This window comes from Tasmannia lanceolata, unplaced genomic scaffold (genome assembly GCF_043159265.1).
Source record: "Tasmannia lanceolata isolate RefF3 unplaced genomic scaffold, GAP_Taslan_0.1 ptg000002l, whole genome shotgun sequence".
NCBI lineage: Eukaryota > Viridiplantae > Streptophyta > Magnoliopsida > Canellales > Winteraceae > Tasmannia > Tasmannia lanceolata.
In genome coordinates this window covers 27927399-27992163 of record NW_027518679.1, presented here as the reverse complement: position 1 = coordinate 27992163, position 64765 = coordinate 27927399, and the positions used below count along the sequence as shown (strand labels likewise).

General features: G+C 38.3%; 2 protein-coding genes across 4 annotated transcripts; both read right to left on the bottom strand.

Moving 5' to 3' along the window:
* Positions 1-4915: 4915 nt before the first annotated feature.
* Positions 4916-36576, bottom strand: LOC143852590 (phytochrome B-like). 2 transcript variants are annotated; one of them, XM_077362080.1, is made up of 4 exons: positions 33761-36572; positions 32141-32948; positions 18260-18550; positions 4916-5599 (listed from the first exon to the last, which is right to left on the bottom strand). In XM_077362080.1, exons 1-4 carry the CDS (start codon positions 35820-35822, stop codon positions 5380-5382), a joined length of 3381 nt encoding a protein of 1126 aa, XP_077218195.1. In that variant the 5' UTR covers positions 35823-36572; the 3' UTR covers positions 4916-5379. The 2 variants fall into 2 exon arrangements, with proteins under 2 accessions (XP_077218195.1, XP_077218273.1); XM_077362158.1 differs by lacking the exon at positions 18260-18550 and having other exon boundaries at positions 33761-36576.
* A 6264-nt stretch (positions 36577-42840) lies between these two features.
* On the bottom strand, positions 42841-58245 carry LOC143852484 (ATP-citrate synthase beta chain protein 1). 2 transcript variants are annotated; one of them, XM_077361962.1, is made up of 17 exons: positions 58135-58245; positions 55476-55600; positions 55220-55322; positions 54091-54156; positions 53893-54016; positions 53509-53643; positions 48629-48689; positions 48460-48536; positions 47845-48000; positions 47640-47768; positions 47409-47541; positions 47179-47306; positions 46852-46957; positions 46535-46611; positions 46335-46405; positions 45840-46124; positions 42841-43227 (listed from the first exon to the last, which is right to left on the bottom strand). In XM_077361962.1, exons 2-17 carry the CDS (start codon positions 55573-55575, stop codon positions 43152-43154), a joined length of 1827 nt encoding a protein of 608 aa, XP_077218077.1. In that variant the 5' UTR covers positions 55576-55600; positions 58135-58245; the 3' UTR covers positions 42841-43151. The 2 variants fall into 2 exon arrangements, with proteins under 2 accessions (XP_077218077.1, XP_077218001.1); XM_077361886.1 differs by lacking the exon at positions 58135-58245 and adding an exon at positions 57996-58125.
* Between the last annotated feature and the right edge of the window lie 6520 nt (positions 58246-64765).

Sequence of the window (64765 nt, the reverse complement as noted above, 5' to 3'; positions counted from 1 at the left end):
TTCACCCGGGTCGGGTTGCCCAAGGCCTCAACCCGAACCCGACCTGATGCGAGTTGCACCATATCCTACTTATTGTGCCTTGCTCATGATTCTTTTTAAATCTGATCATCCATTAGAGTATCTGTCACGGGGCAACTCACCAAAACGAAAAAAAACTAGGAAATAAGCAACAATATTATCTCTTCCAAAATTAACTTTCCCTTTGACATTCTCCCTTCTTCTTCTCCTAAGATTAGAAGCCAAATCCTAGTTCTTATTCCCAAAATAAAAGTTCGGAAAGGAAAATCTAAAATTTCTTATTTCTTACACATAAAAAAAAAAGATAAGGTGAACCAACCCTATTCAATTCTTTAGTTAGGGACCTTCGGTTTATGATGTTATCCCTCTAAATTAATCAGATATAATTCCCCAATGAAAAAAAATTCCATAGAATTTTCCGTCAGAAATATTTTCTTGCGATCCAACCAAGATAGGAATTTCTTAGAAAAGTTAAAAACGAAAAATATTCCAAAAAATTCTTACTTTATTTATCTATGAAGAAAAGATAACTCAAACCGACCATATTTAATTTATTATAGAGGGATTTTCAATTTATTTAATTTCTAAAATGATTTTTTTGTTGAAGGTTTTTTGACGAGAATATTGGAAGAGATAATATTGTTGCTTATTTCTTAGTTTTTTTTCAAAAATATAGGAAGGGAAATCAAAAAACTCTAAAACTGATTAAATGGGTTGTGGGGTAAATTTGCCATTTAAAAATTTTTAACGGAGAAAATTGAAGTTTGTGAGTTTTAGGGACTTTTTAGCAAATATTTTCTAAAAGTAAGACTGTTAAGCTAATATGCTTTTCTCAGGGACTAATAAGCAATTATTTTACTAATGTGTCTAAATCGTGTCCATTTAAGTTTGGATTCAGATGCAACCATATACATGCAACTTCTATTCCTGAAATACCCATCATCCATTAGATTGTCTTTGTAACCCAGACTTTGTAATGGTTTTGTAACTTTTGGGATTCTCATTCTCCACCTCATATGATCAAACAAATATCATTTTTGCAGTCTTGTTCAGATTTCAAAACCCACGACAAAAATGGGGAAAACAATGGAATATCAAACTTCAAATTGATCACGCAAGTGGTTAGATGGATTTACACTTTACTTGAGAGGGAATCCCATTTTCCAGCTTTTGGCTTTTTGTTTCAGTCACTTTCTCTTCTTTTTCTTTTCCTTTTCCTTTTCCTTTTCCGCCTCTGATCCCGAAAAAAAATAATCCAAAAAATCTCCCCAAATGTTCAAAGTCTCATGTCTTTTTCTTCTCTTGTGAGGAAAGTGGGCTTGGTGCCATCCGTCATAGACAATTAAACATTATTGTATCTTCTTTTGGGTTGCTATTGCCTCTATAAATAGAGATTTTATCCTTTTACTTTTCTTATTTATAAGACAAATTTATATGGCTGGGAGTGCCTAACTTTTAGGATGGCAATACCATTCCCCCTTTCTTCACTATGTTCTGCTAGAGTAGTGGGTAAATAGTCAATTGGTAGAGTAGTGGGGTAGTAGTCTTCTAGTAGAGTAATAGTAAACCCCATGGTGGGTTATTTTGTCGGCGGGCACATTAGTAGTCTCCTTGACGAGTAGAGTAGAGTAGAGAGAGAGAGAGAGAGAGAGAGTTTATAACTCTACTACCAAAAAACTACATTTTTACGGGGTTTTTAAGTAGGAAAGGCTACCATCTCGGCATACTGGGGCCAACGGGTAGAATAGTGGGCAAGTAGGCTTCTGGGTTTTGGCTCCGTTTTCCAACCAAAAATAGCACTTGACCCAACTTTACTAGTAAAGTCCTCCAAAATGTACAACCAAACAGGCCTTTATGTTTTCCCTTGGGTTCCGTTTGGTCGGGTAATCAGTTTTAGACTCAAATCGATTCTCAAAATCCAAAACAAACAGGCCCTAAGGAAATATATTCCTTAAAAAAGTTGGTTGTTTTTTTCCTTGTGGGGGAGAACAATTTGGAGCCCTCTTATTCGTGTGTTTGTATGTTTTGGGAAAATCAAGTACTAAGATTCACATACCATTTCCCCTTTTCTCTTTTAGGATGGCAATACCATTTCCCCTTTTCTCTTTTCTTTTCTAGAAAAAGGGGAAAAATGCCTACCAATCAAGAACGATAATAGTGAGGAATGTTGGTTTTGCATGTAGAAAGCATCATCCAAAGTCCCCAACTAAACTGTAGGAAGCATGTTTGGCCCCCAATGACAACATGGTTTTCATGTGCAAAACAATAGTCAGAAAGTTATCAGCATTCCCCCTCATTGTTATCCACTCAAGACTAGGTATGGATATAAGGTGAACATTTTCTTGGGAAAGCTTTTCCTAAGAAATGAGTCTTCCAGTGGCTAACTGATTTCCCATAGAATTTTTTTTACCAAACTTGGAGATTTTCAAAATTTTGAAGAAACTTTTCAATCCAGTTGGACCCTGGAATTTTTTTTTCCTATAGATTTTTTTCTTCTATAAAAGTTTACGCTAGATCCAACCGTCCCTTCAAAATTAAATTTGATTAAAATTTGCTTTTAAATCGAATTGAAGTTTCTAATTGAATATAGCAACAACAAAAAATTCCTAAAATAAGTTGTACATTATTTGGGAGATTGTTATATTTTACAAGGATACAATTCTACTCTATTTTGAATAAAATCTTGTAATTTTCAAAAATTTTATTTGTATTATTTGGCTAAGAAACATTCTTTGTCTAGTTATTGAGCGGGGCGAGGCAGAGATACTGTGAGAGTAGAGAGGAAGAGACAATATCATCAAGCCAGTTATAGAACCAAAAAGGACAACAAGAACATGGTTAATGGCTAAGACTAATTTAAGGGATGGAAATATCATTTCTCATTAGAAATATATTAATAAAGTGAAGGTATTTTATTTGGGGAAATGATATCAAACATGGTTGCACGCATGGTTGTAAATTTCGGACTTATCCGAAACCGAAATTTCAGCCGAAATCCCAAAATTTGGTACTAGCGCACGAAACGCCGTGATTTTGTGACGAAATTTTGACCGAAATTACCGAGATTTAGCCCGAAATTTCGGTAATTTCGTTTGAAAATCTTTAACGGAATAAAAAACTATAATTTTTTTACCAATTTCGACGAATTTCGAACGAAATTTCCGAGATTTGGAACGAAATTTGGTAAATTTCGGGAATTTTGCTTTCGATACGTTTCGGTTTCGGTCCTCACCGAAATATGAAATTTCGGATTTCGGTCGAAATTTAAAACCATGGTTGCACGGTCCCAGATTTTTTTTTTCTTTTTAATTAGCATGTGAGAAGCTTTTTGGGAACTGTAATAACCTTTTGACTGCTCTTTAAATACTAAAAGACAACATGCTTTGTGGAAATATCAAAACATGGTGGTACTGATACCATTTCCCTATTATTTATTATTATTTAATTTCTCTCTCCCCAAAACTAGAGAGAGGGAGAGAGGAATAAGTTTTAGTCAGACGAATGGGATCATAGGGGAGGGAGTGGATGACATTTTTAATTGAATTTCATGTTAACTTCACCACTCTTAAATATGAATTTTATGAAAAATGTGGTAGCTAAACTGTGTAAAATAAGTACTCCCTGGTATTCTTAAAAAATCCATACTCAAAATATTTTAGATGGTTAAATAATTATTATAAGGGGACTGATTTCTTCACGACCATGTTTTGATAATGGGACGACTCATCTTGTTTTACACTTCTCTAACTAGCTTCATTCTGCCAATATGTTTTCATAAGCTGAGAATTGCAACAATTTTATTATAGGCTAATTTTGTATTCTAACAATTTGAAGATGAATGATGATAGAAAAAGGTGACTTGTTTTATACTTTAGTAACTGATATTTTGAGAAGTAAAAACTAAAACAAAGCTTATACAGATGAGATTTGTTTAACTCTGAGGTCACTGGCTTTCACAGTCTCACATGGTGGGGCCAAACCATTTTCAAGTGATGACCCTACAACACATGAGAAAAGCATCTCACCATTTCAGTGGGTCCCACCACTCAGCCAATGACAGCCCTCTGACCATCTTTGTATGATGCCACCCTTCATGCAACCAATCAACTACTTGATGTATTTTTAATGCAAGATATATTATAATAGATGATATAATATGGGCCCTATAATAAAATATACTATTCACCTCTCTTGGGTGGGTTAGGTGTGGATTGTGCCTGGGGCCCACCCTTCCAGGCCTGGCTTTCATAGAAAGTGATCTCCCCAACATGAGGTGATTATAAAATGAATACTTTAGAGTTGCTAGAGTTTGTAAAGCTAGTCACAATCAAAACCTCAATAAAGAGTAAAAGATCATAAAAAATAGTTAACAGATTCAGCTAAACTATAGGTGAGATCACAGAAGACTTGCAGCTAGAAAATGTTACATATATACATAGGCAGCTAGAAAATGTTACATATATCATATATGCATAAGGGGAATGATATCCGCGCGACAATGTTTTGATAATGGGAAGAATTCGCCTTGTTTTACATGCTTTAACCAGCTGTCAAAGGCTATTACAATTCCCAAAAAACTCTCAGCAGATGGTTAAAACATGTAAAACAAGGTGAGTTCATCCCGTTAACACAAAATGGCCGTGCGGATATATATAGGATTTGGTAGGCAATTTCACAGAAAGCCATTTCGCGGCTGGCTTTTTGCATGAGAGAACAGCCAACTCATATGAATTAAATGAATAAGGCAAAATCTGTTGAAAAGTGAGCATGTGTGGCTGTTCTAACATGCAAAAGTCAGCCGCGAAATGGATTTCTATGAAATTGCCTAGCAAATCCCTATATAGCAAACCCCTATATATGAAGGGAGGAAAAAAAAAAACAATAACACTGTTGTGCATAAGCTAAAAGGACTGCCAGAAAGGATCCCCAAAGACGCAACACTTCCAGTGACATTTCACGATCTCAGAAGACACAAATCATACAAATTAAGTATTAGATACAAATGTGATTACAGTGGAGGTTGAAGCCAGCATCATCCCTACCAGCACCCCACCAATGCCTTTAGCCCAGAAGCCGAATGGGCTCCACAAAAGTATACTTGCATCGCGTGGAGTAGAGAACCTCGGAACAAAATTTATTATACTAAGTAGGCTTTTGGTTCAAGTGGGTGCCAAGAACCCGAGTAGGAATTATCAGGGCATGGAATTTTGGATTCATAAGTATTGGATGAAAATCAGCTGGCTAGGCAAGATATCAAGTACTCGAACACCTGCGTGTAAAGCGCTAACTAAAGAAAGGTGGTGAAAGGAATATAGGTGGGTATGAGATAGAGTTAGGTCATCCAGGGTGAGTGAAGATTACCTAGTTCACACTATTTGAGCCCCGTCGAGCAGTGGGAAGTTCGATGCTGATAAGAAAATAACACCTCTCAGACTCCCTGACGTATTGAACTTCTCCATTCATCAGCTTTAGAATCTTCCTAGAAAGGCTAAGGCCTAGGCCTTCTTGAGTCATCCATTTGGTAGTGTGGAACATATCCTGGATAAGTTCTGGGGGAAGCCCCTCGCCTGGGAATGCCATCCTACAGCCAACAGAAATTCATCAATTAGTGGGGCTTCAAAGAATTTTACTGGCAATTATATGTCTGAAAAAAGCAAATAAAAAATATCATAAACAATCATTCAAGTCCAAATAAAATTTTCAGATAAACCATGCCTTGGACAGTGGGTTATTATTTTTTGGAACAAAAGAAGTGATCGGCATCCATGTTTCTCATACAAAAGAGAGATGCCCCTAACTAGTGATGTCTTTCACATAAAGGTTGTAATTTTACAGTAAGCAAGACTAAGTAGATGCTTTTTTTAATGAGATTTATCTCATCTCCGGCCACTACAAATTGAGCTTAATATATTATTCTATAAGAATGGCCACTCAAAGCATGATCTAATTGACCTCCCATTGTCGGAGCTAGTTTTACTTCGAGCAGAGGAGAAAGTCATAGTAGGATTGATCGGTTCCTTATTTGTCCCGGTTGGATGAATTTGGTTTATGAGGTTTTCCAAAAGGTTCTCGTTCATTCGGCATCTGATCATTGCCCTCTTCTCTTGGATCCAAGTTTGGAGTCCTGAGGTCCTCCTCCTTTTAGGTTTGAGATTTCGTGGCTTCAAATCCCTCACTTTGAGGAAAGATTGGGGGGATGGTGGGAAGAGCATAGGTTTGAGGGACCAGCGGATGTGGTTATAGGACGGAAGCTTAGGCATGTAAAGAAAAAGCTAGAGGAATGGGTAGCTGAAACGAGGCTAGCTGATTTGAGTAAAAAAGTATGGATGGAAAATAGAATTGGAGATCTATCATTGTTGGAAGAATCAGGATGAGGGAACGTAATCTCAAGGGAGGAATTAGGTAGAGTTAAAGAAGAACATAAAGGATTGCTGCTACATGAGGAGATTATGTTGAGACAGAAGTCGAGAGTGAGATGGTTAAAGGAGGGGAAATACGGCATATTTTCATGCAATGGCCAGTGCCCGAAGATGGAGAAATTGGATTGAGCCTTTGGTAGAAAATGGAATTCGAGTGTCAGGGAAGGATGAGGTTACTAGAGTAATCTTGGATTTTTATACTTCCTTGTATTCATCTGATGGTATCACTAGACCATATCCGAAGGATTTGGTTTTTAGTGAGCTGAGTGTGGCCCAGAGGATTGCATTGGAAAAACCCTTCGAGGAGGAGAAGATTGAAAAATGAGTTTTATCAATTACTAAGGATAAGGCCCCTGGACCTGATGGTTTTTGTCTAGCTTTCTTTCAATCCTTTTGGTCGTATGTAAAGAGGGATACTCTGAAATTTTTCGATGAGTTCTATAATGGATTGGTATTGGACAAAGGCACTGGGGCTACTTTCATTACCCTGATCTCAAAGATTACTAGTGCCTCTAAAATATCTGATTATCGACCAATAAGCCTGGTGGGATGTTTATACAAAGTGTTGGCAAAGGTGTTAGCGGATCGACTAAAGATGGTACTTCCATCTATTATTTCGGATTGCCAGAGTGCTTTTGTTGCTAAAAGGCAGATTTTAGACTGCTCACTAGTTACAAATGAGGCCATTGATTCATACCTTAGAAATGGCGTGGGAGGCATAATGTGCAAATTGGATATGGAGAAGGCTTATCATAGGGTGGAATGGGATTGTTTCGATTATTGGCTTGGAAGAATGGGGTTTGGAAGTAGGTGAAGAGAATGGATGAGGGGATGTGTCTCGTCGGCTTGGTTCTCTATTCTGATAAATGGGTCCTCTAAAGGATTCTTTAAGTCTTCTCAAGGTCTTAGGCAAGGAGATCCCTTATCCACATTTCTTTTTGTCATCGTGGCTGAGACTCTTAGTAGATTGATGACTAAAGGGAGTGGGATGGGTTTATTCAATGGTTTTAAGATTGGAAGAGAGCAGGTAGAGGTGTCTCATCTTCAATTAGCAGATGATACTCTTTTTTTTTTTGCGAACCAGAGATGAACCAAGTGTTGAATTTGAAATCTCCCCTTAGATGTTATGAGCTGATTACTGGGCAGAGATTCAATTTTCACAAATCCAGATTATATGCCGCAAGACGAGGCGCTTGATCTGGCTAAAACTCTGGGTTGTCAGCTAGATAAATTGCCTTCCACATATCTGGGTCTTCCTTTGGGGGTTGGGAGACCAAGTAAATCTTTGTGGGAACCTGTGGTAGAGAGAATTGAAAGGAGGTTGGAGTCGTGGAAAAGGAATCTTGTTTCTAGAGGTGGTAGACTTGTGTTGGTTAAGGCAGTGTTGGCCAATATTCCCATATATTTTTTGCCGTTGTTCAAATGCCCGGTCAATGTAGTATTGCGTATTGAACAAATTCAGGCAATGATAAGAAGAAGGGCATTCCTTTGGTGAGCTGGCAGAAAGTGTGCCTTCCTACAAAGAAAGGTTGTTTGGGTATTAGGAGAGTGAAAGAATTTAATCATGCCTTGTTGGGAAAATGGTTATGGAGATTTGGGGAGGAACAATCTCAGATGTGGGTTAGGGTGATTGGAGGTAAATATGGGTGCAAACCGGGGAAGTGGGAATCTGATAACCAATTCAAGTTTAAAGGTTTGACCATTTGGCGTGACATATTGAAAATGTCACATGCGTTTAACATGAGTGCAAGGTTTAGAGTTTATTTGGGGGATCAGATTAAATTTTGGAGTGATGTGTGGTGCGGAGATGAGCCTCTTATGCATTTATTCCCGGACTTATATAATGTAGCTGTTGAGAAAGAGAGTTTCGTTTAGGATTGTTTCAACCGAATTGGGGATAGTTTAGTTTGGTCCCCTAAGTTTAGAAGGAATTTCTTTGATCGGGAGTTAGAGTGGGTTTTCAATTTCTTAAGCTTTTAGACGACTGCTATATTAAGAGGATTGGTTTGGATAAAAGAGTATGGACTGCGGAATCTTCTGGTATTTTCTCTGTCAAATCTTTCTATTTCAGCTTGTTGCCTTGTGGTGTATCCTCTATCTCAGCCAAGGTATGAAAATTTCATTGCCCGCCTAGAGTTGGTATCTTCGGGTGGGCAGTTTGTCGCGATCGGATTCAAACGATTAACTTCCTTCGGAAGCGTGGTATGATGCTTATTGACCATTGCCCCCTATGCTTGGATGATGGTGAATCTGTGAGTCATCTTTTCATGCATTGCTCCTCTCGTCAGATATGGAGTTTTATATTTCTGAGATTTGGCATTAGTTGGATTTTTCCATTTTCTATTCTGGAGCTGATGCTTCATTGGGACTTTGTACCGTGGAAGAAGAAAAGCAAAGTCTTATGTAATATTTGTCTACTTGCAACATGGTGGGTGATTTGGAAAGAGAGAAACTCTCGAGTCTTTGAGGGGGTTGCAAAATCTCTGTATCGGCTATATATGAAAATTATTGCTCTATCTATTTCATAGGCAAGAAGTCTTCCGGCTTTCCGCTTCGTCTCGGCCTTTGACTTATGGGAGGGTTGGAAGGAAATTTGCTTTAGTAGGGACGTTCAGCGTCGGATCGTTCAGAGATGGGAGGCCCCGCCTAATGGGATGTTTAAAATTAACTTTGATGGGTCAAGTTTTGGGAACCCGGGCCCGGCCGGGTTTGGTGGATTGTGTCAAGACGCTTGTAGCGATGTTGTATGGGCTTTATTCCGGCCCTCTCAGAGTATGTGATGCCTCGGAGGCCGAGGTGAAGGCGGTATATCACGAAATTAAAAAGCTTGATAGAGATAGCATGGATAGCACTATTGTGGAGGGGGATTCGATGGTTGAGGGGGTTGGTGTTGCCTCCTTGGAGATTATCTTCTATTTTTGATGAAATAGATGATTTAATAGCGGGCTCTTCTATAGTTTTCAACCATGTGAGGAGATCTGCAAAAGGGGAGGCAGACTCTTTGGCTAGGGGTGGGGTTAGTCGGTTGGAGTTGGAGTGGCTGGACATTCTTCCTCCTTGAGAGTTATCTTGTAATTGGTTGTTTTGTTTCTTGTAATTTTGGTAGCGGTCCATCTTGGCCCGCTCCTTTCTTAAGGAAATTATCCTGCCATTTCAAAAAAAGAAGAGAATGTGTCAACTAATTTATGCATGACAGACCTTTTTTCGTGAGTGGTAACAACGAGAGATTTCTTTCAATTGCTAGAAATGCAATACAATAGAGAAGCCAGGGACAAGCAGTCCCAGCAATATTCCAAGAGCATAAAGATCAGAAACATTAGTCACATCCAACCACAATAGAGGTTTTTCCCAATGGTGCACTTATCCAAGCATGACCCTCTTACTTAAGATACTGAACAATCTAAGGCAGGACTTCATCCCCAACGATTAAGGTTTGTCCTACCATACAAATCTAGAATCTCCATGATTATACTGGCTTAATCTCCAAGATCCAAAAGAAATCCTTTGTACCCATGAAATGACATTGGAGGGATCACCCTTCAATCAAAAGATTTCCCAGCATTGTTGATGCAAAAAAGCCAAAGTACACAAAGAAGAGCGCGTGCCTCAGCTTCATTTGAATCAGAAAATATCTCCAATGCTGCCGCGGTGGTCTCAGAAAACACCACCACTTTGGCTCATCTCGGTTTTCCTTCTGAGCCAAAAATATAGTTTTATCCACTCCGCGTGCTAAACTTTTGCTAGAAGTAATATTTAACACCTGCACCCAAAATACTTTGAACAAAAGAATGGACGGAAAAGACACCTTTAGTGTCCGGGGACCAAATCCTCTTATCACGTTTGAGATGACATGTACATCTTGTCAAGAATACTTGAGGCGCACCAAACTATCGCTCTCACTTTGCTTTAGATTCCTCGTAAGACCTATTTCTCAAACAATTATCCCATCTCTCCTCTAAAAATAATCACAAAATCTCACCCCTCTATGGTTTGCTAATAGTTATAAATCCGGAAGTGTATGGCATAAAGTTGAATCTCCAACCATAAATCCTCCCAAAACAAGCTCCCTCCCCGCTTCCCACCACAAACCTAACTCTACACTCATACCAAGGGCATAATATATAAATGGACTGCCATGAACCTTAACCTTTTCCTAATGGGTGGTTTCTTATACTCCCATCTTTCTTTCTTTTTTTGAATGCTACCTATACTCCCAATCCCTCCTTCCCTTCCCAATTTTTTCCAATTACTTTGTGCCATAACGCAGCTTTTTCTTCACCATACCTCCATAGCCATGTCACCCCATGAGTGTGTTTTTTTTCCCTGTTAATGGTGTTTAGCATCCATGGAAGAAGAAGAAAGGAGAAGAAAAGAGAGCCAAGAGAGAAAAGAGAGATTGTATTCTCTCCCTCTCATAGTATGCAAATATAATCAAGAGTTTAGGGTTACATGTGAGAAGACAAGAATACTCCTAATCGGGTACTCTAATTGCACCACTCATTCAACACTCCCCCTCAAGCTGGAGTTTATATATCATACAACCCCATCTTGTTACAAATGTCAGACAGCTTTGCCTTTCCAAAATATTTAGTGAACACATCAGCTAACTGATCTCCTGATCTAGTAAAGACCGTACATATTTCTCCACTCCGTATCTTTTGATGAATAAAATGACAATCCACCTCAATATGCTTAGGGTTGACCCGATACCATGTCAAACAATCTTCTATACTTTATTTAATTGGTTGTTTGACATGCTCTGATACCATTTCAAGGAACCAATTACTCCAAAAAGCTTAAGCTGTTGGAGATGGTGTTATTTAATCTTTTATAGTTTATCACTCCCCATCCCGTGTGGCCCCTCTTTTTTTAGGGTTGGCCTACACATGGCACATGTGGCCCCTTGATGTAGGATCGGGAAGGAAAATAGAAGAAGGGGGAGAAAAGAGAAGAAGAAGAGAAGAATAGAAGTAGCAGAGAAGAATTGAGGGAAAGTGATATGGAATGGGAGCGTAGTAATACAGAAGAAATCATCCATGCAGAATCATAAAGACGCGAACCTCTTTTGACAATCATACGTAGACTGAGAAGTAGAAGAAGGATAGGGGAAGAGGAGAAGAGAGGGACGAATAGAAGAAGAGAAGTAGAAGAAGAGAGGGAAGAATAGAAGAGAAGTACAAGAAGAGAGGAAGAAAGAAATCTGGGGGAGAAGCTCTCAATCAATTCAATTAATCATCAAAGTTAAAATTCTTAATACAATTAGGCCTATATATAGGCAATGGGGTGGAAATAAAATTCCATGGAAAATAATTAACTTTCCTAATTCTAAATAACATAGAAAATAAAATCCTAGAAACTAATAACATGAAAAAAATACTAGAAATTAAATAATACAGAAATAAATCCTAATATCTGCATCACCCCTCTTTTTGGGTTGTCCATTACAAGTGGATTTTTAATATCAAGGAGTTTTGAAACAAGGACCTCTACTTTGATACCATGTTAATGGTGTTGAGCATCCATGGAAGAAGATGAAAGGAGATGAAAAGAGAGGCAAGCGAGAAAAGAGAGACTGTATTCTTTCCCTCTCATAATACGTATATATACTGAAGAGTTTAGGGTTACATGTGAGAAGACAAGGATACCCCTAATCTCGTACTCTCGTTACACCACTCATTCAACATTCTCAATTTGAGGTTTCCAATTTCAAGACCGTCTTTGCGTGGTCTGTCTGTATTTGGCATGGATGCTCATCTGGTGTCTTCTCTGTTCAATCGTTTTACCGTCAGCTGGTGCGCAGTGAAGTAGAGGCTCCTTTTGCATCGATCTGGCGGTTTCCTTCCCCCCCAAGGATATCCTTCTTTGCGTGGTCTGTCTGTCGCGGACGTATCCAGACAATCGATTTCCTGAGGTCAAGAGGAATGATCTTGGTCAACCACTGCCCTTTATGCTACTCGGCGGGTGAATCCATAAATCATCTATTGATTCACTGCCAGTTTGCTCGAGATATCTGGGGTTCTGTTTTCTCTCGTTTTGGAGTATCTTGGGCTCTTCCCTTCTCTATTTCTGACTTCATTACTAGTTGGGAATGGTGCCCCTGGAAAAGAAAGGGTAAGCTGCTGTGGAAACTGTGCTTGGTGGCTGCTTGGTGGTTCATCTGGAAGGAACGCAACTCACGAGTGTTTGAGGGCGTCGCGAAATCCTCTTCTTCGGTATTTATATCTATCATCTCTGCGGTTATCTCCTGGGCCCGAAGCCTTCCTTTGTTCCATTTCGTCTCTTCGTATGCTCTATGGGAAGGATGGCTGTCTATTAGCAATGAGGGGAAGTCTCTCCTCCTTGGCGGTTTCTATCTCTTTTCGATGAACTCAATGATTTAAATCTTCTTTCGGCTTTATCCTTTAGGCACGTGAGACGGTCAGCTAATTCAGAGGCTGACTCTCTCGCTAGGAGTGGTGTCTTTCGCCCAAGCTTGGAACAGTTTGATTATTTACCTCCTTGATATTGTATTTTGTTTTTCTTTATGTAGCTTGTTCGAACCAGCTCGGTTCTTAATATATTCTCTTACTGCCTCAAAAAAAAAAATTATATAGAATTTTTTTTCCAAGAGGCTAACTTTCTCTCCAATTTCTCAATGACTATGTCCCAAAGAGATGGTGCTGGTATCCCACGCCAATGGGAGTCCAAGATATGTCACGGGTAACCTTTCTTTCCCACATCCCATGAGGGTGGCATCTTATCCATTTATTCTTTTTCCACAATAATTCCCACTAACATACTATTTCCAAAGTTGATTTTTAAACCTGATACTAAATCAAACCACCTAAATACTTTTCTTAGGTTTTGGAGTTCTTCTACCTTGTCGTTTTAGAAGATGAGAATATAATCTACAAATTGTAGACTCGAAATTATAGGTGACATCCTACTTGCTTCAAAACCACCCACTATCTTACTTTCTTCCACTCTTTTCACTAGAAGATTAAAAGCCTCCGCCACCATGACAAACAAGTATCGAGATAGTGGGTTTCGGTCGTATTGAGAAATATGTCAACGATATGCATGCCCTTATCTATTTACAACTAAACCCATTAGGTCCATCTTAGATGAGCCTTAGCCTAATAACATGAAATAAGCCCACTTTAAGATTAAAGAAGTACACCCAAACTTTAATATAATAACATATACTATCTAACTCTTATAACTCTTAACATATATCTAACTCTTAACAGTAAACATTCTGTTAGTTTAATTGCACAATGGTCAGTTATAAATTGTGTCACCTTCTACCACTACTTGGAGGTGTCCTTAAGAATGATATTGGGGAGGTGATTTGGGCCTTTGCTGGGCCTGCTGGAGAAGCGGATGCCATAGAACCAGAAGTCCATACAGTTCATCAAGGATTAAAGTTATTGGATCGAAACTTAATGGACAAAGTAGTGATAGAAGGTGATTCTTTAAATGTCATCTGATGGCTAAATGGTTCGCAAAAGCACCCGTGGAGGTTTGATAGTTTCTTTGACGAGATGCTTGATAGGATTGGCTCTTCTCACAGTGTTGCATCATGTTCGTCGACCCGCAAACTCAATGCCGGATAAGTTAGCAAGAGGAGTCTCTAAAGAAGTCTTGGCCTTTTTTGTAAATTTGTATTCTTGTGAACCTTGTGCTTGTTGTGGCTTTTGTAAATTCTTTTGTACTTCGACCATCTCAGTCCTTATTTTAATATAATATTTGGCTACCATTCAAAAATAAATAATGTCACAAATATCACCACTGCATGAGAGGTGAAGCTACCAGTTGGAATGAACATGGATATGGTGGGTGATACAGGAGCATCCCTTATCCCATCGGCATCTGACATTGCTCCATTAGTGTAGGACCATTTTCATCATTTGTTCATTTGTGTTAGTTGGGTAGCATGGTCATTTTAGTTCTTTCTTGTGCCCTTTTATGTCATTTCCCTTTAGTAGTGGCATTTTGGTTATTTTGCTAGTGTTAGTAGCATTTTAGTAATTTGCTTTAACTAGGGGTATTAGTGTCTTTTTACAATGTAATTGACTATAAATAACCACTTTCCCACCATTTTGTAATTAGACCTTGATTTTGAATAAAAAGTTTGAATTTCATTTTTTTAAAAGGTAACAATTTCATTCCATGATCCAAAAAGCATACAAAAGTTCGAATTTTATTTTGTAGATAGATCCAAGGTTGCCAAAGTGGGAAGGGGAAACGGGAAGCGAAGCGGGAAGCGGGAAGCGGGAAGCGGGAAGCGAAGGCTCTCAGGAAGGTGGGAAGCAGGAAGCGGTCGGAGAATTTTTTTTAATAGTTAATTATTTAACAAAATTACTTAAAAAATATAATAAATAATTATATGAACCAAATATTTTAAAAAATACTTTTTATTAAAAGATCCAACATTTACTTAAAAGAAAATCTCCATCAGTTGAAATGCTGTGTTGACCATTGCGTTGACAAGAAGAAAAAAATTTAGAAACCAAATTATGAGATTTTTTTACTGGACTTTTGAGATTTAATAATGTTTGGACATGATAGAATTTATGAAATAATAAAATTGGAAAAATACCCATTGCTTGGAAGTTAAAATTTTGACCCGACCTATTTTTCGAATTTTGTACTAGAATTGGAAAGTTGACTTTTTATCCTTTTAAATTTGGGCCTTGAAACTATTTTTAATAGATTCAAATGGGGGTTATTCCCTTATTTACATGTAAATCTTAAGTACTTAAATGATTTTACATGTAAATACTAAGAAGGGGAAGATAAGAGGACTAGAAAGAAACAAGGAGGGTAGATAGGAAACGCGCTTCCCATAGAGCGGGATACGTGTTTCCCATAGAGTGGGAATCACATTTCCCACGTTTCCGAAACGAGATTCCAAAAAATCGGGAAATCGAGAAGATTCCCGTTTCCGAATCGATTTTCGGAGAATCGAGATTCCCCATTCTGAGTATAGATTCTTGCTTCCTTGGCTAGATATATATCTAGAGCTTGGAATTTGGAATGAAAATCTCCCCTTTGCAAAATTCATTCAATGAGAAAGGAGAAAAGAGCTTGGACAGCAAAATGAATCTTTCTTTTTCATCACCAATTCCTTGAATTCATGCAAGGATCTACATCACATCAGCATTGAGCATCTTCTTGCTCAATCGAGTTTAGCATTTTGCAAGAAAATCAATTGAAGGAGCCAAATCCTTGCCTTTTCTGTATTTGTAATCGGTTTCTGGAGTGATCAAATCAGTTGGCAGCTTCTATCATTGCCAGGATTGCTATTACAGAAATCTATAGGCAATTTCAGTCCTACATGAATACCTATTAGATACAAAGTGTTCAGTACCTACTTTCCTACTCTGAGCAAATTTAATAACAATAGAATTGGGTATTTTGGCTTGGATTATGCGCGGTTGTATAGCTCTGAATCTGAAAACAAGTTAATTTCTTATTATTGGTTGTTGCGCCAAAGGATTTTTTTCGAGATGAAGTTTGCAAGTGATTTTGTTGAAATCCTGAAACTAGGTCCATGCCTCAGGATCGATTAAGGATATCCATAATCAGGACCTTAACTCCATTATCTTCCATACTAGATCTAAGAATAAGTGCTCTTTTGTGGATTTTTTAGTCTTTACACACACGTATGCTTCGTTTGATTGCACAAAAGCTCGGCAGCCGCCGGAATTTGGATTGGATTTGGCATTCCATTCCATGTTTGGTTGCCAAAATAGCATTGGACTCCCTTGGATGTCTCCCATGTAATGATTACTTTTCCCTCCTTTAAGAAAATCCTTCTAAAAGGAAAGAATTTTCATTTAATTGTCTAGGGAATGATGCTCTCTCTTTCTCTCTCTTCCCTCTCTCCCTATATTGGTAATGACACCCCTACTTATTCTCCTACTCTCCAAGGATTTGTCATGCAACCAAACACTACTTCAATATTCTCCGAGGTAATTCTAGACAAATCAAAATTCTTGTCTGCTCACTTTGACTCCTTTTTACTCCTTATTCCACTAATGTCTGAGCCACTCCCAAGCAACCAAACGGAGCATTAATGGAGTTGTGTATCTTGTTCTTATTGCTGAATATTAAAAGACCTTAAAGGGATTTGATCTACTATCACTTGTTTTTACAGGAGGTAAATCTTCATCCTTTAATGCTAAATCTTGTGCATTGGTATTTCCTCCAACCAGAAATAATTTCTATTGTTTTTGTATATCAAGAGGGAAGCAAGTCCTTAAAGGGATTAGGTCATGTTTACATGGCATTTCTTAGGCCCGGTTAACACAATTTGAGAGCATGCTAATGACTCTTGAAATTCTCCACTTGATGTTTTGTTGGTAAAAAGTATGGTGAAGTGGATCTAATACTTATGCCATATGTCTCTTGCATCTACTTGAGAGCAGAATTTTGACAAGAATTTAAATGTGTTGTCATGGTTCAATTGGACCTCTTCTAATCTCAATTTTGGAGGTTCTAAGAATCAGATCAAATGCATAGTTGCAAGCTAGTGATGAGTATGACAGAATCGTGGTGAAATAGTGTTGATATCTTCAAAGGCCGAACAACACATTAAGGGTTTTGGGTTGATATCCATCATAAAGCAAAACTAGGAGGAAGGCCTTCGTGAGTGCTTTTCACGGTGTTACATTATTACACCACCCACAGCTGTTGTTATCATTAGCATTGCCTGATGTCTATCAACCGCTGCATGGAAGTCCATGCTGCATGACAGGACATCACCCCCATCGGCAATCTGGAGAATTCTAAGTCCTCCTTCCATCCATGGATCTCCAAGGCTCCATAAGTCAGTTTGTTCTCGCCATGGACCTTTAAGGCTCGCAATATCTGTTTATTAAAGATCTCCAATGCTTTTATTACTGATCTGCTTCTGACATAACACCTAATGGCTTTCATCTAACATCTTCTTCAGAATCCTATGCAACTCTGAATCCATTGACTTCCCTAATCGTGAAAGAGTTGGTCCAATGCTATGCAACTATAGTGAATTCTAACCAAGTTCATCCGGCCCAGGAGATTCAGTAACAATTAAGAGGGATTGTGGCAAATTTTCAATCTATGCAAATATTACATCCGGAATCACCAAATGTGTACGCATATACTTGGTACATCATGTCAATTTCCAAGCTTTAGTAGCGATTAGTTGCCAATATTAGTCAAAGAAATGAAATGTCCAGGCCTAGTCACAAATCAATTCAAACAAGTCATTAGCCTACTCAACTAGTAAAGAAGATATGTTATTTTTCTTCATTTTTTAATAAGAAATTTTTCTTGGTTTCCAATAAATTTAACTTGAGCAACTCCCAGCTTTAGTCGGAAAAATTTTAAACCTACAAACAGTGCAATACACTAGCCCTAACTTCTCTGAGCTTCTTTCAGAGAGAAAAGTTATAACGAAATGGCCATTTAATACAACATTTATCTATTTTACTTCATCCCATCTTGATTGCCAATCACACTAAAACATAATAAAATCATACATAATACTCTTTACCAAAATTATCAACCATAGAGTGGATCACATTCAACCATGTCAGGGATAGGATGCTTACAACTTTCGCAATAAGTATAGGTAGATGTGTAAATAAATGGACAAGAGAATCAAACAGATCAGCAGGGATAATCACACGCAAAGATGTAAGAGTAGAGCAAATCCATTAGACTTAGGGTTTTATTATTTGAAAAACTTCAAAAGCAATGCTCTCATTCAATTCTATGTGCAAGCAAAAGTAGCATGCTCAAAAATTGGGGTGGGGATACCCTAGGTTATCAAAAATAAATAAATGCAATCAGACCTGAATTCAAGATGCGCAACCTCTATTCCATCAAAGATTTGCTTCAAATATGGTCTAACTTGAATCTCAACCCAACCATTAGATGGTGCGTACCGCACCATATTCAATAAGAAGTCAGCCAATACTTGTTGAATTCTAACTTGATCACCACAAACAGCAATTTTTTTTATTTCCTCTGGAATATCACGTATCAACTGTAAACCTCTCTCCCTCAGCAGAATCATAACTTGGCTAACAACAGCATTCATAACACTTTCAAGTAGAAATTCAGACATGTCAAGCTCCAAGGAACTGGTAGCACAAAAAGAAATCAGTGGGTCTGTTGCTAGTATAAATGGTATAATATAAAAATAGAGTGGAAGAAACACAAACAAGCTTATTGAAAGTTATTTTATGGAAATAAGACAAGGCAAACATGATGATTTTACATGCAGCGTAGTGATGTGGACTAATATGAACCTGAGATAGTTATATGACTAGAATGAAATCAGAAATGTTAAGCACATCCAATACAAATGTTTTTATATTTTTATTTTTTTGAGAGGTATCCAACAAATGTTGAAAGAGAAAACATAAAATCTGCAGCAAAATAGGAGACTAAAAATCAATAACATCAAGATGACCACCGGGGGAAAAATCATGAGGTTACAAAATTGCATAGTTGCCAAGGTGGGAAACAGATTCAGGAAGCGAAACGGGAAACAGAGACAGGAAATACAAGAAACTAAATAGAGGGGAGACAAGAAACGGGAAAGCAATAAAAAATCGTACGAGAAACAGAGACGGGAAACACAAGAAACAAAATAGAGGGGAGACAAGAAACGGGAAAACAATAAAAAATCGTACAAGAAACATCTTAGGAAGCATATTAGAAACGTTTCAGAAATGATAGAGAAACATTAATGAAAACGCATGTGAAACACAAGGAAAACATGAAATATATGGTTTTCTAGATTTAAATTTTGTTAAGTTCAAATTTCTATTTGGATATTTCTTTTAGTTTTCATTACAGTATATGCTGTTGTTTTCTTTTTTAATATCTATTCCACAATTTTTTTATATGTTTTTTTAAATGATTTTCGTAAGTTTCACACATATTTCCCACACGTTTCACAAACATTTTCTGCAAGCTTTCCATATGTTTCTCACGTCTTTCATATATGTTTCTCATGCATTTTGGAAACGAGATTCCCACCTTTTATGGGAAACGAGTTTCCCACCTGCCCAAGGAGTTTCCGGCTACTATGCTAAATTGAAACAAGTGCAAGGAAGAAGAATGCCGGGAAATCATGATATTTGGAACCTAGAAGAAAAGTATGTGCTAAGGCTAAGAGTCATACTTTTTGCCCCGTGAGATGCGAATTGGTGACTCTTTCAATAGGCAAAGTATTAGAAGGATTAGATCAATGAGAAGAAAGCTTGGTTTTGGTTAAATGTGAGGTGTGGGGAGATCCCTTTCCCCTATAACCTTTAAGAACTTTTCCAACTGGAAATTCAAGCTATGTGGCACAATGAGACCTAGAGTGATTTAAACTTTAAAGTACACACCTAAAACAAATCATCATAGAAGGAAAGAAAAAAGCGTGAAAGTCCAGCAGCAAAGGGACAAGAAATCAGCCTGATGTCGATGCCATGATGACATCATCCAGTGGACACACTTGCCGGTAGGCCCGGTAAAGCATGTGACTTGGGGAACGCTATTTTTTTTCTTCTTTTGAATGATGACTTGGGGAAAGCTATTGTTTTATTCTTCTATAAATTATGAGCATTCTTCAGAAATATAGAGGTTAATCTTAGTGACTTTCTATGAGGCCCCTTTTAGCCAAGACCTTACTGCAAAAAACAAAGCAGAACCTTAGAATATTTTGTATTTTATGACTGCGTCCTTTGTTTCTATTAACAAAATCAGTTGCCATTCAAATTATCAAAAAAAAAAAAAAAATCAGTTGCAAACTTGCAATTCAAAAAAATATACATATTTTGTATTTTAGGAGCCCCTAGGACTTTGTTTAGGTTGAAAATTAGTGGAGATAAATGCTTTGATTTATGGAGAATGTTGGTGATTTTTTATTTTTTTTGAATGGCTGAGAAAGTTGGTGATTTTTAACTGATCTTTAGAATGTGTTAAGTTGGTGATGTAGATATTAGGATTTATTTCCGCATTATTTAGTTTCTAGTATTTTTATTTCCAAGTTATTAGTTTCTAGGCTTTTATTTTCCATGTTATTTTTAAGAATTCTTATTTTATTAGGTTGCTATCTTTTAGGTTGTTTATTTGCCTATATATAGGCCTCTTTACAGCTTATTTTGTAACTTTGATGATTAATACAATTGATTGAGAGCTTCTCCTCCAGATTTCTATTCTTTCCTCTCTGCTTATACTTCTCTTCTCCTATTCTCTTCTATTTTTCCCTAATATCGTCTCTTCTCTAGGTTATTTTCGTCTCTTCTTCCCATATTCTTCTAATTCTATCTCCTTTCGACTATTTCTCTCCCCTTTCCTCAATTTTTCTTCACGGTGTTGCATCAATTTAGTATTAGAGCATGTTAATTTGGAGTTGATCCATCTCTGCACCACTAACATCAACATAAGTATGGAATTTGATGCTTACAGTAGCCCCCTAGCTACAGTAAACGGTTCGACGGAGAATGGTCCATCCGTATATATTGTTTCTTTTCTGTCAAATACGATATTTGGCTGAGCCCGAACATCTCTTTTTTACAAAATATCTGTAATGATTTTTCTTTTGAGACGAGGGTACTGAGCAGGAAGAATATTAACAATGTATTGGTAAATCGGCATGGACAATTTAACAGCAATATGATTTGCTTTAACAAAGCAAATTTGCCCCAATGTTCTATATCCTGGCCTCAGTGCCAATGAAATGGTAAGGATTTGCTCCAGCCCTGACATAGCGAAGACGCGCGAGAGAGAGAAGGCAGAGAGAGAGAGAAGGGGGAGAGAAAAGGCAGAGAGAGAGAGAGAGAGAGAGAGAGAAAGATCGCTTTGTAGAGGTTTTAGAAACAACAGATCCTATATGTGCCCTTTATATATTCTGCATACCTCCATGGGTAAATATATGGATTTGCCAGAGTTGCCAACGTTAAGACATGGCAAGAACTTATGCTTGAGATAACAATTATATTTGTCCTTGAAGTATTGAAAAACCGTTATATTATTGCCCTTCTCATCAATGAAACTTAAATTTGTAGCTGCTTTAGGTGTGACCCGTACAACTTTGTACTTTAATTTTCCATTATACCTATGGGTGACTACAACTTTTATTCATAACAAATATTTCTCAATCTTAAGACACTCAAATTCGGACGAGGTCCTTATAGCTGTGATACCAAATTGATGCAGCACCGTGAAGAAAAATTGAGGAAAGATGAGAGAAATAGATGAAAGGAGATAGAATTAGAAGAATAGGGGAAGAAGAGACGAAAATAACATGGAGAAGAGACGATACTAGGGGAAAATAGAAGAGAATAGAAGAGAATAGGAGAAGAGAAGTAGAAGAGAGGAAAGAATAGAAATCTGGGGGAGAAGCTCTCAATCAATTGTAGTAATCATCAAAGTTACAAAAGAAGCTGTAAAGAGACCTATATATAGGCAAATAAACAACCTAAAAGATAGAAACCTAATAAAATAAGAATTCTTAAAAATAACATGGAAAATAAAATCCTAGAAACTAATAACATGGAAATAAAAATACTAGAAACTAAATAATGCGAAAAAAAATCCTAATATCTGAATCATTTTGGGATATATAGACGCGAACCTTTCGTCTCTTCTTCCCCTATTCTTCTAATTCTATCTCATTTCGTCTATTTCTCTCCCCTTTCCTCAATTTTTCTTCACGGTGCTGCATCAATATGGGTGATTCATTATTAAAAACTTCCCTTCAACGAAGATATACTAAGGACGGAGAACATTTTTTCTCTCCCGAGCTAGGCGTTAAAAAACCTAAAGTCGCCACATTTTGGGAGTGCTGGATGGGATTCTATTAGAGTCTTCACCCTCTTCAGAGGGGGCTGTCCTTATACATTGACGGCCGCTATCGTCCTTTCTATGATGTGATACCTTTACTTGATTTTGTAAGGAACCTTCTCGGTATCAAAACTTTAAGGACCTTGTCTGAGTTTGAGTGTCTCGAGATTGAGAAATAATTGTTAGGAATAAAAGTTGTAGTCACCCATAGGTATAATGAAAAATTAAAGTACAAAGTTATAAGGGTCACACCTAAAGCAGCGACAAATTTAAGTTTCATTGATGAGAAAGGCAATAATATAACGGTTTTTCAATACTTCAAGGACAAATATAATTGTCATCTCAAGCATAAGTTCTTGCCATGTCTTAACGTTGGCAATTCTGGCAAATCCATATATTTACCCATGGAGGTATGCAGAATATATAAATGGCATATATAGGATCTGTTGTTTCTAAAACCTCTACAAAGCGACATTTCTCTCTCTCTCTCTGCCTTCTCTCTCGCGAGACATTTCTCTCTCTCTGCCTTCTTTCTCTCTCGCGACTTCGCCATGTCAGGGCTGGAGCAAATCCCTACCATTTCATTGGCACTGAGGGCGGGATATGGAACATTGGGGCAAATTTGCTTTGTTAAAGCAAATCATGTTGCTGTTAAATTGTCCAGGCCGATTTACCAATACATTGTTGATATTCTTCCTGCTCAGTACCCTCGTCTCAAAAGAAAAATTATTACAGATATTTTGTAAAAAATAGATGTTCGGGCTCAGCCAAATATCGTATTTGACGGAAAAGAAACAATATATACGGATGGACCATTCTCCGTCGAACCGTTTACTGTAGCTAGGGGGCTACTGTAAGCATCAAATTCCATACTTATGTTGATGTTAGTGGTGCAGAGATGGATCAACTCCAAATTAACATGCTCTGATACCAAACTGATGCAGCACTGTGAAGAAAAATTGAGGAAAGGGGAGAGAAATAGACGAAAGGAGATAGAATTAGAAGAATATGGGAAGAAGAGATGAAAATAACCTGGAGAAGAGACGGTATTAGGGAAAAATAAAAGAAAATAGGAGAAGAGAGGGAAGAATAGAAATCTGGGGGAGAAGCTTTCAATCACTTGTATTAATCGTCAAAGTTACAAAATAAGCTGTAAAGAAGCCTATATATAGGCAAATAAACAACCTAAAAGATAGAAACCTACCAAAATAAGAATTCTTAAAAATAACATGGAAAATAAAATCCTAGAAACTAATAACTTGGAAATAAAAATACTAGAAACTAAATAATGTGGAAATAAATCCTAATATCTGCATCAGTTGGTTTTGTTGGGTTCTGTCCAAGAAAAGACGAATAGTATCTTTGTTTTCTACATTAGTCTAGTAATAATTTGAAAGGCTTGAACTTTCATTTTCATATAGTTGAGGCTTCATTGATGTCAGAAGAATGGAAGGGCCCAGTATGGATAAAGTAAGGTTTTATAAGGCATTTAGGTTTCTTTGGCTGAATGATGAACATTTTTTGAAGTCTATGCAAAGAAAACCTCTTTCATTATTTTTTGATAGCTTGCTTTTTTCCCTGCATCCCAGGGAAGAATCCTACTCAAGGTTGCCAAAGCGGGAATCGAAAACGGGAATCGAAGGCTCCCAGGGAAGAATCCTGCTTCCTTGACCAAGACAGGTAATGACGGAGCAAACCTTCATCCTATAACAAGTGTTTGAGTCTATCCAACTCATGGTTTAAAGTATCGCACAATACGAGACATATCATTCCAATACATATTGAGTTTTGTATAAGGGAATCTGCAGAAACAATCCATTTTAGACTTGCAGCATGCAGCTACTCGAGTGATACACAACGAGACACACTAGATGCTTCATCATATGAAAAACGGGGTATATATGGGGTTTCTAAACCCCTTATTTACATTAGAGGAAATGGTTTGTGAGCAGCTGCTCAGATAAGCTTATCTGAGCAGAGCTCACAAACCATAGGGAGGGCCTACATTCTGGGGGTGATCCTAAGCATTCATTTGGAAGGCCCCATCATGGATGGGGTGTGTACCAAAAATCAGCTCCATTGGATCATCTTAGGGTGTCCATTTGTGGAGGGAAAAATGGACAGACACTGTTTGTCCACAAATCTGCCCATTTTTTCCCTCCACAAATGGAAGGGTTAGGATGATCCAATGGAGCTGATTTTTGGTACACACCCCATCCATGATGGGGCCTTCCAAATGAATGCTTAGGATCACCCCTAAAATGTGGGGCCCCCTATGGTTTGTGAGCTCTGCTCAGATAAGCTTATCTGAGCAGCTGCTCACAAAGCATTTCCTCTTTACATTAATCTTGTTCCAATTCTACCCTTCCAAACCTTCCTCACTACTGCATGAGTCCCAAGGATCATGACAAACAACAAAGTCAGATAAGAGATATTAAATAAGGAAATGATACAGGAGAGTAGTGTGAACAGATGTGCAATGTTTGCACTTTTGATGCCTGAGAGGAGTGGAAGCTAGCGCATGTGCATTAATAGCCAAGTGATCAATAAGATCATGATTAAGCATGAATTTTTTATGCTCTGATTTGATGACATGCTAAATATGTTGGCGACATCGCAAGTGTTCTTGAAGATTGACTTAAGAAGCCGATATAACCCGATACGAATTGGATTTGTCACATGTTGGGACAAGTGCAGCATTGAGCCCAGGGGAAGAATGGTGGTGTGCTTCAATGAGAAGCTAAACGATACACAACTATAGTACTCTACATATGGTTTGGAGTTCTACGTGATCGTGCCGGCATTACACTAACGAATTATTTGATTCGGCGATAGTCTGTCATATTTTCATATCTTGATGCTTGCAATACTCTATATATAGATTATGGGATCAGGGCAGGCATTACATTACTAACGAATTATTTGATCGGGAGAGATCTTTGTCTTGTTTTCGATCTTGATGTTTTGCAACATATTAATTCAAAAGGTAATATTCGTTGCGCACATGAAAAATGGGTATTATATTTGCAGTTCACGCTATTGTTGAAAAACAGGGCGACATTATAGATCAAGTAGCAAATGCACTGAGTAGAGGCAGTTATCTACTTCCTCCTATCAGTGTACAAGTTGGGGGTTCAAGCAAATAAAGTATTTATATAAGATTCTTGCCAAGTGTTGGTGGACCGTCTTTGGTCGGTATTTTTTTTTGAATATTGGCGAAGATATATTAATAGAAGACTGAGGGGGTCCCCCAAAAACATACATGAGGAAAATAAAACTCCCTAGGGACAGAACCTGACCCGGGAAATACAAATAGGATTAAGGAGGAAGAAAGTCGAAAAGATCTAAATCCTGCTTCGATACGCCCTCCTTTGCCAACTTATCAGCTACAGCATTGGCACTTCTCCTCACATGCTGAAAAGATACCTGCATGCCTTGTAATACGTCTTTCATCTCGTCAAATAAGTGAAGAAATCGCCACGGAGGGCCCCTTGGGCCCCTCAGCCATCTTATAACGTTCAAAGAGTCGCCCTCCACAATACACCTTACTGAGTGGCCCCTGGCCTCACTCAGGATCAGGATGCCTCGATGCACTGCTTTTACCTCCGCTTCATTCGAGTCTGCTATGCCAATTGGACCCGAAAAAGCCTTGAGTACCGCACCATGACAATCTCTCAAGACTCCTCCGATTCCTGCCAACCCAGGGTTGCCTAAACTTGAACCATCAAAGTTTAATTTGAGGTTACCTGCAGGAGGAGAGCACCATATCTGTTGCGGGACCGGCACATTTTCATGACTGTTGCAAACAACTCTCCATCCTTCCCACAGATCAAACGCCGAAATGAAGCGAAATAAAGGGAGGGCTCGCGCCCAAGAAATAGAGAGGGCAATGACCTTAATAAATAAGAAGTGGGCAGATTTAGCCTTTCCCTCAAACAGGCGAGAGTTCCGTTCGACCCAGATGACCCATAGAAAAGCCAACAGAGAGAGCCTCCACAGGCGCTTGCCTTTTTTACCCCAAGGTGAACAATACCAGCCTTCAAATAAGTCTTGCAGAGAGGATGGAAAGACCCAATGTATTCCAAATCTGTCCAAAATTTTCCCCCATACTTCCCGAGCTACTCGACAGTGAATGAAAATGTGGTCTACCGATTCCCCAGACGCAATACACAGAGCGCAATGGTCAATTATTAACATATGACGCTTCCGCAGAAAATCCACCGTTTGGATCCGATTTTTTAACGCAGACCAGGCAAATAGACATACTCGTGGTGGAGCCTTGATGTGCCACACCTTTGCTTCCAGAGCATTAACCTCAGACGGCACCAAACTGTGATAGAAAGAGTTGACCGAGAACCCTCCTGAAAATCCACCGTCTTTGGTCGGTATTATGACGAATTATTTCGAAATCATAGTGCGCTTTCATTCAAGGTAGACAAATCTTAGACGGAGCATTGTTAGCAAATGAATGCATTGAATTCTACCATCGAAGAGGTAGAAAGGAAGTCTTCTGCGAGGTTGACATGGAAAAATCCTATGATAGAGTGGAAGGGAAGTGCCTTGATTGCATTATGAGAAGAATGAGATTCGGAGACATGTGGAGAGATTGGATCTTAAAGTGCTTAGAGTTGAGTAGCTGCTCGATCCTCGTTAATGGATCTCCTAAAGGTTTCTTTAAAACTTCTAGGGGACTCAGAGATCCATTATCCCTATACTTATTCACCATTATGGCGGAAGCCTTAGGTAGAATGATAGATAAGGCTAGATCCAAATGTTTAATCAAGGTTTCCATATCGGTCAATCGGAGATAGATGTATCACACCTCCAATACACAGATGACACGTTATTATTCAGTAGCCCAGATCCATGCAAGCTTGAAAAATCTTAAGATGGTGACCAATTGTGATGCGTATTGCAGGCTCAATAAGTGGCATATTTGCCCATTAGAGCTTTTAGGATTTTTATTTTCATGTCATTGAGTTAAAATAAAAATCCTAAAAGCTCTAATTGGCAAATATGCCACTTATTGGGCCTGCAATACGCATCAAATTGCTACGAAGCAATATTGTGTCAAAAGTAAACTTCACCAACACGGTGGTCTTGGAAGTCGGGTGGAGACTTCCGGGATGGAGGATAGGGCCAACATATTAGACTTTTAAGGCAGATTCTCTCCCTAATGCATATTTAAGCCTTCTTCTTTGTATTGGTAGACCTTCAAAAAATAGAAGTAGCTATCCTCCCACTTTACTCCATGTCTACTTTCCTGAATCTAGTTCCTGCAATTAATAGAATTGAACAACTTCCAAGGATTTGTTATGGAATGACAAGAAGAAAAAAGAAAGTATCATCTCGTTGATTGGGAGATGGTGTGTAGGCCTAGCAGAGAGGTTGGCCTTGGGATAAGAAATTTAAAATCAATGAATAAGGCATTACTCGGGAAATAGCTTTGGAAATATTGAAAGGATAGAGATCTCCGAAGGGTAATAGATGCAAAATATGGTTATGTTCCTGAAGAGTGGACTTCTCTAGATGATTACAAACCTTACAGAACTACAGTTTGGTGAGACATACTAAAATTCTTGAATACTTTTCATAAAGGGATACGATTCAAAGTAGGTGATGGGTAGAGGATTAGAATTTGAATGGACAATTGGTGCAGGAAAAGATTATTAAACGAAGATTTTTCAGCATTATTTAATGTGGTTTCTAGCAAAGATATTATTATGGCTAAATCCTTTAGTAGAGTGAAAGATCTAGTGGATTGGACTATCATATTCTGGAGTAATCGTTTTGAGACAGAATTGGAGGACAACATTACCTTTCTATCTAGAATTAACTCCATCTACATAAAAAGAAGGGGAAAGGATAAAAGAGTTTGGAAATCGACCCCAACGAGCATCTTCACAGCCAAATCTTTCCGCAAATGGTTGGTGAAAAGGAAAATTCACTTGCCATCCTAATTAGTTTGGAAATCAAAGGTCCTAATTAGTTTGGAAATCTAAAGTCTCTTTGAGGGTTAACGCTTTCTGCTAGTATGTTTGCTTAGATAAGATCCTAATGGTGGATCACCTTTGCAATAGACGAAAGATTATCGTAAATCATTGTGCTGTTTGCCTTTCTAACACCGAGTCCGTTGACCATCTCTTCCTTCATTGCCGGTTTGCTCATATAATTTGGTAATAGGTTGTCCACGAGCCCATCGTCGAGGAGGCTTTCTACAAGCTTGAAAGAGCAACGAAACTCGGAAGTAAAGTCTTCTCAGACCGCCTTTAGTAATTCGTTAATATCTACCTGTGGAAAACTCAGATTGATAATCCGTTTTTTGAGCAGGAAAGTAGATGCGAAGATCTTTCCGTTGATATATGGCTTGCCCAGATTGGATAACAATAACCCTTCAAATATGGCACGAAAGAGACCCTAATTTTCTGGTTTATGTCGATGAACAAAGTGCGCCACATATTCGCCAACTTTAGGTACTTCCCACTCTGATATCAATTTGATGCAGGCCATAGCCCACAAATAAAAACACAAAGAATTGAGAATAAGTGTTCAACAGACGAGGATAATAGGATAGATATAAGCGGAATCGTCCATTTCAAAAAAAAAAAAAATTAACCATTTCAAAAAAGGATATAAGAGGAATCGCCAAACACCGGGTAGGAATCACTCAACTAGCAAGACAAAATCGCTCAATGCCAAAGGAGAACCACTTGGCCCTTGGGAAGAATCCCTCAACTCCAGAGTACAGCAATTAGCTATAGACAATTTCAATCAAAAGTACGATGCTTTTACCTCATTATCATTGATATATATATGAGGAAAGTGTTCCTAAGCTATAGCTTAGATAAACTTATCTAAGCTATAGCTCAAAAACACATGTGGCCCCACATTTTTTGGGGATCCAAAGCATTCATTTGGAAGCCCCTTCCATGGATAGGGTGTGTACAAAAAATCAGCCCTATATGATCATCCTAACCCTGCCATTTGTTGAGGGAAAAAATGGGCAGAAACATGGACACACAGTGTCTGTCCATTTTCCACTCCACCTTTGATTGGGTGAGGATGATCCTATAGGGCTGATTTTTGGTACACACACTATCCATGGAAGGGCCTTCCAAATGAATGCTTTGGATCCCCCAAAAAATGTGGGGCCACATGTGTTTTTGAGCTATAGCTTAGATAAGCTTAGATAAGCTATACCTTAGGAACACTTTCCTCTCTCTCTCTCTCTCTCTCTCTCTCTCTCTCTCTATATATATATATATATATATATATATATATATATATATATATATATATAGGAATACAAAGGTAGTTAATGACATGCATTGGAAATGACTCGACAATAACTTCTATGCCTACTACCAAGACCCTATAATAACTTCTAAGACAACTTCCAAAATACTACCATTTCTTAGGTAATCAAAATACAAAAACCAACAAATCTTAAAATAGTCCCAAGAAGAATAGAAGACTCAACTAAGTAACTTTACTAACTAGGCATAGTTATTACTTAGCCAAACCCATGCAACAACCCAAGACCAAATCAAACCACATAGATGTACTATAAGGATGACAAATGGAACCGTCAGATGGCTGCCACCTGGCTACCCAATTGGACTATAATTATATCACAGTTTTATACGGAATAAGAAAGTCGGGGTAGCTACAATGAACATGGGGTTAGGGTAACTGAACGGTGCAAAATATTGAAGTAGATGATAGAGAATGCATATCAGGTTAGAGGCCCCAATGACTTGGATAGCTCACCATCATTGAATTTCTCTTAGTTCTAGTCGCAATTCTAGGATAACTTTGGCCCATCGACACAAAGTATAAGAAGATTTACTACAAGAGGTTGAAGGCTTTCTAAAAGGATGCAAGATTGAAAAAAGATGAAGAAACAGGCTGCCAAAACAGGTTCCTCTATTGGTGTTATCAATATGCCATCCTGATATCATGATGACATCAGCAGGGGACACCATAGATTCCAAAATTTATTTTTTTTTAAAGAAAAGAAAAAGGGGGACCACCTATCGTTTTAATCAAGCTTTTCAGTGATTTTTGGGGGTGTTTCAATAGGGTTTCTAATAAAGGCCTATTTTCACGGGTTTCTAATAAAGGCCTATTTTCACGGGTTTCGAGCTCAGTTGGTGCAAGCTCGTAAGGGTTCCCGACGACAACCAAGACCTAAATGGAGCTCGTGGGGAATAATATTTCAAGTTCCATAGCCATGTTATGCCCAAATAATAAAGTAAACATAAGCAACAATTTCAGCTTAAAAAACCCATGTAGCGTTAGCCGTTGAGATAGAAATCAATGCAAAAAGATGCTAAATCAAATATTAATCGAATATAAAAGTTTCATAGCATTAACAAGGCATGTAAGGGTTCACAAAACTGAAAAATCAGATTTATTGTGCTTGCTGTCCAGAAACATAAATCATTAAAACTAGGGCCCAAGGGTCTTATTTAGCATGGAAAATAACCTAGATCACTACTAAGGGATACAGACATAAACCTACCATGAAATAAGGGTCTAACTAGTCAAGAAAGAGGGTTTTAAGGATGCTAAAACGATCTTACCCGACAAACACAGCAATACCTCAACCCGAAAGCTTGAAAGAGGCCAAAAGAGAGCGGTGGAGAAGCCCGTCGGCGTATTCTTCAAGTAGGGTAGCAGTTACCACCAATTAATAGTCCAAGAAAGGGCAAGAAGAGAAGTGAAAAGGTTAGAGGATAGAAGAAGAGAGAAGAAGATGGGGCAGACGAAACAGAGATAGTTGGTTAATAAGATAGATTGTAAAAAAAATGGAGAGAGAGAGAGAAGCCAAGAGAGAGAGAGAGAGAAGCCAAGAGAAAGAGAGAGAGAGAGAGAGAAATAAGATTGATTGTGAGAAGGTGGGATGGTGGGGAGAGAGAACAAAAGAGGGTGAGAGGAGAAGAAGGGAGATAAGAGGGGAGAACTCACCTTGCTGTGAGTTGAAGAGGGGGGGGAATGGAGACGCCCAAAGGCGTGGGGGAAAGAGAAGAGGGCTGACGGCTCCTTTTGCTTGGGTTTTCACAAATCCTCAAAAATTAAGGTTGTTCTCCTCCACCACTCTCTTATATATCATGTTATGAGGGCCCAATATCAACCAATAAGAATAAATCATAACTTAAGTGACTGAAGTCATGAAAAAATACTAATTTACCCCTCCCACAACACATAAGAAAAAATGCACTAAGGGTAAAAGGGTCAATCCTAATGAAACTAATAAAATAAAGGGTGGGCCCAAGGTGGTGTGAACATCCCTTCACATCTAGGAAATACAAATAGCGAAAATAAGTGCAATAACCACCCAAAAAAAAATAGTGGTCCAAATGATCCAACGGTAAGGATCACATCATCAGTGCTCATTTTCAAGTTTATTTCCAGCATAAAATTGTCTAGACTACCGTTCAAAAACTTGTCTTGACGTGGAGTTCAACTTAAGTTAGGAATTGGAGTGCTAATTTGGGGATGAGTTTGTGTCTCTAAATTAAGAGAAATATGTGTGTTTTCAGGGAAAGATTTTGAGCAGTGAAATGAATAAGATTTCTGAGTTTTTTTCTCAGTCTATTTTCTGTTACTTCGAGATTATACTGCTGTACAACAGGTGTCCTATATTTTTCTGTTTGATTTCTTCTCCCTTACACTATTTTGCTGAATTTATCTCTTTTTCTGTGGGGCTCGAAAAGTCGTAACTCATAAGATGAAAGTAATGTGTATATGAACCTAAGTGCTGAAATACAAATTTAAAGCAGGAGCACCTATCTTCTATAATATCCAAATCAAAATTCAGATAAAAGCATAATGTGCATGATATGAACTTACAAACTGAAAATATAAACTTGAAAGAGAGAACCCACCCATCTTCTATACTCTCCAAATCAGCATTCTTTATAATATTCATCATCTGCCTCTCGCAAGCCGCACTAGTCTCAAGAAATTGCTTTTGATCGTCGGAAAGGTTTGTATCCTCCAACAGTGAGTTAGTAAATCGTATTCCGCTAAGAGGATTTTTAATCTCTTGGCAAATGTAAGCCAACTCTTTCATTCTTGAAAAGCACTTCCTTTCTTGTTGCCTCTGGACTTCTAGGGTTTGCTGCAATTCAGGACTTGGAATCTGCAAAAAACAAAAGGCTCCAATAATCTTGCCATCCATGTTAACTCTTTTATTTGCTGTCAAAAGAGCTTGCACATATTTGTCATTCCTGTCAAAAAATGCAAACGGGAACTTGTCAGATTCCTGCCCTCCAATCGCATTGTGTAGGACAATCATAAATTTTGTAAGTCCATCGGAGCCCCTAAGACGACAAAAACCTCCAAAAACTTCTCCAATCAACATCTTTCCGAGGATTTCCTCTCTTGGCCAACCAGTCAGCTTTTCCATAGCAGTGTTCCACTCTAAGCAACAGGTGTTTTCATCTGAGGCAAATATAGGTGGAATCAGAGGATTGGGGCTCTGTACAATGGCCTTGTAATCACCCTGTATGCTAATGAACTTATCCATAATCACTTTCTGCCCCGTAATGTCTTGACCCACAAAGCACACCCCAACAATATTGCCTGTGTAATCCTTACTTGAGCATGCATTTACGACCACAAAGATAGCATCTTTCATCTGCTGTGACCCAAAAGTCCTTAGCTTTACCTCTACATTCTTATCTTCTTCACCTGCATAAATATTTGGTCAATGACTGAAAGGCCATCTGTTCTAAGAAACGAGGTGTAAAAAGAACACAACACATTGAGTAAGATCAATAATTGGTTAATGAGTCATGGTTTGAAATTTCGGATACGAATCCAAAATTTCGGCAAATTTTCCAAAATTTCCACTGAAATCTAAGATTTCCACCAAAATTGCCGATATTACCAAAATTTCGGCCGAAATTTCCACCATAATCTTGTAAAATACTTGTTAACTTAACAACTTCTCCAAAAGCTTAAGCTATTGGAGAAAGGCGTTATTTATCTTTTATACTTCAACACTCCCCCGCACGTGTGGCCCACTTGGCAAACACGTGGCACATGTGGACCCACTTTGGGCCGACCATCGCATGTGGATTTTTGCTATCCGGGAGGTTTGAACACGAGATCTTTGGCTCTAATACCATGTTAACTTACCAACTTCTCCAAAAGCTTAAGCTATTGGAGAAAGGAGTTATTTATCTTTTATACTTTAACAATACTGAAATTGTTTTCCGAGACTTTACATTATTTCAACCGAAATTTTGGTTGTGGCCGAAACCAACATTTAAAACCTTGTAATGAGAGTGAAAAATCAAATACATACAAGAAATCCACAGCTATGCAAGAATCACTTTAAATGATGATAAAATAGGGTCCATTTTAAATATCAAATGAATTACTTATCAGAAAATTATAAATAAAATTGCAAAAGGGTTTTAATCCAACTCATGTTATTTGATTGCTGATCTTCTTGAATACTAGCAAGAAAACCTAATCATATGTTCATAAAAACTTACCTTTTAAAGCATGATAAAGAAGCTTGCTAACAACATCTACGGATTCCTTATAAACAAGGTCATGAACTAGCGACTTTCCCATAGCTTCTTCAACCGAGAGTCCCGTCAATTCAGCAACTTTAGCATTCCATCCATTTATACTCCCATCAGAGTCAACAGCGAAAATGGGTGCAGTCGCTGTTTCTATCAGCCTAACCATCTCTCTTGCAACAGAGCTGAGCTCATCCATTCCCCGCAACTCCAAATCGCCAAACTGGTTACTAATTATGGCCTTGGAGTTGCGACCCTCAGCATCCCTAAACGAGTCTCGCAGAATAAGCTGTAAAGAATGGATGGCATCCATCTCCGCATTCTCCCATGGAAAACTTCTACTCTTGACCACTTCCAAAAATGCCTTAAATGACGAACGTGGGTGCATCCTCTGCCCATCGTCTTTATCTCCAGGATGGTGCTTTGCTCCTCCCCATTTGATCTCTTTTGCCGTGTGTGATCTAAACCAAAACAAGAAATCCTTTGAAGTGATATATGCCACGGCCATCCCGCAAACCGCATCACCGAGCAAAGCCGCACCAGGATAACCGGCCTCGGCCAAACTGTCAGTGCTCAAGCCGGTCGAATCACCATGAAAAGCCAATAACCAATCTGCAATATCCTTTATCTGAGCTTCAGTTGGAGTGACGCCAAGCGGATAATACTTACCCTGGTAATATAGGGCGGCCCCGTCACACTTCACAAGGTCCATGATACTAGGACTTTGGGTGACAATTCCAGTTGGAGATTCACGGAGAAGCATGTCACACAATAGAGTCTGAGTCCTCAAAACATGTTTCTCCAACATTTGGGATGCCAATTGCAATTCCATATTCAGTTGAAGGCCAAATGCTTGCATAAGGAACTCACAAGCGTAACGAAGGGGGAAAGGGATGAAACGTGCAGACGTGTGATGGCAAACAACAAGCCCCCAAAGCTTCATTGAATTCCTCACACTAGCACCCTCGTCATCAGTTCCATTAATGATAACAGCCATTCCTAAAGATGCAATCGACCCCATGTTGGCCATGTATTGAGCATGGCAACCATGTGGAGCTCGCAAGGTTGACCCAACCAAGCAAAGGGGCTGCATTAGTTCCTCATCTTGGATGACCCTAACAGGACTCGCATGGCAATCAACTATCATCCTAACCCTATTCTGCTTAAACAAGAACCTCGAAGCCTGCGGTATATCAGTTGCAGGGTAATGTAGTCCAATGTAAGGTTCTAAATCAGCCCTCTTGCTCTCGGCCACGACCTCACCGTGCTCATCCTCATGAAACTTATAGACCATAGCTCGATCATAACCCGTGAGCTCTCGGACTTGTTCCACAACAGTGTCACAAAGTAGCTTAATGTCACCACCAGGTAGTGCTTGTAGTCGCGAAATCGCCCGAACAGCGAGTTTTTGTGACTGAACGGCACCTGCTATCGACAGAGCAGGGTCCTCTGTCCTAGCTGGCTCTAAATCAATTACAATTCCCACATCAATCCTATGCAAAATTGCATAAAAGGGTTTCCCCGAATTCTTCGAATGAACCCATACCGGATTCAGCAGCGTAATTTCTCTAGCCCTAGCAGCTTTTTCTAACAAATGAGAACTAGAGGGACTAAATAGGGTGCGAACATCGGTACCCACGATTAGGGTTTCTGGTTTCTCAAGAATGGGGACTGAATGAGGGGTCAGGTCAAGCATTTCAGTAGCGTTTTCGCTGTATGCAATAACCCTAAAGCTCAATTCCTCGATGGCGATCATACAGCCAAAGGGCTGGATGTGGCCGCCGCGCTGAATTCTAGAGAGATATCCAGTGATTTGTTGTTCAGGAATGGATTGATTTGTGGTTTTAAGAGATTGGGAATAATCAAAGGATTTACCAGACTCGCCTGACTGTTCGAAGACTGCGTGGAGGCGGGCGTCGACTGTGTACTGAGCAATGGCTTTGCTGATTGATTCTGTGTGGTGGGTTTTGATGTTGCTTGCTCCTGATGAATGTGTGTGATGGGTTTGTGTTGCTTTGCTCCCAGAAGCCATTGATAAGGATCTTTTCTTCTTCTTCTTCTCCCCAATTGGGCTCTTTTGTTTTTTCTTTTTGCAAGGAGGGTTTGGTCTTTCACCCTTTTTCCTTTGTGGGTTTTGTTGTTTTTTGCTCCTTCTAGCAAGGAGAGGTTGGGGAGGTGGTTTACTGGTGAATTGTGTAGAAATGGTGGGAAATTGCGGAAATTAGGGATTGGTCTTTCACCCTTTTTCCTTGGTGGGTTTTGTTGATTTTGCTTCTACTAGGTTGGGGAGGTGGTTTAATGGTGGATTGTGTAGGAATAGTAGAGGATTGAGGAAATTAGGGTTTGCAGAGACTCAGAACAGAACAAATTAATTTAGTATTGAGTTTGGCTGATTCTAGCAAGGGGAAGATTTTGGTATAGTGTTGTGTGGTAAAGCAAAAGGTTTTTGGTTTGATGAGAATCTTTCCTTCTTCTTCTAACTCCCTTTTAACTATCTGCGTTCTGTTGTTTTTTCTTCTACATCCATTTTCTCTTGAGATGGGTTCTGCTGATTTTGCTTCTTGAGGTTGTAGAAATTAAGGTTTGTAAAGAGAGAACAGAGCTTTTGGTTTGATGGGTTGAGTCTGATTGGGAAGGTAAGAGTTATGTTTTATCTTTTTTTCTAAGGGGAGTATGAAGAGGGTTTCTGCTCTGATGAGTAGAAATGAGAGGGAAAATAAAGATAGAAGCCTTTTTTTCTTTTACTCTGAGAATCTTGTTGTGGTACTTACAAATGGAGTCATGGAGAGTTTGGAGTTGTAAATTAGTAATGAGAATCAATGACACGTGCAAGAGAAAATAAGAAATAGAGCTAAAATCCTCATGAACCAATGTGGAAATGACCATATCTTTGGTCATTATCACTTTACCCTCTATATTTTCTAATGATGTGTTCTCTTGTTTCCTTTCCCGTTGGGTTTCCAAGGGAAATCCCTGTATTTTTCCGCGGAAACTGATATTTGTGGTGTTCTTTTAGTTTCCTCGGAAACTATTTTATCAAACGTGGAAAATAAAATAAATTACGTGGAAAAGACTTTTCCGCGACTTTTCTCCCATCCCATTTCCGTTACAAACTATCGGAAAACCTTACTTTCTCTCAAGTTTCCTCGATCGTAGCTGTGTGGAGAAAAAAAAAAGACAAACAATTTTGTCGTCTCCAACCTCCCACTGTGGCGAAAAAGCCTCATCTCCGACCTCGCTCACGGTACATTCTCTCACTCTCTCTTTTCTGTTTCTTGTCTCTCTTTCCCATTCTTTCATTTTATTTTTTTTGAAACCCTTGTGCTCATCTTCTCCAATCTGAAATAGGGTTTCTATAAACCTTATTTAGTAAATCTGAAATAGGGTTTCTATAAATAGCTCTGTAAAATTGATTTGAGAAATCCTATTTCATGTTTTTGAGAAACCCTATTTGAGAATATTTACATAAACCCTATTTCAGGTTTCATAAAATTGAAATAAAGTTTCATTCTCCCTCTTTTCCGAGTCTAAGAATCGATAATCTAAGCTCTAGGTTTGTTGGGTTTTTTTTTAGATTTAGGGATTTTTTTATTGCGGGTTTTGGTTGCTTTTTTTCACTTTTTATGCTAAAAATAGGCCTAAAAGGGGTTTGTTGGGATGTCTTTGCTTGGGGGTTTCTGTACAATGCATTTTGCTGATGTTTATTTTTGTGATTTTGTTGTAATGAGCTTTGTGAGTTTAACCCTATTTCATTTCCTTGAAATAAGGTTTTTCGAAATCGAAAGGTACTGAGATTTTTTTTTTTCATCTTGGTGGTGGGTATGTTTGATTCCTTTATTTTGGTGGTGTTTTTGTGTTATATAGATTTTTATGATTGAAACCTCTGTTTTTCTCTGTTATTTTATTCTGTTTTTCCCTAGTTATTCAAAATAAATTTCTTCACATGCAACAAAAGTGAACAAATTTCTTTCACCCCTTGCGGTAGCTTGATTTACTTGCCCGTCTTTGAGGTCTTTGTTATATTTAGGATTTGAATGTCTATTGGGAAGCTCGGCCTTGTTTTGCTCTTTTTGTTTACACTTTTTTGTTTACTTGGATTTGTCATTCTATTGTTGCATTATCATCTTTCTTAGTCATTTTTTTGGGGCTTCTTCCTCTTGTTGTTGAGCACTATCCGCTTGTTACATATGTAGTTTTTATGTCAAGTCTATGTTGGTTGCCTGATTTATATCTTGGCAATTCTATCTTAGCAACTCTATATTTGTGACAATTTGATTGGTATTGTTATTGTTCAACTCTATCTTGGCAACTCTATATTTGTGACAATTTTATGTCAAGTCTATGTTGGTTGCCTGATTTATATCTTGGCAACTCTATATTTATGGCAATTTGATTGGCATCGTTATTGTTCAACTTCTGTTTGTCATGGTTTTCTTATTTTGATTGACTTCAAAGGGTTGGACCCACTTATTTTAGACTAGATTCTATGTTGGCATCATTCTGCATATCAGTTTGTCACAGTTTCTATTTAACAGGTTTCTATTGAGTTTCCCTGCAACGAAACGCATATTTCTGTAGTTTTTGTGAGGTTTCTATGCAACGAAACGCTCATCTGACAGGTTTCTGTCATGTTTCTTTTCCTTCACTTTCCTTTCTGCCACATCAGTTTACTTCCATTCAGTTCCCTTTCCTTTCCTTTCCCGACGAGAGAACAGAGCATAATGGATTCCTGTTTTGGAAGTGTTTTGGGGGACTATTGTTTCACTTGTGTTTTTTTTTTAATGGGGAATTTTGTTTCACTTGTGTTGGATTGGCAGAGTTTTATAGATTTGATGGAATTGAAATTTGGTGTCCACTGCTGTGACAGAGAAGAGAGAACGAATTTCATTTTTTTGTTCTTCTTTATCTTCTGTTGGGCAATGAGCTCACTACTATGTGTGTTTTATCGAAGAGGAAGAGCACCCCCAATGAATTAGCAGATGATAAATGCCCCCATGCCCCCCCTATTTTAACTAGGGTCACCCTTATTTAAATGATTTTGGGACATCTTTCCATGTTCCCAACCACAAGGAGGGGGTGGTCCTTAGGGGTGCAACCTGAACCAGGTTCAACTCGATTTTGGCTCGGGTTGGGTTTGCATTTCCTCGGATAGGGTTGGGTTGGGGTTTGTAAGTGCCAACCCAATTTAATTTGGGGTTGGATTAGGGTTGAGGCATTGGGCAATCCCACCCATCCTCCTAATTTTATTGGGATTTCATAAGATCGTAGTTATGGTAGGGTTTTTTCGTTTTTTCTTTTTTGTATTTTTTCTATCTTTGCCTGGGCCAACCCGAACCCACTTTGTTCCAACTCGACCCAAACCCAGTCTGATTTGAAAAATCGTGTTCGGTTAGGGTTGAGAGATTTACAGGCAACTTGGGTTCAGGTTGACCCTTCTTGACTCGAGGCTTGGTTCAGGTCAGGATAGCGTTGAGATTATGAGTTCTCGGGTTGGGCTAGGGTTAGCCTCAACCCAACGAAACCTGGCCGACTTGCACCCCTATATGCCGAATAAAAGGGCGAATTTATCATTTTCTCATTTCAAATTGTTCATACACTGGGCCCCAACATGGCATACTATATCATAATCTCTAAAATAGAACCGCATTTGCTACTCCATTGATGGGTACATTTGGATTCTTAACAAAATTTTGCATTCAAGTCCTCTAATCATATGGTTAGGATTCTTTGATGCATGTTAATTGTAGTAGTCTATGACATCTCCATAGTGGGACCCATTGGATGAAATGGTTCCAATCATGCCACAAGTGGGCCCAAACTTAGTGTATGTCACAAGTATGCTTGATCAAGTGTATTTCACAATATCTTTTTTTTTTTGGACATTTCTCTGTGTCCACAAAAGATAAGCTTGGCTTGCTACTTAGAAAGTGATTCGAGTGTGATGGTGTGAAAAGTTTTAAAAAAGCATTTTACTAAGAAAGCAATATGTGTGCTTAGAACATGTTTGGCAACCATGAAAAAAAAATCATGGAATATTTGTTTACCTTAGGAGAGGTGCAATTTGCAAAGAGGTGGGAGAAAAAGAGAGATTGGAGGGGTGGTAGTGGTGAGAGAGGATAGCATGTGATGGGGTTGGTAAGAGACAAGAACTCTCAGATCTCTCTGCGACTAGCCCTCTCTACCCTTCTCTCACCTTGGGTAAATAAATAATCCATGATTTTTTTTTTTCGTGATTGCTAAACATGCAGTATATTATGTTCCGATATACTAGGGACCACCGCATAAGGCATTACGCGGAACGTCTGTTACATGAGAGAGCAGCCACCTCATGAATAATGACAAAATCTGTTGAAAAGTGAGCCTATGTGGCCGCTCTCTCATGCAACAGACGTTCCGCGAAATGCCTTACGTAGTGGACCCTAGCAAATCCCTATTAAGTTTAATATTTTAATAATGAAAATGAAAGAAAGAAAATTCTCAGGAAAACATTTCCATAAAGAAGTTTTTACATGCAATTCAAACATGGCATAGTTATTGGAAATTGCTGGATTGCAGGAATTTTCTAGAAAAGTTTGGAAAGGAAAAATATTTCTAAAAGTTCCCACTTTGATTACACGTGAAAAAAGATGACTTGAACCGGTGTGTGTGTGAGAGAGAGAGAGAGAGAGATATTAGCACTTGAAATTTTTTTTGGGAAGGGGGCTCCTAATCAATAGATCATATTCATTGTGGGTTAGGATCACTTTAGTCTAATCAAGACAAGAGGTGTAAAGCTTACACGGTTACACCCCTAACTTGATTAGATACCAAGTCACCCACTCTTTGCATGCTTGCATACAAGCTCATTCCCTCTAAGGCCATGTGTTGGCAGCCTTGAAAAAAATTCCATGGAATATTTGTGGTCCAGTTGTGAAAGAAGGGTAGGAAAGGGAGAAACTTGAGAGGGTGGGAGTGAGGGGAGCATGAAAGGCTCCTTAAAATCAGGAAAACAAAAAAAATAAAAATAAAAATTTAAGTAGGTATTTTTGTTTCATTATCTTTTGAGGATTTCTCATGCTCTCTACAGTCTCTCCCACTCAAATCTATCCCCCCATGAGTTTCTAAAAATAGCAGCTTTTTCAAAATTCATGTAATCGCTCAAGATCTCTCGGACACAGCTCGGGCTCTCCCTCCTCTGTTTCTATCATACATTTGGGCCCACAAAATATTCCATGGAATAATTTTTCATGGTTGCCTAACTTTTTTTTTTAATTTTTTATAAGTGAGCTGGGGTTAGGCAGGACCCCTACCAGATTCATTATAAAAAAAAAGAGATTAGGGCTCAAAAGCCAACAGCTTGAAAATAATAACCCAGCAGCCACAAAGAAGAAGCAAAATACAAAAGGTTCTCATGGGAAACCCAATAAGCCGAAACAATCTATAATCTGGTGTATAAAAGCCATTCTTATCTTGCTCAAGCACTCTAAGAAGATCTTCTTCATTTATGGTTTCCTAACTTGACCAAAATAAACCTAGACACTACTCCTCCACATGCATGTCTTGGGGATCAACACTCATACAATGGATACACATGCATGTAAACTTTACCTGAAAAGATTCGCATCATTTTTCTAAAGATTCACATTAAAATATCAGTAGAACAGATAAGGATGTAGACGTGCATGTCGCCATTTTTGCCTTAAAAACGGGTGCACCTAACAAAAAGTTGGGTCTTCTCTTTCACCATTATTGGACCACTAGTTTTTGTATGGTAAAACGAGTGATCTTAGATTGAGGCCCCAAAAAGTTACCGTTAGAAAACAGACTAAAATCCACTCTACTTTTTTGCATTTTTCATGTAAGAGGTCGGTCGTTTTGGCTGCCTTTTCCAATGGGACCCGTGAACAGAGAATCGGGGTCCACCAACTAAATGACAAAGGTCCCACCAATCCAACCAATGGTAGTATTTGAACTCAGAATTTATGATGTGAAAAGGAAGGTCAGGGAGGTGCCAATAACAGCTCCCATTTTCTTATGGCCCGTTTGGATACACTGATTTTAGAATCTTGGATTTCGACGAGAGAAGGAGACCAACGGTCGTTTTCTGATTTCTGGCCTTCTTTCCGTCAGCAAGAGAGTAGGAAATCATCTCATGTTTCCAGGTTTTAGAAATCTCAGGATTGGAGAGAGGAGGGATTTCAAAGACCTAGATTTCTTACTTAAAATCCAAGATTCTAAAGCGAACTGAACAGACGGTCTCCTTCTTCTCTCGTCTCCCATCTAGGATTTTGAAAAAAAATCTAAGATTCTAAAATCTGCGTCTCGAAACGGCCATCTGCATTTATGAAGATCAACCTTTATTGTGATGGTGAGCAGGTGGAGATGGCTTAGGAGATATTTGCTACCAACCAATGTAGCATTTATGAAGATCAACCTTTATTGTGATGGTGAGCAGGTGGAGAAGGCTTAGGAGATATTTGCTACCAACCAATGTATCTTCCTGCCAAGGTTTGGTTCCATTACGAGGGCCATATCTGTTTGGTAGCACAGAATCCTGGGTTTTGTAGGGGGGTTTTATGTGATTTTTGGCTGCCACATCAGCAAAATACTATGTTTGGCTGCATGTAGAGTTTCAAAGTGCCAAAAGAGACTACTTGGCTTGTCTCCTCCTAGTCTAATGACGTAGCATATTAGCAAACTACTAGCAAAATCCAAGCAAAAAACCACCAAAATACAGGTTTTTTTTTCTTGTAGAATATTGGAACAGATGCTCTCTCTCGTGTGGAATGACACTCCCACCACTACTCTACGAGGTTGACAACCAAACACTACTGTACGAAGTAACTACGAGGAGATTACTTGGTTTGTTTACGAAATTGTCCTAATATCAAGAATCCTCTTAGGGGAAGGGTCCCAATATCAATTAATATATAGTTTTTCAAATTTGAAGGAGAAATCTCTACCTATCTGAGTGAACAGACAGCTAGTGCAACATAGTAGCAATCAAAAGAGAGACCTACAGGAAGGGTGCCGATATCAAAATTTTTTATTTTTTTTTCAAATTTGAAACATCCGAGCAAAAAGAGAAAAGTGATATTATTGATATTAGCAACATATTAGCCATCAAAAGTGAGATTTCAAGAACTAATCAGATCCGATATCATAAGGAGTTTGCCTTATGATATCTAATTTTTATGTAGGATCCATGAAATAAGATACAATACTCTCGTTCACTCATTTGCGAGCAACCTATGACTAGCAGTACAAACACGAGTTTAAAGCTACACTAATCCCTGGAAAAAATGCAAAGGAAAAAAATTTGAAGAAAGCAAATGTAGAACCTGTTATCTGAATTCAATCACTTGGTATAAAGAACGTCCGATCACTTGGTGTAAAGAACGTCCTCCCATGGGTGACGGTAGAGTGGCTGCTTCAGTCTCTTCTGGTCGAACGTGTGCCTACAAATTCCAAAAAATCATAGAATAAATAAAATTCCGCATACACAATTTATAAATTGTAAATCCCTGTTTTCTCATTTCGGCAGTGAACAACTACGTTTTTTTTATTGGTAAAGAAATTTATTGAGGCTCTGTTTCTTTCAATGTAAAACTGGACGTAAAATTTGTTTTATGTTGTAAAAATGGACGTTATCAATCGGGGACGTGTTTAGGATTGGATATGAAAAAGATTTGGGGCCACGAAGGAGATGTTCCTGGCTATGGCTGCAAGGGATTTGGAAGAAATGAAAGAGAAAGAGGCTGCAAAGAAGATTGGGGAGGGGGACCTTGGTAAGTAATGGGCTCTCTTCTCTGATCTGTCTAGGTGTTTTAGTCTCTTCAAGTTAGTTTTCGATTTTTTGTCCCTGTTTAGCATAACTCTTTCTGAGTTTCTAGGTGTTCGAACTTCTGGTGTACTAGGAGAAATTTTGGTGTCGGGGAGACTATCTTGGGTGCCGGAGTACAGGTAGATTGCAATCCCTTGGGTACGGTTGTGATTTGAGTCTGATTGCTTGGTTATGGAATTGCAGGGAAGGTAGGCGAGGTTTTGGATGGAGAAGAAGTTTCTCTTGGAATTATTAGTCACCGGTCTTTAAATTCATAATCAGTAAGGAAATTTTAGTCTGAACATGGTTGTAATAGCAGTAGTTAATAATCTATTTGCATCCAGTTGAGCTACACTTTAACCAATTAAGGCTTGAGAGGCCATGGTCTTTCGCCTAGATTGGCTCTTCGTTTGGATCTTTCTGCTCTGCTACCTAAAGGATTGGGAGGAGTGATCCATTAGTTGTGATGAAATTTTGGTATTTAGTGTCGATGGTAATAGGATTAGTGGGGAGACTATTGTGCAAAAGAAGGTGTGGCGTAAGAGTATGGTACTAAGAAGCTCCTCTCGGTCAGTTTTGGTTTTTTTCTCTCTACTGGTATAATGGAGAAAGACATGTCTCGGTTATTTTATCTAGTTTCTGCTTTAAAGTTTTCCTGGTACAGGGTATGCCCTGACCAGTCTCTCTGATACTTTGTAATACTGGATGGGCCTCCTGGTCCCAATGTAACCATAGTATCAATGAAAATATATCATCTTTCAAAGAAAAAAAAAATCGAACAACTCCAAGCAGGATCTCTCGACCAAGGAAGCACGAGTACCCCTAAAAAGCCCTCGTACCCGTGTCGGGTGCGTATCTGATACGGGTACATCCCGGGTACGTACCAGGTACGCACCCAAAGATGGGTTTTAAAAAAAAACAAAATTTGAGTCTCGGGTGCGTATCAGGTACGTTCGGGGTGTGCACCTGACACTCACCAGATGTTTTTTTTTTTTAAAAAAAAATTAGTTGGGGGTGGGGGGGTGGGGGGGGGGGGTTGTTTAAAAATGAGATAAAAAGCAAACGAAGAAAGAAAACCCTAACGCTGCTCTCTCCCCTTCTCTCTGTGCGACTCCCTCTCCGGACGGATTCTCCGGCCGCGGCTCTCTCCTTACACCATATAATTTCTCTTGAAATGATACTGCACTCTCTCTCTCTCTCTCTCTCTCTCCCATTTTTTTTCTTGAGATTATGCCAACTGATTGTGTTCCCCAAATCTAATTTGAGTCTGATAATAGGTTTGAGGCTCATAATCAGTTGCCACAATCTCAAAATTACAGGTTTTGTGCTATTCATTTAATTTATCTAAGGTGCCATTGTGCCAGCCATCTAGGGTTTAAGCCTTTAAGGCTCTGTTCGTTTCAGATTTTGAAATCCGATTGGGATTTGCTAGGCAATTTTGCAAAAAACCATTTTGGGGCTCATTTTCTCTGGAGAGAACATGCACCTCAGATAAATTAAATGAATAGGAAAAAATCAGTAGATGTTTGTTTAGGCTTTGTTTGTTTGAGATTGTGGGTAATTTTTACTTTAATTGTTTAGGCCTTGCTGTTTGGCAGACAAAATCTGGAGTAGAATTGAAACTTTGAAAATAAAATAATAAAAAATATTATTATATTCAGCGTACCCAAATGTACCCGCACCCGGGTTTTTTTGAAAATCACGTACCCGCGTACCCGTGTCGTGTCGTGTCGTACCCGCACCCCGTACCCATGCTCTCGACCAAGGCTTTAAATTTTGATTTCAGTTTCGGCCAAAATGGTAATCAAAATATTTCCGTTTCAGTGGAAATTTCAAAAATTTTGGTGGAAATCTTCTAAAAAGAGAATTTCAGCGATATTTCGGAATTTAAGCAAAATCCTGTACAAGAATGATTCCATGCGAATCTCGTTTCGTTCTTGGTGGAAATCCGAAATTTCGGCCGAAATATTTTGGTTTCGGCCAAAATTTAAAATCATGACTTGACTCCCAAACAAGTAAGCCTATCGGCTTCACTGTTGGCCAATCTCCTATCATGTTGGAACTGAAACTAAGCATATAAGTCACATCTCTACCATCCAGTTGGTGCTCATACCAGTTGAGCTAGACCACCAATCCCGTCGGTGGTAGGGATGGTTTACATGCTGAGTTTCAGTGCACGGCTTATGCACTGGATCATTATCCGAATTAAGGTTAAACAAATTACACTAAACATGTTAATTAACTCACCCGATGAGACCGATGGAGCGAGCCAGCACAAAGAGCCCGTTCAGATATCCAATCTCAATAATCTCGTCAATCTCTGGCTTGGTGAACATTCCACTGCCAGCAAGGAGATCCAAGAAAAGTGATCCAATGGCACCATCGACATTGAGGACTAGGTTATTTGCTTTTGATAGAGTGTATGTCTCAACTTGAACAGCATATTCCATGTACTTTACAGATGGAAAATGTGTGTGAGCGTATTTTTGCAGTAACTCTACTCTCTTGTCTCTGCTGTCACCCCTCTTGATCCTTCAGAAACAACCAATGAACATTTCCAGATATGTGAAACTTAGAGCAATGTTTATAAACTCGGGAGAAGAAAAAAAAATGGTATAATGTACATTTGTAAACTGGTTAAACAGTATCATTTTTCTAGTAATGGTCTACAATTTGTCCTGTAATATATAATTTCAGATAGGAGCAGATTTGGATCTGTATTCTATTACAAAAGCTAATTACCTGTGCCCTATTCCTGGTACACGGATGCCCTTCTTTTTCATGCTTTCCACGAACTCGTAAGGCGTAAGACCCTGAAAAGAAACAGTATGGTACACGTGTTTTACTGTGGCTCATTTTCAAAAATAACCAAACCAGTATGTGTAATCTTGTTTATCCAAGTAACAACCAAGAAAAAGTACTCATTCCTCAACTCTACTTACCTTCTCATATGCATCCTTAAAATATCTGGCGGCATCATCAATGGCTCCACCAAATCGGGGACCAATAGTAAGCAACCCTGTTTCAGAAAACCAATTAATTCCTCGGTTCCATTACGAGATCTGCTCATTGTTTCTTAAATGCAAAGGGAAATATAAAAATATTACTGCTTCTAATTTATGGTAATTAACCAAGAACTATTTCAAATTATTAAAAAAAAAAAAAACACTAACCAAGAAAACAATTTCACATGGTAAATGTAGAACAAATGACACTTGGTATTGTGTCATTAATAGAGTCCATGTACACGTTATAGTACCTGAGACAAGGCTGGAAACTAAATCCTTTCCTGCCCTTGCTGTAACTATAGTGTTGTGAGCACCAGAGACACAGGGACCATGGTCGGCACATAACATGATGCAAATCTGACCAAGGCATATTTTCTGTTAGATATGATCTAGAAAGACATTTAGTTTTAACAAAAGTAACAAAAGAAAATGCACTATGTATTGTTGAATTCTTCTGAAAATGTTGGACGAAAAAACAAGGTTCAACAAGAGGAAGAACAAATATTCTGCTCTTCAAGAACAAACTCCTGTGGAATAATATATAGAAATAATACAAAGTACAAACCCAAATGGTGCACCTCAATAAACTGGGTACAGTAACGTGGAAGACTACGCTTGAACCACAAAAGAGAGATAACATCACCCACACCAAAACCTCGTTCAACAATGGTTGACATAGGGACACCAGCATAACAAGGTTCTTCACCTGTAAATAGCATAGGAGAAGAATTGGATGCATACCTTTTTTAATCATGCCATCAACGGCCTAAATAGTAAAGTGAAATATAGATGGCACATTGAATCAAACCTCGGTCATCAGAGATGGTGGATATAATATGAGTTGGAGCCCGGACCTTCCCACTTTTAATTGCAAAGCTAAGATCCTCAGGGATGGGAGGAGGTTGAACTTCAGTCACGGGAGTAATCTTCCCGTCTTCAACCTAAAATAAACAAGTTTAAGATAATGTGTTTATATGATTTTCCAAGCACAAAGGTGTCCCATATAGCAGAAATGGGTTATAGCACGGAATAAACATACGAGTTTCTCAAATGTCTCTTTGATTGCGCTCTCCAGAGCTTCGTACGAAGTGGGAACAACTGCTCCTGCATCCCTCAATGCTGCATTTTTTGCTTGTGCGGATTCCAACTCACCACCACTTTTGGCACCCTGTTTTGGAAATGCTGAGCACAGCTAAATGATAACCCAAAATAAAATATTGCCAGATATTTGGATGATAACTCACAGCATGGCCAAATTGTACTTCCGACTTAAAGAGTCGTGCACAGGTTCCGCTAACCCAAGCAACCACTGGTTTCTGGACCTTTCCCTGTTTGAGGGCTTCAACTAGGGAGTATTCATCTCGACCACCAAGCTCTCCAAGCACAACCATCATTTTGACCTGAGTGGATCCGCCAATAAGGTCAAGAAAAGACTTAATGTCCAGAGAGGGAAAGTTCCTCAATATAGGAGGAAATTAACATGGCTTCATGAACTTGCATTACTTCGTTCACTCTTGACAAAGCATATAAGAACACCATTCAATATTTGTGCTTCGCCTCACAAGTTATTTTTTGTTGTTTCTGCTTCTAGAGTTCCAATAATTTGAGGGTGAAATTTTGGGATAGAATCTTTAATTCAGAACTTGCTAATAGTATAGTAATACTTGCTGAGTCTGACCGGTCTGACAGAGTTCAGAGTTCAAACACCTGAGTCGTATTTCTGAAATATATATTTCCACTGCAAGACTTAAGAATTGGGTCTTGCCTTCATGAAATATTAAAGACTTAGTAGGGACCGTTTGTTAGGATTTTATTAATGTAATCTTTATTGCTAAAAGAAGGAAAACACCAAGAGTTACCTGTGGGATGTTGTTAAACCGCAACACATGATCAGAGAGAGTAGATCCTGGAAACACATCTCCTCCGATTGCTATGCCTGCCAAAGTTTCAATGCGCATCCAAAATTATAGAAATTCCCAAAAAATACAGTGCCTACACAAAAATTGAAAAAAACAAATACGTGGATACCTTCATATATTCCGTCCGTGACGCGTGCAATTGTGTTATAAAGTTCATTTGACATGCCCCCCTGGATTGTAAAACCAAAATTTCTGATGTGATTAGTTTTGGTAACAAGAAATAACAATGTAAATGGAATTTTTAAATAATACGTCATTCCAAAAGGTAAAATGCTTCAACTTTCAATAATCAAAGCAAATGAACATGGGAGCTAGAAACTTCTGGTTTAACCAAATGACAACCAGCTAGTGATGTGTTCTGCCGAGCAGGTTTCCCTGTTTATATTTTGTGGATGTCCCCAATACAATCTGTATGTCTCGGAAGTACAGGCAGACCACAAGCACTAAAACTCATTGATGTCCTGCACTTTATTTCAATGACCGTCTCACCTCAATGTCAGACTTCTTAGCATTGTGTATTGACGAATTGACGTAGATATGAGTGTCGACGAGTTAACACAGCTAGATATGCGTTCCATACAAAATGAGTCATGTTTCAGTGATCAAGTGTGTGTAAATGCTTCTTATACAATAATTTTATTGCAATTTTCATTGTTCATAAGAAAATTAACCTCTCATTTCTCAAAACTGGTTTGATTCAGACAGTTATATAATACCCAATAGTTAACACCATCAATATCAAAAGCAATATAAAATGTAGTTAGAGTTTCTATCACTGTATCATAATAGCATATGGTTATTATCTGTGTAACTGGGTGTTCAAGGCAACAAAGAAATATAGGTTGGAGGAGCAGTTGAATTCATTGACTACTATCCAAAGTTGCATTTACAAGAGTGTTTCATACAGGGAAGATGGACAGCTGAACTCCATTGCAGAGTTTAAACTGGAAACTGCAGCCTTATAGATTGAATTTCTATGCTGGAAGTCTGGAGCCCATTCAGCTCCTTGCTGACTACCTAAACTCTAAGCAACTTGCTGCCAACGACAGGGCCTTTCAGGCCACTTAATTATCCAACCCAAGCCTCTCCTTTCCTCTGAGAAATTTTTTCAGTCTCTTCTTACAATTACCAACCCTTAAAAATTGACTTATAAGGAGGCAGTAATCTTGCAAAAGCTTACAAACATGATGAAGTGTCTGTTTATCATCAGCTAGCAGCTATGTTTAGGATATCAGGGAGCAATAGGACATGTCGGGGAAGGTGGGATTATCTTTTTAGGAAGGTAAGCTGCCAATATGTGAATTAAAGGTTGATGTAGAGCCCCCTAATGCAAAATGCAGTTTGTGTGTCCTGTCGATTCAGTCACTGAGGTCACAAACATGGAAATGTTTGCTCATTATGTTTGAATTTTGCATTACCTATGTATGTGATGATCATGGATTTAAATTTCGGCCCAAATCCCTAAATTTCGGCTGAAATCCAGTAAAAAATGAGTATTATTATAATATTTCAGAATTTTTGGAAAAATAATGAATTAAAAAAAAAAATCAACCAAAATCCAGAATTTCGGATTTCGGATGAAATTTAAAAACATGGTGATGATAGAGCCATGTAATGTTAATTTACACTACATATCGCTTACCCTTTACACCACATGCTAAATTCAGTAACACTACATCATGCTGAATCACACAAAGTTTTAATGTTTGTGCTGAGCATTGGAAAATGGTAATACAGTAATTTTAGCATCATATTCTTCGTGGTAGTCATAGTAAAATGGGTCGGATATGATCTTTCCTAATTATTTTTACAAGAAAATTTTCAGTGTCTTCTATATTTTTTATTTGAATTTGTTTTTTTACAATAATTGAGGCAATGTGTCCATGGCAAGTTTGTCCATATTAATTTCTAATAAATCGAACTTTCTACTAATTCTTGGATGATTTTCATTAACACAAATGTGTGCTTAAATAAGCACTTACAGATAAGCTTGGAAAGAGATAAACCTAATCCTAATCTAATTGACCTAATCCTAATCCAATCGGGTTGCCTAATCTGCCACAATCCAATCATATCTGGTTCTCTAACATGCCCCCTCAAACGTATGTGGATTGAAAAACCACGTACGTTTGATTATATAAAATGCCCCCATTTAAGATATCCCAAATTTAGAAATGTAGTTTGAATCCGCCCCAATTAATAAATGTAGCTTGAATCCTCCAAGTGATGCACACGATTGAAAGCTGATGATGAATGTCCGCCAATGATGATGATAGATGTCTGCTGCCAAATGTAAATATGATGATTGATGCAGTAGATGTGTCGCTTGATTGATGAGTCACAATGGAATGGACTGGACGGACCTCAAGATGGGCAAGACAACATGAGTATCGATCCTCATAGTATTGGAAACTCTCTTTCAGGCACGCACTTCAAAAGAAATGAAGCACCTCAACTGAAAGGAGAATATTTCAGGCACGCACCTCAAATGAAATAAGAAATGAGAAAGAAAAACAAAAGAAGATGTTGAGTCCGGTAGAGGTGATGTGGCGCTCGGTGCAATCCCCGCAATCCCCCCTGCTTCAGAGGCTTCTTCTCCATCTCCATCTTATCGCAATGCAGCCGCCACCCCTGGGCCTTCATCCATCACTAGGCCTTCACTCACAGGCGAGTGCGAGATCACTGAAGTTATTGATTGAGTTGGGTTTTTCAGCTTCCTGTTACTATAAAGTTTTTGTTGTTTGACTTCTCTTTAGAATTGTAACAAGGGGTTGAAAATTTTGGTATTTTCCAAGGTTGCCAGAGCGGGAATCGAAAACAGGAATCGAAGGCTCCCAGGGAAGAATCCTACTCAAGGTTGCCAGAGCGGGAATCGAAAGCGGGAATCGAAGCAGGAATCGAAGGCTCCCAGGGAAGAATCCTGCTTCCTTACTATTTTCCCATTTTGAAGATGGATTCTTAACAAGAGTCTTTTTTTGCAAAAGACTCTTGTTAAGAATTATATAAGCATAAAGCACAAAAACTAAAACTGGTGCAAGGAGAATATCACAAATGAGGTAAATGGGTTGCAACATTCTTATTCTCGTTCCTGCGAGCACCGTTTCTTTGTGCACCGTTCCCGTTCCCGTCAGTGCCGGTTGTGTGAGCACTATTTCCGTTCTCATTAGACATAAGGATAGTGCAATGATCCTTATACAACCAGTAAACAGTGAGTCGCACAAGAAAAACGAGTAGAAACGATGCAGATCCGAAAACCATATAAAAATGCTGATTAGCATTGTAAACTAAGGAACCAATGATACAAACAATGGGGCACAACAAAGTGAGTAGGAGGAGATCAATAATACAGCACCAGATATTAGCGAACCTAGCGACACCGACTACAGGCTCTAACCGAACCCTAAGTTTTGGGTCAATAACTCGAGCCGTACGAAGGATTTCGGTGTCGGAATTGCGCGCCGAATGAAGGTAAACAAATGACTAGTATAAACAAGATATATAGAATATGAGCACCATGATAGCTAGAAGCAACATTACATAGCCTAAGGAATGAGGTGCTTTGACGGGATGGATGAGGCTGTCGAGAGTGCTCATTATAGAAATAAAAGACCCCACCACAATTAATTTTTCAAACTAACTCTTCCTATAAGGCAGGCATGCCTTATTTCAGGGTGGGGAGGCGGTTGATAATATGGGTTTGAAGAAACTTAGAGATGCAAGCACCCATTGTAAAACAAAAACACACATTGTAAACCACAAACAGTACCCCATTATATAAAACATTACCTAGATGTTTTTAGCAAAAACAGAAAAAATAAGAGGTGTCTTGGAGCCGAAGGCATAGAGCCCAAAATGGAAGGTGTGATTCCATTGGTACGTACGGAGAAGCTTTTCCGAATGAAGCCCAAATCTATCTCCACCCGGGTCCTTTTTTATCTCCTCGTCTTTTAATTCTAATCCTCTTGTTTTGATTTTTTTTTTTTAGAAATTCACAACCCACATAGTCTATATCCTCTTTGACTCCCTATCTCGACAAATAAACTATTTTTCCAGTGTGTCGGTGGCCACGTCTCTCCGTTGCTATCATTAGTCTCTGAGTCAGATTTAGCTTCCGGGTTGCTTCAAGCAGCAATATAAATCTGCAACTTGCCATTTTCCATTGCCTAGAGTGTCTCCCCACCATCTTTCCATCCCAAATATGTTGCAAAATTGCAGGCCACTGCAGAGCGGAAAAAAACACAACTACACGGTTGGTGCTTGCAGGAATTTAAGACTTTGTTGTCCTTGAGGGTTCCACCTTATGACTTCTCTGCAGGCCCTTATGCCAAAAAAAGGGGGTAGATGAGGACAAAGAAAAGTCATGATGTGAAGTTGGGATGTGAAATCATATTATAAAAAACAAAAAGAGGGATAGAAATTGAGTAGGAGAGAAGTAATCCACTGATGGCACCCTCTTCCTATCACTTCTCTTGCCTATGAAAACAGCCCCCTCAGCTTATTTGTCATCTTTACCCAAATATCTCACCCCCAAATTTGATTTGCACACTCTTCTTTGCTGATATTTGCCATCATCCTGAGCCATATGTTGTCGCTTACTTCACTGCTTCTTGTGTTGTCGCTTACTTCACTGCTTCTTTTGTTTTTGTTTTTCTTTCTCATTTCTTATTTCATTCGAGGTGCCTCAGCATTCAAGGTGCGTGCCTGAAATATTGTCTCCTTATATCTTATCCAACTTCGAGGATCATGCTTTTTATGTTCAGTGGAAACAGATAATGTCTGAAAATATTCTTAACGATGAAAATTCATTTCGTAAAGAGAATTAAAGCAGTTCCTAAGACAACAATAAACAAAAGTACAAAATCACATTATACAGTTCAATGTGAAGAACTCCTTCAAAACAGAAACAGCAGAATCCCATAGAGTGTCACCAATGTGATGAACAAAATGTGAATGCAGGACATCGAGAAAAGGTATAAAATAAGAACGTACAGATTTAGAGACAAAGCCCACAGATCCAGGTCTGTAGAGCTTGCATTGAATTATATTGTCAATAGTTCCTGCAGTGTCACCAATCTTAAATGCTCCCGCTTGAATGCCTCCAACAGTAGCAGGGCCAATGACAACCTGCAATTTAACATCGTGATAACATCAACTGTGAGCTAATGTTTGCGAAGAATATATGATTTCAGGAAGACCAAGTTTTCCAACACTCTGACAATTGGCAAAATGACGCAAATTTCGAAAGCATTTAACTTTTTTGTTATTCTCTTTCTTTGATAATATGGATTCTTTATGGTAATGTAAACTTTGTGTCTTTTGATTTAACCTCAAAACTTTCAGTGCCTCCAAAATATTTTACATTGTTTCCCTCACCTTATTGTTAGCCTTTGCATATGCAATCAACTGCTTAGTATCTCCCTCTGGAACACCTTCAGCTATTATAGCTATAACTCTGATGGTTGGTTGCTTCAGAGCAGCCATGGAGGAAGCAGCCGCACTGCAAATATATCAAATGAAATGAATAGGCTAAAATGGAGAATCATGCTCTTGCAGAGTACAGTGACAACTGACCTTCGAAAAGATGCAAAGTTGATGAAAACATCAGCTGTTGGATGTGCGGCACAAGCTGCTTCAATGCTACAAAAGACATCCGAAATGAGATTAAAGTGGTTAAAGATCATACTACCCACTAGGAAATCATATAAATGGTTCAGAAACTAATACTGGCAATTGGATGGAAACAGTAGCAGCTCGAGTCATGAGCTGCTCTCACCAAAAACATGTCAACTTTGACACTTCAATGTTGCCTGCCGATAATATTTATTGGTATGCAACATTGAAGATAATTTAAACAATAAATCATATTTATGTAATATGTTAATGTATTAAATCTTTTGGTCAATGATTAGATTATTGATTACATCAATTCTTTAAGACATATAGTATATCAGGGAAGTGCTATACCAAGCCAAAATCAGAAAAGGATACAGAAAAATGATATAGAATTTATAGGGCTCAGACGGGGAGCGTTCATCCATTAAAAAAGGATGATTCCTTCTCTCGAATAAGCCAGGCTGGAAAAAGCCATTCATCGAACCAGGAGAGAGAGGGCTTTAAAATCTTCCTTTTTGGGGTCCGGCAGCGAGAAAGCACAACCACCCTGTCATGGCACTCATCGACAATGGCTATGCGACAATGGCTATGCGCCCGACTAGGTGATTATATGTAGTAATTACAGCTAGCATATTCCAATACTGTAGCAAAACGGGGGCAGTGGGCACTCTTTTAATGGAGCAAAAAGGGTTGAGTCCATATTTTGTTTTCTTTTGGTTACTGGATAGAATCAAATTTAATCATAATCCCTATGAGTGAAAAATCATATAGACATTGTCTCACATGGTCCACAAAAAATGGTAGGAAGACTTAAATTCCTAATATCCAAACAGAGATTCAGATTGACAATTTGGTCACAAAAACCACCAAAGGGCCAAAATCTTTCCTTGTTGGCAAACTATCACTTATTGATATTTGATGACAGCATGTGTGGCACTGTGGTCAAGGTTATAGTACAATCGATTCAAGAATTGTAAAGTATATCATTAGTAGTTGCCTAACGGTTGAACTCAGATATAAAAACATTAAAAATTATCTCTATTAGAAAAGTCTCATTGACAATTACAATATTAATAGAGAAAAGTACCTTGAGTGAACTGGTATGGCAATTTCCTCTTGACCAAAAAATAGTTTCTGAAATCCCTCAGCACCAGGGTTAATAATTCCAGCAACAGAAGGTATTTCCCTCCCTAATAACATAAGAGGATGGAAAAGGTTACCAGTTTATTGTATATTAGCATAAACATCCATCCGGCAGTGATAAGAATATGATCTGAATGCATTCACTGAGCTTCACAGACTACATGTAGTCAATGAACAACAAGAAAGGAAGCTATACATACCACAAAGGAAGTCAAAATCAAGCATGCGTTGGATGGGAAGTTGTTTGTAGTTGTAGAATAATGCTTGTGTGTTGCGAGAAAAGAGTTGACCTGTAGCCATGATGTGCAAAGGCACTCAAAGCAACCTGCAAATAGACGTAATAGCCTTTTTTAGAAATGATAATACCCTTCTATGATCGATGGGATTGAAAAAACTGCCAGAGAGAAATAAAGACAAATTCCTTTCGAGTTTCCACAAAAAGGGCAGGTGAAAATGTCAAGAGCTTAAATTGCATATTTTGGAAAGAAGTTTGCTCCCCTTTTCTTTGGTGAAGATACCAAAAGGGAAAAAAAAGAAAGAAAGAAAGAAATGGCCCTTAGCTTTGTAGGACACAATGGTATTGGTCTCAGTTATATTTGCAAATTTATTTACTGATGCCAAAAGCTAGATAAGATTGATTGTTGCTATTTTATTGCATTAGACTGCGCAAGTTAATATTGATGGTTTTTCTCTATAGTGCCTGAGAAAATGGATGAGATCAACTCTCAAAACTCAGTATATTGGCCCAAAATGAATAGCCTCTATAGCACAAGAAAGATAAACATTAAATTCTTTATTCAAACTGCGCAAGTATGCTTGCATTCTATAATTAAAAGAAAAACTGTGCAAGTTATGTGCCGGTTGAATAGAAAAGCAACAGTACAATCACATAAGTGCAACAAAAATGAATCCCCAATGGAAACAGCAGCGTTTAAAAACAATGATGTGACGCGGAACGCGGCCAAGAAAAATCCTTGTTGACACGGTGCGGACGCGAACAAGAACGTGGTTGACGCGGTCATAACTCGGGAGGGTCAAAGGAGTTTATTGACTCTGTAGGGCAAAACGCGGGATGCGGATGTGGTGCAACGCGGAACGCGGCCAAGGTAAAAAGGAGTCGACTCGGGCGAGTTCCTTGTCGAGTCAAGGAGTTTTTAAACACTGGGAAACAGCATTCAGGAACACAAGAAATAACTCGAACGGAGGAAGATAATTCAAAGATGAACAATTACGGGTGACGTCCATCAAGAGCAGCACCAACATAGCAGTAGCAAATCAAATTAGTGGGAACTTCAACCTACAGGGTCTAAAATTTAATAATAACACAATTTTGTTTTGTCGTTTCAGTGACAAAGTACAAAGGGACAGAAAGGCAATGCAGATAAGAATTGCATTAAGTTGTTATCTTTACAAGAAGTATAAGGACAAAGGTTAAAGGATGGCCAACAAATGCCGTATTTTGCGATTACCACAATACCACAATCTTATTGAACAAGACAAAAGCCTCAATATTTTAGAAAATGCAGTATAAAAAACCTTATCTGAAATTTCCAATTGAAAACACATAGCCAAGTTTCACAAATGCCAAAAACAAGCATTGATTTATTTGAACAAGGAAGGTATATTTTAATCTGTGGAGATAGCATCTAATTCTGAAATGCCATGCTTATTTTGTTCAACCCCTTTGTCTCATTCAAAAGAAGGCAGGGTAGATGAGACATGTTCATATCAAGATTGCCTCATTAAAAGATAAGCTATATGTAATTACAAAGAAAACAATCAAAACAAATTCCCATGCCACAAAGTTCAAGAATATTTCAAAAAAGTTGGCATGTAACATTAATTCTGAATTTTCACCATTTCTATTTTTTACTGGAAAATTCATCACCTGTACATAATTCATTAGAGAATTGAAACAGAAAAAGACATCTAAATCATGGATCCAATTGATTGTAATTTGTAAGCGAATGAGAACTTCGTTCGAGGAAGATCAACAACCTGAAACCATTTCCTTTAATACAACAATATGTAACTCAATAACATTTCAACGGTCATCAGAGCAATATACAAATCTCCAAATATTTACCTGCTGTATATTTCAAATTCCCAAACTAAGTGCTATAGAAGATGTAATTAAAAAAGGAAAATACAAGGATCTCAAAAAATAAACAAATCTCTTTACCATTACCAAAATCCAATTTTTTTTTTTAAAAAACACAAATTCTAACAAAACCTTTAAAAGACAAATTACAAAATTCAAAGCAAAAAATCAGATCTTTCACTCAAAACCTAAGAAAAAAAACAGAAACAACTACCAGATCAAATCAAATACCCGCATTTCAGTAAAATCAAGTAAAAAATAGAGAAACACAGCTCAGATACCAGATCAAATCAAATACACGCATTTCAGTAAAATCAAGTAAAAAATAGAGAAACACAGCTCAGATCCATCTAAAATGCAAGATTCTACAACAAATCTCTCCCTTTCAAAATCCAACCGTCCAGATCTAACATCAGAAACACTGAACAAAACAATAAATCAGACGAATTCGAACCACAGATCATAACATTCAATCAACAGATCAGACGAATTCGAACAAAAAATCACAGATCTCACATCGAAATTAACTGCAAAAGCTAATAATTCGATCAACAGTGCAAGATAAGCTACTGTAAAATCAACGAAAGATTCATGAGAGAAAAACTATAAATTTTTTTACCTCGAATTGAAGAGCTTAGCTCGAACCTACTTGTAAGACGATAAAGAAGGGGGGAAAAGGCAAGAGATTGCTCGAATGGGAGAGCATGAGAGGGTTTTTATAGAGACAGGTAAAGAATTTTAAAAAAAAGTACACTTACAAGAGTGAGGTAAGCACGTGGCGCATGTTAGTTTGTGCGTGTCTATTTGATCTTTTGTGAGCGGAACAGAAAGAGAGGGAACACGGACAGGGCGTTGGTGTGTTGGTGAGGGTAGGCGGATTTTTGTTGTTGAGGGAAATAAGAAAAAGGGAGGATGTTTATGGAAAAGCCACTAGATTGGACTGGAATTTCGAAAGTGCCACCACGTTAATGTGGGGAGGTTACTTAGATGAGAGAACCGCCACATAGGATGAATTAAATGAATAAGACAAAAAGTGAGCCTATGTGGCTGCTCTCTCAAGCAACAGCCGCTCTGCGAAATGCCTTCTGCGATGGTCCCTAGCAAATACCATATGGATAAAAACTTGTTTCCTTAAATTTTTATATTTTTGAACAGGGCCCACCTATCTGGATTATCTAAACCGTTCATCTGTTGGTCCTAACTGTAGATAGTTTTTTTTTTAGGTTGTGTCTCAAAAATCTTCTCCATGGGATGATCCTAACCCTTAAATTTGTGAATTTTTTTAACCAACATTTTTCGAATTATCTGAGCCAACCACTTTACACCAAATATATCAGTAGGTTCGGATAATCCGATAGATGGCCCCACTATAAGTTTTCATAGAGCATTAGTCCAATGATGCATGCAACCATTGACCAGGTCAACCGAGAACCTTTTAAAAAAGGTCCATCGCATAACGCATTTCAGACCAGCCACCTCGTGAATGAAGACAACAGCTTTTGTCTACATTCACGAGGTGGCTGGTCTGATGTGCGACAGACAAGCTCCGAAATGCCTTTTGCAATGGACGCTAGCAATTCCCTTAAACAAAATGAAAAATGTGTATTTTGATCAGGGATATTTTCGTAATTTTAACAGCAAACTTTGGGGCATGGTTAGTGGCAATAGGAGCAACGATCCTGGGTACTAGTGGTGGAAACGGATCGAATTCGAATCGGATATGGCTATATCCGAATTCGATTGCAGTATAGACTATCCGAATTCGGATTCGGATTCGAATTTGACGGATATTTAATATCTATTACCGAATTCGTATCCACCGGATATATTCGAATTCGGATATTATCCGTATCCGTTTATCCGGTAAATTCAAACATTTTATTCCAGTACTTTATCTTTCTTCTCCTTCTTACCCCTCGAATGGATTTTCCAAACCCTAAAACCAGATCTCTACTTTCTCTTCACAAAATTAACTCTCAAACTAAAATGTATGAGATCCTCTTCTTCCTTTTAAAACAAAGGCAGAGAGAGAAGCGATGAGGATAGATCATGGTGTTGGTAGTGGTCTTTTGGGTTTTTTTTTTTTTTTTTTTTTGTATATGATGGAATGAGTTTGGACTATTTTGAACAGGGGAAGTGGGAGTGCTGTATGTGGAAGATGAAGAGAAATGGGGATGGAGATGGGGATTGGGTTAAAGATTGAGGTGACTGGCGGTGATGGAGGTGGCTGTGAGAAGGTGGAGAGGGGCGGCGGTGGATTTTGGTGGGTTGGAGGCACTAAGGAATGCCGAAGATGGTGTTTCAACTTCCTCCTTTCTCCTCTCTCTTGCTTCTCTTTGTAAACCTTAGAAGTCCCCTCATTTAATTGCATTTTGGGTTTGTATATAACCATAAGTTGGGAAATTGATCTGAGCCATCAATTTACCATCAATGACCTAGATGGCCTTTTTGCTTTAGAATTCTCTAGAAACTATGACATCTTCTTTCAATCACCACCACCCATTTGTCTCTTTCATCCTACAGCCCACATTTGTTGCTTCCTAAAGACGCCATGTCAAACTCCAAGAATGCCCTTAAAATGAGAGATTACTTCATTTCCTACCCAAAACATTTTTTTGTTTTTTTTTTTCTAAAAAGAAAATTCACTTTTCTTTTAGAAACAAAAGATAGTGTGTCATTACTAAAAATAAATATTAATGATATTATTAATAATAAATAAAAAATAATTTACTTATCGGATTCGGATGTTAAACGGATCGGATATACCATTTACCAGATTCGCATCCGATTAGAGCCGGATGTCTCATAAACGGATTCAGATAATATCCGCTTGAAACGGATTCGGATAATATTCGCTTTAAACGGATTCGGATGCGGACAATAATCGCTTTAAACGGATTCGGATTCGGATAATATTCGCTTTAAATTGGTATTGGGATGATGATATGTTCGCACCCTCTCTAGGATGATTTGCACCCCTGATAACGTGATTTTACGTCAAAAACCGTTAAAAGTTTGCCACAATTCAGGGGTGCGAATTTATCATGTCCCAAAATTTGAGGTGTGATATATTTAAGGCCATGTTTGGCACTAAAATCCAATCTCACTCATCATTTTAAGGCCATGTTTGGCAACTAAGAAAATTTTCTTTTCATGGAATATTAGCTTACCCCAAAAAAGGTGTTACACACAAGGTTTTAACTTTCGGTTTCGGGGTTAATTTCGGTCCTCACCAAAACCGAAATTTCAGCCGAAATCTGGTAAAGAGACTCGAAATGTCGGTTTTTTGGACTGAAATTTCGGTAATTTATGCTGAAATTTGGTAGAGGATTAAAATATAATTATTTTATCCTAAATTTGGCGAAATTACCGAAATTTTGTACATTTTGCCAATTTCGGATTTCGGACGTTTCGGTTACGATCCCGACCGAAAACCGAAATTTCAGATTTCGGCTGAAATTTAAAACCTTGGTTAGACATAGAGAATCGGGAGAGCATGAGTGAGAAGATGATGAGAAGTGACAAAAAATAAGGAAAAATAAAACCTTATTTTAAATAGAGTTTTTCTTTTTATATTTTCAGTCACTTCTCACCATAGTTTCACATTTCGGATTCAGAATACGTTTCAATTCTCACCGAAACCGAAATCCGACTAAATCAATTAAATAATATTTTATCTCATACAAAATTTTGGTCGAAATTTCGGGAAAATATTAAATAATGAACAAAAACGAGATTTTTGGGTGAAATTCAACGTTTTGGGCATATCCGATTTCGACCGAAACCCGAAATTTTGGACCGAAATTTCAGGTTTCAGTTAAAATCTAAAACCATGCTTCTCACTTGTGCCCTCTCAATTCTTGCCATTTGGATACATGGATTTTATAATCTAGGCTTGTAAAATTCTAAACTTTACAAGCTAAAACTTGGATTTTATAAAGCTAAAACTTGATTTTTACTATCCTGAAAATGTACAATTCAGGTTTTAGTCTGCAAAATTCAGGATTTCCAATCTTCAATTATAAAATCCATGTATCAAAATGGCCCATTTGTCTCTTACCTTACTTGCCCTTCTCTAGTCCCACCACTTTGATAAACCAACATTCCATGGAAAAAACTTTCATGGCTGCAAACATGGCCTAAGCCTCTAATTTGAGGCCTTTTAACAAATAATATAAAATATTCTATACCGATTGTAATCGAGTCAAGTGAGCAATTTTAACAAATACATAAACCAATCAAACCTAACGTAGACATTCAAAAGTGATCAAGCATGAATATAATTTTTTTTTATAAAATAAAACAAAAATAATGAGTAAAAGAGATCAATTAAATAATTAACTGAATTAAGAAATATTAGATATGAGACTTTCTTAAGATTTAAGCATGAATAATAAATAAAATAAAAAGAAAATGGTGAAGGCTTAAAGCGTGAATCAAGTTAATAAGATTAAAAAAATTATAGGGAGATGATTTTTCGCCCCCTGTAGGATTATGCGCCCACCTTTAACGTGAATTGTGGGCAGACTTTAACGTTTTTTGACGTCAAATCACGTTAAAAGAGGGGTGCATAATCCTACAGGGGCAAAAAAATCATCACCCAAAATTATAATGTAAATAATAATATAAATACCAAAGTGAAATAGATGTGGGATAGGAGAAATCTTATTATGAAAGGGAAATGATAAATGCGCCCCTTTTCATCACTAGGGACACCCAGCAGCAGTGTATCAATGACTGAAGAGGGGCTGGATGTACTTCACATCAGAAGGATGCAACGGATTTGATTGCCACGTACGTGGTAGTTAAGGTCGTAGCTAACCATATCGACGGACAAAAAGGGTGTGTATTATGGTCACATTAGATCGTTACATGTGAATTAAGAGTCAACCTTAGCTATAAGTGGAGATTTTAAGAACTAATCAAGTCATTTAGGGCCCGTTTGGATGCCGAGAAGATTTTGATTTGGATTTCTCACATTTGCAGCTCTTTTTGCATTGTTATTTGGATCCGGATCAAATCCTTGACTTTCCAAATCAGCGATTGAGAGTGAAAAATATCAGATTTCCATATATGCTATGAAAATAAGAAACTGGAAATTCACAGATCTGGCAGTTTCCTTCACCCATTTTACTTCTCAACCTCTCCCCTCCTGTAGGAAGTACCCCCTTCCCTCTCTGCCTCCCTCAACATGAGCTGCCGGATCTATTTATTTTGCATTCAAAACTCAATTCCAAATCCAAATACAAAATACGAGGTATCCAAACAGGCCTTATTGAAGTTAATAAAGCAGTTTAAGGTCACGCCATACTGCTGGCAAAATTGTAGTTTTATTGAGTCAATCTGAAGGCAAAATTGTAGTTTTATTGCCATGGGATGATATCTAAAGGGAAACACCCCCCCGGCGGCTCCCTTAGAAATAAACGGTTTAGATCAATGAAGGGTGGGACCCAGTATGGGGGCCTTGAGGTGACTCGCTAGTCGCTACCAAGCATTCATCTGTCAACCCTATGGTGACAAGTGTATGATGATGACTGTTCAGATTGTGATTTAATAATTCACACTGGATTATACACTCAGTAATTGGTGTATGCTAGTGGCCCCACACATCATCGCTGTGAATGGGACTACACCCAAGTACCCAACTACTATTTGGTTCACAACTTCACATCAATAGATGTGACGAGAACATACACCAATAATATGTGTATGCGCTACAGACTTTTTTGCGATAATTATGTTACTTGAAGCCAAGCTAATTATTTCTCTCCCCTAATTAATCGTGAAAGGGCACTTTTGGAAGACCACATAAAAATTTCATTTCCGGTGTAACTACTCTTCTACGAGCGATGGGGATACGGGATACCTAACCTCCCATTCTTGGCCCCACACTCTTTGTCTATCCAACAACGTTAAATATATTTCATTACATCATTGCCCATACTTTTCCGATAAAATAACAAGCTTACCCGTTTGATAATTTTAGTAAGGGCGAAAATATAGGGATAACAACGGCAAAATCCTGATTAAAATGGATCTGGATACTAATTTTAATCCCACGGATCTTTTATGGACCCATATTTCAAGATCCGATTAGAATCTAAAAAATTATAAATTCATATTGCATACTTGTCTGAAAATTTAATTAGGTTTGGTGGAATTACAAAAGTACCCTACCATGTTTTGTATGATTTGAAAGGCTATTTTAGTAATCTTGATAGCATGGAGGGTAGATTTTATATGATGAGTGCGTGTGTGAGTCCAGTATTTTCGGAATGTTCAGCGGGGACCATTTCTTAGGATGATCCAAACCGTTCATTTGATGGGCCACAACGTAAATAGTTTGTGCCCCGTAAATCATCGACATAGGATGATCCTAACCCAGTGAACGGTTTGGATCATCCTAAGAAGTGGGTTAGGATCATCCTATGTCTATGATTTACGGGGCACAAACTATTTACGTTGTGGCCCATCAAATGAACGGTTTGGATCATCCTAAGAAGTGGGCTCACTACTATTTGAATTCTGAAACATATTGGACTTCACGCGCACTCATTGTATAGAACCTCTACAGAGGGCAATTTACTAATTTTATAACAAATATGTACATATTAACATAGTTAGCAGAGGAATGATAGTAAGCAATATATTTTGCATAAATTTTTGTAGTGATAGTAAAATACTTTTTATTTTGTTGATGGATCATGTCTTGAATCTGAACAGTTGAATCCGATTCGTTGACATCCCTTCGAAAACCCAATTGCTTACTCCTTGGATCTTCTTTCCTCATGGCACACATCTTCACCGTAAATTCTGTCACTTGTAAAATGATCTGAACCATCCATCATGTGGGCTCACCCTAGGTGGGTCACAAAAAAATTATGTCTCTACACAATATTGATTGGGAAGTGACATTCCCCCCTCTGACGGATAAAATCCCCCCCTTTAATTTATCCTCAACCAATGAACCATTCTCACAGAAACCGTTAGGGGCGCGGGGGGGGGGGGGGGGTGGTTTATCCATTTAAGGGGGGGAAAATATCATTTCCCTATTGATTTAGAAATCTTCATCTTTGAGGTGTATAGATGTATAAGATATTAAATAGCTATTACAAATTTACATTTATAAGTTGGGATTTGCTAGAGAATTTTGTGGAAAGGCATTTCGCGGCGGCTCACTTTTGCGTGAGAGAACAACAAGTTCTTCCCTAACCAGACATGAATCTTTCGGTTCATTTCACTCTCATGCCACTTTTGGGCATTACCATATTTTTTTGTACTGAACCTACTTGGGACCCAAAAAATTGATCGCTAGCATTTATCTTGTTAGTGACCGGGCGCGTTGTCAGTCTCTATCTTCATTAATGATTTAGGTATTCCGCAAGCAAA

Excerpts from the sequence above, each read along its gene's own strand:
- LOC143852484 (XM_077361962.1), bottom strand. The coding sequence starts at position 55,575 with ATGGCTACAGGTCAACTCTTTTCTCGCAACACACAAGCATTATTCTAC. Across the intron at positions 53,644-53,892 it reads ATGCAAAGGCTAACAATAAG|GTTGTCATTGGCCCTGCTAC; the intron begins GTGAGGGAAACA and ends GTTAAATTGCAG. Across the intron at positions 43,228-45,839 it reads CGCTCCATCGGTCTCATCGG|GCACACGTTCGACCAGAAGA; the intron begins GTGAGTTAATTA and ends TGGAATTTGTAG.
- LOC143852590 (XM_077362080.1), bottom strand. The coding sequence starts at position 35,822 with ATGGCTTCTGGGAGCAAAGCAACACAAACCCATCACACACATTCATCA. Across the intron at positions 32,949-33,760 it reads TCTTTATCATGCTTTAAAAG|GTGAAGAAGATAAGAATGTA; the intron begins GTAAGTTTTTAT and ends ATATTTATGCAG. Across the intron at positions 5,600-18,259 it reads GTTGCGCATCTTGAATTCAG|GATGGCATTCCCAGGCGAGG; the intron begins GTCTGATTGCAT and ends TGTTGGCTGTAG.